The 72,089-nt window shown below is 43.1% G+C and overlaps 2 protein-coding genes across 2 annotated transcripts; both read left to right on the top strand.

Moving 5' to 3' along the window:
• The first annotated feature begins 17,500 nt into the window (after positions 1 to 17,500).
• TRIM63 (tripartite motif containing 63) lies at positions 17,501 to 26,626 on the top strand. Its single transcript, XM_075264372.1, has 9 exons — positions 17,501 to 17,836; positions 18,091 to 18,254; positions 18,396 to 18,567; positions 20,556 to 20,651; positions 21,607 to 21,840; positions 22,022 to 22,044; positions 23,824 to 23,948; positions 24,028 to 24,096; positions 26,284 to 26,626. The coding sequence occupies exons 1-9, from the start codon at positions 17,678 to 17,680 to the stop codon at positions 26,292 to 26,294; spliced, it is 1,053 nt and encodes a 350-aa protein (XP_075120473.1). The 5' UTR covers positions 17,501 to 17,677; the 3' UTR covers positions 26,295 to 26,626.
• Positions 26,627 to 41,406: 14,780 nt separating this feature from the next.
• On the top strand, positions 41,407 to 59,312 carry SLC30A2 (solute carrier family 30 member 2). The gene is made up of 8 exons (XM_075262712.1): positions 41,407 to 41,481; positions 47,982 to 48,196; positions 51,568 to 51,714; positions 54,385 to 54,538; positions 56,220 to 56,403; positions 56,550 to 56,655; positions 56,767 to 56,901; positions 58,874 to 59,312. The coding sequence occupies exons 1-8, from the start codon at positions 41,438 to 41,440 to the stop codon at positions 59,017 to 59,019; spliced, it is 1,131 nt and encodes a 376-aa protein (XP_075118813.1). The 5' UTR covers positions 41,407 to 41,437; the 3' UTR covers positions 59,020 to 59,312.
• Positions 59,313 to 72,089: the final 12,777 nt, after the last annotated feature.

Here is a 72,089-nt window from a genome sequence, read left to right as displayed (position 1 = left end):
ATCGGGATCGAAAAAGATTGGATTCCGATCGGCGATCGAGTAAATTTCACGATCGCGATTGAAATTCTGAAATTTCAAAAAAAAAAATTGATCCTGAACTTTTTAGGTGGGATCGAGGTCGGAGGTTATTTCCCACAATGCTTTGCTACTGGCCAAGCATTGTGGGAAATGCTAACAATGTTAGCTAGGTCCCATAGGAATGAATGGATGCAGCCAGCAAACAGCCTGTGCCGGCGTCCGGCCGCCTAACCCCCTGCGCACCAACTGCGTCCATTCATTCTAATAGGAGACTAACTGACATCTCTAGTAGCTTAAGGCTTGGTTCACATATGCTGATGTGTTCCGTCCGTAAGAGTCCACATGAGGACCCCTACGGACGGAACACAAGTGCAACTGCAAGCGCTGTGAAGTTCAAGTGCACAGGCCCCATAGACTATAATGGGGTCCGTGTGCTTGAACTGCAGAGCACTTGCAGTTCGCTTGTTTTCCGTCTGTAGGGGTCCTCATGTGGACTCTTACGGATGGAACACATCAGTATATATTTACCGGGCATAACACTTACCTGCACAGAAGCGCTGCCACTGGTCCGGTCCCCCTGTTCTCGCTCCTCTTCTCGCCTCGCTGCCCCTCCTCCCAGGTTATTGTTACAGACCTAGGAAGAAGGCGGGGCTTGTGGCTTAGGAGAGTGTGGGTGGGTACTGGGAGGGAAGCACTCACATCTCCCCACCTTGTACCCGTCCACACTCTCCTAAGCCACAAGCCCCACCTTCTTCCTAGGTCTGTAACACTAACCTGGGAGGCGGGGGCAGCGATGCAAGAACAGGAGCGAGAACAGCAGGGACCGGACCAGCGGCAGCGCTTCTGTGCAGATAAGCGGACACCAGGGGGGACTAAGTAGCCAGAGGATTTTTTTTTTAATCACTACACAGCGTGGAGTCTAACAATTAAAGCGTTCAATTTTTAGACTCCATGCTGTGTAGTGAATAGGATCGTTTTTAAAATCCAATCTTCGATTATTAAAAAAATCCCATTTACTTGCATAGGGACCGGAATTGGGATGGGGTTCGAATGGAAAATGATCGGAAATCGGATTTTAAAAACGATCCTGAAATCTCAAGATCGGCTCAACCCTACTCAGTGCCTAACTGAGTGGGCATTGCAAGCCCTTTCTGTGTGTTAAGAGACACCATAAAATAAAGTAATAAAGTGTGGCAGGGACCTTAAAGGGACCTCAAAGGAAGGTAAGTATCTTTTCTTTTTAACTCGTTTTATTGAAAGAGATGCAACAAAATAAACAGGGTAGTCAATAAAAACATGTACAGAACAGGAATAAAACATAGAAAAAAACAACACAAATAAACAATCAAAGAACTGCCATGCCACCATCCCACCCCCGCCCTTCCACCATGAGCAGAGAAAAATGCAAAAATGGAAGGGCACTATAGTGTCAGCATATACACAATTTCACCCATAGGTAAGGGGCAACGGATCCACCCGGCAGTATCTTTTCAATAATTTTTTTTGTTTAAATGAGAGCATTTTTTTACCTTTTTTTTTTTTTTTTTTTTACCTTTGAGAGCATTTAAAACATTTTCCCCCCTAAAGTCTTAAAATATTTTGAGCTTTAGTAGTTTAATTATAACAGTTTTTAGTTACGATCATGTAACAACCCGCTAGTTTACCTGATTTTTGTAATAGCTAACGGATGTCGCAAGTAGTGTGAGGAAAAAAATTTTTTCATTGCAATGCTATGTAACATTCCATGACATAAAACACACAGAGCGACCAAGACACAAGAGAAAATACAGTGGGGAAAATTTATTATGTCTTGGATATCAGTTTTCTGCCTTACATAGCATACAAAGTTAACTTTTTTTTTGTACAAATCAGTGTTTTGCGCAATAAAAAATTGTGACTTTTTTTTTTTTGTTATCCTGCACCACCTTTGCCACATTCCTGAAAAGGAGGCAATACCCGAAATCTGGTGTAAATGATGGGGGAAATATATGTCAGATACGAGCTGCGGAGGGTGTGCTGAATTTATGAGGAGGCATGTGCTGCTTCTAGAGCTATGAAGACTGGCGTGAGTAACACCAATGTTCATAAATCTGCCCCAATGGCTAATAGACCCCCCTTTGCATAAACACAACTGTTAGGCTATTGAAACCTGGCGACAAGTTCCCTTTAAAGCAAACAAGGAAAAAATTCATCAGATTAAGGGAGCAGCTCGTAAAATACCATTACAAAACTGTAAACAGGTATTTGAAGCGGATGGTGCCTCTGGAGTTCCATGAACTTCAAGGTGTAGGATCCTCCAGAAGTTTGCCGTTGCTCATAAACCTACTATTCAGCCACCCCTAAAAAGTACTTACAAACAAAAACTGTTGCAGTGAGCCCCGACATACATGAAGACTAATTTTGAAACAGTCCTGTTTACTAATGAGTGTCATGCAACCCTGGATGGTCCAGATGGATGGGCTAGCGGATGGTTGGTATATGGCCACCATGTCCCAACAAAGCTGCGACGCCAGCAAAGAGGAGGCGGAGTAATTTTTCGGCCACAATCATGGGTAGAGAGCTGGTAGGCCCAATTTAAGGTCCCTGGAGGTATGAAAATGACCTCTGCAAAGTATATAGAATTTTTGACTGACCACTTTCTTCCATAGTACAAAAATAAGAATTGCCCCTTCTATAATTAAATCATGTTCATACAACATAATACATCAATTCATGCAGCAAAGAATACCTGTGTGTCTTTGGCTGTTATGGGTATGAAAAGGAGAGAAACTCATGTGTGGCCACATCCTTCCCTGACCTCAATCCTATTGAGAACCTTTGGAGTATCCTCAAGCAAAAGATATATGAGGTGGGACAGTTCACATTAAAACAGCAGCCCAGGGAGGTTACTCAGACATCCTGCAAAGAAATTCAAGCAGAAACTATCCAAGAACTCACAAGTTTAATGAATGCCAGAATTGTGAAGGTAAGATCAAAGAAGGAGTCCTATGTTAACATGTAACTTGACCTGTTAAGATGTTTTTGCTTGAAATAGCTTTTGATTTCAGTAAATGTGACCTCTTAAAGGGGTTGTCCCATCACAAGGATCCTAGCTATACTGCTAGTTTATGTGGATTTAAGACTTTTCCTAAATGCATTGCTTTATCAAAACTGCTTTGTTTGGCCACTATCTTAATTTATTCACTTCATTGTTTACACTCTGTTTCTATGGCCCTTGGGATTATCTGTGCATCTGTCAAGTGATGTAGCTGCCTGCTCTCAGAGGGGGAGGGAGGGGCTGGGAGCAGCTCTGAGCTGTTTGTGTCATTTAAGTAGCAGAGCTTCTCAGATAGGGGAGGTGAGAGCTCTGGGATTTCTGAGCTCTTATCAGTTGGTTTAATTGAATTTGGCTGATAAGGGCTGAGATAGGGAGTCCTTTACCTCTGTATGTAATGCAAGCTGACTCATATCCAGCTCTGCTACATCAGCTTCACACTGTGGTAATTCATTTACAACCAATCCCGTGCAAGTGAAACCCCGCCCACATATGTGCCGAGAAACCAGGAAGTGAAGAGAGTACAATAGCCAGCAGGTTAGTGAACAAGTGTCATGGGAATACCCCTTTAATGCTGTATATTCAACAAATGGCCATATTCAGTTCTTTACAACCTATAAAATGTTTAGAAATTCTGTTATGCATAATAATTTGGAACAGTGGATTATGTTTAAAAAAAAAAAAAAAAATTACGATAGAAAAAATGTTATAGTTGAAAGGTTTGATAAAATTTGATTCATAATTACCGGTTAATGACCGTTTTTTTTTAACCGGACACAAAGTTCTGCATGTCTGACTTTGTGTCTGGTTAAAAAAATACGTTTCACCCCAAAGAGGCACAAAATGCTCATGAGCAGTCACTTTGCAAACCTATTCAAGTGAATGGGTATGAAAACTGACTGCCGGGTTTCCGTCCACTGTCCAGGGAAGAAGACGGAAACTGGCAGGATTGCCTAAAGCGGGCATGGGCGCAGGTGCGAACCCACTCTAATGCATAAATTCAATCATCTGAATGCCAAATATATCTCTCTATATTATAAAAATGAATTTCTGTCTGTCTGTCTGTCTGCCTGTTCTCTAATGCAAACCAAACGACTGTACCAATCTTCACCAAATTTGGTACAGAGACACTTCAGGTATCCGGGAAGGTTGAAGATGAGACTCCAACTCGCTCGGACGTACCATTGCTAAGATACAGCATTCCAAACACAATGCCCCCCCTTAGCCAATACAAACCTGCAAGTCTTTCAATCATATTCCAACTGCAATACACGCGGTCACTCTACATGCACAATACAACACTGATATCCAAACTGAGATACACGCATCAGAGGATTAGATACACAGATCAGCACACAGTATCACATGCCAGAGGATTAGATACACGTCTGCATACAGTCTCACACACCAGAGGATTAAATACGCGCTTCTGCACACAGTTCCAAACACTGAAGGATTAGATATGTGCGTCTGCACACGGTTCCACATGCCGTAGGATTAGATATGCGCGTCTACACACAGTTCCACACTCCAGAGGATTAGATATGTGCGTCTGCACACAGTTGTACACGCCATAGGATTAGATACACGTGTCAGCACACAGTACCTCATGCCATAGGATTAGATACGCGCCTCTTCACACAATACCACACAGGGGAGGATTAGATATATGTGTGGGCACACAGTACCACACTTTGGAGGATTAGATACATGCCTCTGCACACAGTACCACAAGCCAGAGAATTAGATATGCGTCTCAGCACACAGTACCACAAGGGGGAGGGAGGATTAGATACACTCGTCTGAACACAGTACCACATGCCGTAGGATTAGATACGCACCTCTTCACACAATACCACACAGGGGAGGATTAGATACGTGCTTCTGCACACAGTACCACACGACCAAGGGTTAGATATGCGCGTCTGCACACAGTTCCACACGCTGAAGGATTGGATACGTGTGTCTGCACAAAGTACCACACGGGGGAGGATTAGATATGCACCTCTTCAGACATTACCACACAGGGGAGGATTAGATACGCACATCTGCACACAGTTCAACACGCCGGAGGATTAGATACGCATGTCTTCACATAGTACCACCGCCAGAGGATTAGATACGCGCATCTACACACAGTAACACACGGAGGATTAGATACGTGCGTCTGCACACAGTACCACATGCCGGGGGATTGGATACATACGTCTGCACACAATACCACAAGCCAGAGGATTGGATACGTGCATCTGCACACAGTTCCACACACCAGAGGATTAGAGAGGCACGTCTGCGCACAGTACCACATGCCGTAGGATTAGATACGCGCGTCTTCGCACAGTTGTACCGTACATGCCATAGGATTAGATACGTGTCTGCACACAGTACCACATGCTGTAGGATTAGATACATGTGTCTACACACAGTTCCACACACCGTAGGATTAGATACACGCCTCTTCACACAATACCACACGGAGGAGGATTAGATACGTGCATCTGAGCACAGTACCACACTTTGGAGGATTAGATACATGCCTCTGCACACAGTACCACATGCCAGAGAATTAGATACGCGTCTCAGTCCACAGTACCACACAGGGGAGGATTAGATATGCGCATCTGCAAACAGTACCACATGCCAGAGGATTAGATACACGCATCTGCACACAGTTCTACACGCCAGAGGATTAGATACATGCGTCTTCACACAATACCACACACCGGAGGATTAGATACACGCCACTGCACACAATACCACATGGGGGAGGATTAGATATGTGCCTCTGCACACAGTACCACATGCCAGAGTATTAGATACGCGCTTCTCCACACAATACCACATGCCGGAGGATTAGATACACGCCACTGCACACAATACCACATAGGTGAGGATTAGATACCTGCGTCTGCACACAGTACCACATGGGGCAGGATTAGATACATGCCTCTGCACACAATACCACACGCCAGAGAATTACATATGCATCTTAGCACACAGTACCACACGGGGGAGGATTAGAAACACCAACTGCACACAGTACCACATGCCCGAGGATTAGATACGTGCATCTGCACACAGTACTACATGCCGTAAGATTAGATATGAACGTCTGCACACAGTTTCACTTGCCAGAGGATTAGGTACGCGCCTCTTCACACAATACCACACGAGGGAGGATTAGATACACGCATCTGCACATAGTACCACACGCCGGAGGATTAGATATGTGCATCTGCACATAGTAGCACACCAACAAGGATTAGATACTTGCGTCTAAACACAGTACTACAGGATTAGATACAGCTTTACTCCAGGTATCCATAACAACTGATCACAGGTTTTTCACTGATATCCAAAATGAGATACACATAATCACATGACGCTTATGGACATACACACAAACCACATACAAAATACACCAGTGCAAAATTGGACAATTCTTATGGGGCCATTACACAAACATAAAATGTAATACATCCGTAGGAAGCCGGGTCCTCCTGCTAGTACTATATATAATGACCTCAAACAACTGATGTAATTCAATATCTGGCCTAATCCTTTAGCCTTCAAATGCCACCAAAACCATATACAGAGTTGTAAATATAAAAAAACCTTGTATGATAGTAATCAGAACTACAAGCTACAAAGTATGACTTTTACCATGTTTTTTTTTTTCTTTTTTTACTTGCTACTTCAAACCACATTTATGATTTGTTGGTGTCTTATTCTGGTTGATTGTTGGATATAACAATATAGCCAATACTTGTTGGCATTGGGTGACTTTTATGCCACATATAGGTTATGTGGCATTACAGCTCTGCTCACTTTAATGGAGATAAGTTGGGCTGTTCGCGGGGAAAAAAATAGCCAATTTTTTTTTCCAATACTAAGAAATTTCTTTAAGCTGGTTATACATATTAGAATACTACTGAAGCAAGATTTGTCACTTCTATATTAGAGATGGCAATTCGACTTTAATCTGCTCAAAAATACTAGGCTAGGCAGTTCACACATCTCCGTAAGAAGTGCCACAGGAGCAGAAAGATTGTTCAGGGGCTCCCCCTATAGGAGTGGAGAATCGCTGGTTTATATGTATAAATCTGAGAACAAAGGAATAAAAACCCTTTGCATTCTCTTTCAAAAAAAAAATTAATCAACACTACACTTTTACAATGAATATATTTTACAACGTCACTTAATAATAAGTGACGTTACAGCAAAAACAGTATTATAGATAGAGATAGGAAACAAAACAAAGAGATGTAGCTACAGAGACCTCAGATAGTGCAGAGAAGTCTGGCTAATGTCCCAAAACAAGGGTTCTAAAGCCAAATTTCCGACAACCAGCCATCAGAACATCCCCTAACAATTAGCATAACTCTCATAGGAGAATTAGCATATTTATACATGTGACTTATAGTCAACTCTTGAGAACATTATGTGGCCTAAACATCTGGCCTCTCTCGCTTCAAGGCAGTTCTTATCTAACTAAAACAATCATTCTGGACTCACTGGGATCCAAATTACGAGATCATAGGTGAACATTATTGTTCCTATGACAAGGCCACATATGAAAATGTCAGCAATAAAGGAATTAGCAGTATACATATATACCATGGGATTATAATAAATTAGTAAATCAATTATTAAAAAAAAGACCACAATGATTATCTTTATCAATAAACAGCTGCGTTTCTTAATTTATATGCAGTACATGCATAGAACATGGTATGTATTATACATAGCTTATGAGATTTCAGTAAATATAAAGAAACAATAGCTATTGTCTGGTATTCAAGAAACTTAACACAGATTGACTGGTGCAAGGATAAGTCTTAGAAAAAGAAATCTTTATATGTTCAATATGTCTAGACCAAGGTTTCTCTAACAATTCTGACTGTAACTGATTTCTGAGAGTGCCAAACAAATGCCACTGTATTATATACATACCACCCTCACTAAAGGCAACCACATACCACAGTACTACACACATAATACCTGTAAAAACACCAAAAGCACATTGCAGCACAAATGAACTTCCCAACAGTGCCAAGTACCAGAGTCCAGCAGAAAATACCTCACAAAAGAGCTAAATACCAGAGTGTAGCACAAAATATAGGTCTAAATATATTACCACCAGTGGCAGAACTACCGCCATAGCAACTGCTACAGTCCTGCAAAGAGAAGCAGAGGAGGTCGTGGGCAGGATCGATTAGTAAGCAGTACTGTGGCACTAAGAGCATTTGTATGACGAACCTTGTCTGGCAGTTTCGTTTGGACTGAACAGGTTGGAAACAGAACTGCTATTAATACCGGTGTAATCTGGGGTCTCTTCAGTCGCCTCATTATAATTAGCAGAGGCTAAAATGAGGGGAGTAAAAATAACAAGCAGTGCTACTCACCTCTCCTGGGCTCTGGCACAGGTTTTTGGTCCCCCTGAATGTCCGCAGAGGCCTGTGATTGAGCCTCAACTGTCTCTGAAATTATTCAGGACTCCTGAAGCCTACACTAGAGTCCAGGAGAGTTGAGTATTATTGTTAGTTTTGTTTAGTGACCTCCTTTGGGTCTCCGTTTGTTAAACCATATGGAGGCCACTATGGGACATTATACTGTGTGACATTATACTATTTAGAGGGCTACTTTGGGACATTATACTATGTAGAGGAGCCAATAGGGAACATTATACTGTGAACTATGTAACGTTATTCTTAAAGGGATGGTCTAGGAATAGGACAAACTGTGGATGGGCCTAGGGCAGGTGGTGGGCAAAAGTCAATAGAACTTACTACATGGGAGCCCTTACTGCATAGGGGGCAATAAAGGGACAGTATACTGCGTGGATTGCCAGTAAAGTGGCCATTTACTGTGGAGATATGGGTAGTGGTGTTATAATGTCTGGGTGCCGGTAAGGGGGGCATTATACCTTATGGTGCCCTGAAAAGTGGCGTTATACCATGTAGCGTCCAGAAAAGGTAGAGCTATACTTTTTAAGGAGGGAGGTCCCAGTCAAAAGTTTGCTATGCAGACCAGTCTTTGCGATTTACGCTCCTTCTAAACGATACAGTGTAGCACAAAATCTCATCCTAGCAGAGAAAAACAAATACCAGTGTGAAGGACAAAATACCTGCATGGAAGTACTAAGCAATGCAGTGCAGCATCAGTGGTAGCAACACTTCCCCCCAATATTCCCCTCTGCTACTGACGGGTACTTTTCCTCAAATCTACCTCTAACCCACTGGCAGCATCATCCTTGCTAATAAAACCTTTGAAGATTGCATAAACTCTTTTCCAAATCTCACTCCCCCAGTGAGAAGTATCCCTCCCCCCCCTTCCCCCCAGAGAGAAGAGCTTCCAGGACCAGTCTGTAATGCCTCTGCCTCCACTTTAGAGCATTCAGGCTGCAGACTATAGCTGAAATTATCATGGGTGAAGAACTTCTGGACTATTCTCAAAAATGCATTGTAGCCATGCATGTGTTATAGCCATGAAGGCTGTACTGATAATACAAAGCAGGCATTATCAGTGCAGTTTTTATTTTGTGGTGAAGTGGACACTGGCAAGGACTTGAGCATTACCAGCTTGTGAGCCACATCTCAATAGTGAGGCCTATCTCACAGATTAAGAAGCACTGGTCTAGACGATGGTATATTATTCTATGGCCCTGTGGAAAAATAAACTGTACAATTTACAGGATGCGGGAACAGAACACATCTTTATCTTTTGGTGCTCTTATTTAAAAGGTATTTAAAAAAATGTAGATACAAACAAAATATATAGTCTTTTTCAGCTCACCATATCCATCCTTGATTAATGTGATTCCGGGAAGCAAGGAATTGGTACGGACTAAACCACTGGAAGTTGCATATATTGGTAAAATCCAGCTTAAAACCGGAAGACGAATATCTAAAAAATACTGTGGTGGTTAAATAAAAATTAATCTTTATTAGAACAAATTTTTTTTAAAAGGGCTACATAGTAACCGTAGATGTGGAGGACATTAGGATACAGCTACGCATTTCAGGAATGCAATGTCCCTTCCTCATGAAACGCGTAGCTGTATCCTAATGTCCTCCACATCTATGTTTACTATGTAGCCCTTTTAAAAAAAATTTTGTTCTAATAAAAGTTAATTTTTATGTAACCACCACGGTATTTTTTGGATATTCGTCTTCCGGTTTGAAGCTGGATTTTACCAATATAGGCAATTTAAAAAAAATTTTTTTGCTCTAATTTATTTTAGTACCTAATTTTAGGTACTAATCCTGCCCTAATAAAACTCACATAACTTTTATATAATGCTTACTAGTAAACTAGGCATCTGCAAAAGTTAATAAAATAAAAAATGCAAAACAATGGTCCAAATATATTAGTGCTCCTCAACATAACATGCTTTAAATGGAGTCTCACCTCCCCCAAGTATATACAACTGCCATGTTTGTGTTCCAGAAACAAACAACATACCCTTGTTATGTATATCACTTCTGTAGATTTGGAGAAAACAACTTTGAAGTCTTATGCAAATTAGGCAGTGAATGCCCTGAGGGCGGGTTTTCATCCCTGGGAGCACTGCTCTTGTTGCTCAAGTAGAAGAGTAGGATGAGTGATGTCTTAACTGTGGGTGGCTCAGCTCTCAACTGCCTAGGGTGGTTGGTGTGGGCAGGAGATGGTAAGACCTGAGTAGCAGGAGCAGTGCCCTAGGAAGTTGAAGACGTATCCCCATTGCACTAAGACTTCAAGGTTGTTTCTCTACAAATCTCTAAATCTATAAAAAAATAACATATGTAACAAAGGAGTGTTATTTATCACCATAATGTCTTTGTAACAAGCAGTGCCGCACCTCCCATGAGGCGACCTGAAGCGAGCGCTTCAGGCGGCACTATGCCAGGGCCTCAGGGAGGGCGGCATTTTTGCTAACCTAAGCCAGTCCAGGACAAGCTGTCCTGGACTGGCTTATCACCGAGCGGTGGTTTGGGGAGGCCGCTGGAGCAGCGCTGCTCCGGCAGCCTCCCCTCACGCTCAGGCAGAGAGCAGGCAGTCTCCCGGCCTACTCTCTGCCGGCGAACGGGGCTAAGCCCCGCCCCTTCACTCGACCATGCCCCCGATCCACCCGGCCACGCCCCCGATCCACCCGGCCATGCCCCTGATCCGCCCCCTCCTCCCGGCGGGGGGGGGGGGGGGCGGCTTTCTGCAGTTAGCTCGGGCGGCGAAAGGGGAAGGTTCACCCCTGGTAACAAGGTGGTGGCAGTTGAACATGCCAAGCCATTCATATTCTTAACCGGTTAAGGACCGCTGGCCGTAAATTTACGGCCAGCAGTCCTGGTCTCTAAGACCAGCCGATAGTAAATTTACGGCCGGTCTTCAGAGACTCACTAGGCAGGGGGTGGGGCGGGGGGAGGGCAGGGGTTAGGTGTTACTGACACCTAACCACCCCCTCAACAACGTTCAGTCGGACTCAGTTCCGACTGAACGTTTTAACCCTTTCGATCCTGCCGTGAAACATCACGGCGCGATCGAAAGGGATCCGCCGCAGATTGAAGGTGATCGGCACCCCCCGCGGCGAGATCGGGGGGTGCCGATGTCAGTAGAAGGTAGTCTGGGGTCTGGCCAGTGACCCCAGACTACCGGAGCCCCCACATACCTGGTTGATCCTGCCGACCGATGGAGGAAGTGAGCAATGTGTCTCACTTCCTCTGCAGTTTGCAGGACACGAGCAGGCTCATGTCCTGCTCGTGTCTTGCAAGCTACTATACAGAATCAGTTGGTGCTTTCATCAAAGCATCAACTGATTCAAGTGTCCTAAATGGACACATGAAAAAGTTAAAAAAAAAAAGTTAAAAAAAATAAAGTGTATGAAAAAAGTAATAAAGTTATAAAGCCCAAAAATCCCTTTTTCTCTATACAAAATGAATTATATAAAAAAAGGTACTAAAAATTAATAAAAACAATGCATATTTGGTATCGCCGCGTCCGTAACAACCTGTACAATAAAACTGAAATAATATTTAATGTATACGGTGTACATCTGAAAAAAAAAACGGAAAAAACCCGCCGGAAGTAATGATTTTTCACCATATCACCTTACAAAATATGCTATAAAAAGTGATCAAAAAATCATATGCACCCCACAACAGTACCAATAAAAAGCGCAGGTTGTCCCGCAAAAAATAAGCCCTCAACCAACACTGTCAACCGAAAAATAAAAATGTTACGCCTCTCGGAAGATGGCGATGCAAAAATCACTGATTTATGTCCCCAAATGTGTTTTTGTTCTGCAGAATTAGTATTGCATAAAAAAATACTATAAATGAGGTATCGCCGTAACCGTACCGACCCGCAGAATAAAGGCTACATGTTACTTATACTGTACGCTGCATGGCGCAAAATTTAAAGGGTACAACTCAATGCCAGGATTGATTTTTTTTTTTTTTTAAATCCAGCAAGAAAGAGTTAATAAAATGTATTCAGTATGTTGAAGGCACCCAAAAATGGTGTCATTACAAAATACATCACATCCCGCAAACAACAAGCCCTTATATGGCCACGTCACCAAAAGAATAAAGAAAATATAGCATCTACCAATGTGAAGACAAAAAACCCCAAAATCGCCAAATTATTAGAATACAACTGGCGGCGTCAGGAAGGGAATATATAAGCTGTGCAAGCAAATATCAGGGGACACCCCAGATTTACAGCTTATGAGGGAACAGACACCAGAAGTGACCCCCAAAGTGACCCCCAGAGTGACTCCCCCAATCATAGGAGCTACTGGGACATAGTAGGGAATTTGGTGTCTGCAATGTTCTCCGCACTGCTTATATATTCCCTCTTCGCCATCCGCCGTGCAGTCACGTCCGGATACTAATACTCACTACACCCCCTGAGAAATTCTTTGAGGGGTGCAGTTTTCAAAATGGGGTCACTCCTTTGGGGAATCCACTTTTCTGGTACCTTACAGGCTCTACAAACATGACATGGCGTTCAGATACCAAACATCTGAATCTGTACTCCAAAAGCCTCATCGCGCTCCTTCCCTTCTGCGCCCTGCTGTGCGCCCAAACTGCAGTTTATGCCACATGTATGCCACATGTATGACACTGGTGTACCCCGGATAACGGACGTAATGTCATATGTGGGAATAAACTGATATTAGGGCACAGCCAGACACAGAAGGGAAGAAGGGTTATTGGGTTTTTGGAGCGCAGACGGTTTGGTTTTTGGATGCCATGACACTTTTGCACAGCTGAAACGCCAGTAAAATGGAATCCCCTGATATGAGACCCTATTTTGGAAACTACACCCCTGAAGGATTTCTCCAGGGGTACAGACAGCATTTTTAACCCCCAAGTTTTGCTATAACTTATTATCCATAAATGAATACGAAGCTGATTGTGAGAGGTGAAAATGACCATTTTTCCAGGAACCCGTCATTTCAGTGCGTAATATGTTGTGTCCGACTTGTATCAGAGATGAACGCTCTGAAAGCTGTTGTGCCCGGGATACCACCCGCTTACCAGTTTTTGGAGTGTCTCTGCTGACATAAGTTGGGCACAACATATCGGGTACTGAAATGGCGAATCTCTGGAAATTTTTCATTTTTAACTTCTCATTATCAGTTGCGATTTCATTTCTGGAAACTAAATAAATGCAACACTCAAGGGTTAAAAATTCTCGCTACTCCATTTGATAAATCCCATCAGTGGGCTAGTGTCCAAAATAGGGTGACATGTCTGCGGATTCCACTTTATTGACAATTCAGGGGCTTTGCAAAAGTGACGTCCAAAAACCAAACTGTGCTCCAGAAACCAAAATAGCGCTCCTTCCCTTCTGCGCCCTGCTGTGTGCCCAAACTACAGTTTATGACACATGTATGACACTGGTGTACCCGGGATAACGGACGTAATGTCATATGTGGGTATAAACTGATATTAGGGCACATGTATGACACTGGTGTACCCGGGATAACGTACGTAATGTCATAAGTGGTTATAAACTGATATTAGGGCACAGACGGACACAGAAGGGTTATTGGGTTTTTGGAGCACAGATGGTTTGGTTTTTGGATGCCATGACACTTTTGCAGAGACCCTAAACTTGCCCCTACAAAATGGGGTTTACAGTTACCTCCAGGTCTCTCCAAAAGGAACATGGCCCCCAGAAAGTCCCTCTAAATCTGTACCCCAAAAGCTAAAAAGCGCAGTGCTCCTTCCCTTCTGAGCCCTGCTGTGTACCCAAGCAGCAGTTTACACCCACATATATATTTTTTTGCCCCTCGGGATGGCCCCTTAATAGTTTTAGGAGTGCAGGTCTCTGACAACACAAAGTGGGTGCAACGTATTGGGCACCGAAATGGCATATTTCTTTCAAAATTTCAATTTTCATTTTGGACATTCATTTTTTGGAAGCATTTTAGGCACAAAATGATAATACCCCTTGATTCATTCCATGACAGGTGTAGTTTATAAAATGGGGTCACTTTTGAGGGGTTTCCATTGTATTGGTACTTTAGGGGCTCAGCAAATGTGACATGGCCCCTCAAAACTATTCCAGCCACATCTGCCCTCCAAAATCCAAATACCTCTCTTTCCATTCTGAGCCTCACCATGTACCCATACAGCAGATTATGGCCACATATGGGGTATTGCCGTGTTCAGGAGAAAATTTGTAACAAACTGTGGGGGGCTTTTAATTCTTTAACTACTTGCAAAATTAAAAATATGGCGCTAAATGGACAATACATTGTGAAAAAAAAGAAATTTTTCATTTTTACGTCCCAATGTTAATAAAATCTGTGAAACAGCTGTGAGGCCAAAATGCTCACCAAACCCCTAGATAAATTCTATGAGGGGTGTAGTTTCCAAAATGGGGTCACTTTTAGGGGGTTTCCACTATATTGATATTTTAGGGGCTCTGCAAATGCGACATGGGACTTGAAAAATATTCCAGCAAAATCTGTCCTTCAAAAGCCAAATAGCGCTCTTTCCATTCTGAGCCCCGCCATGTTCCCATACAGCAGATTATGACCACATATGGGGCATTTCTGTGTTCAGGAGAAATTGTTTAACGAACTTTATTGAGCTTTTTCCCCTTTATCCTCTTGTGAAAATGAAAAATTTGGGGCTAAATTGACAGTTTATTGGAAAAAAAGTAATTTTTCATTTTCATGCCCCAATGTTAATAAAATCTGTGAAACAGCTGTAGGGTCAAAATGCTCACTATACCCTTTCATATGTTCTGTGGGGGGTGTAGTTTCCAAAATGGGGTCACTTTTAGGGGGTTTCCACTGTATTGGTTCTCTAGGGGCTCTGCTAATGCGACATGGCACCTAAAATTATTCCAGCAAAATCTGCCATCCAAAAGCCAAATAGCGCTCCTTCCATTCTGAGCCCCGCCATGTTCCCATACAGCAGAATATGGCCACACATGGGGTATTGCCGTGTTCAGGAGAAATTGTTTAACAAACTGTGGGGGGCTTTTACTCCTTTATCCCCTTGTGAAAATTAAAACTTTGGGGATAAAGTGACATTTTAGTAATTTTTCATTTACACATCCCAATGTTAGTAAAATCTGTGGAACAACTGTAGGGTCTAAATGCTGACTATACCCCTTGATGAATTCTGTGAGGGGTGTAGATTCTAAAATGGGGTCACTTTTGGAGGGTTTCCATTGTTTTGGTACTCTAGGGTCTCTGCAAATGAGGCATGGTGCCTGAAAATTATTCCAGCAAAATCTGCTGTTCACACACCCAGTGTCGCTCCTTCCCTTCCATGCACTGCTGTGTACCCAAAAATCAGTTTACGCCCACATGTGGGGTATTTCTGTGTACGGGAGAAATTGCATAACAAAATGTGAGATGCATTTTCTCCTTTAACCCTTTGTGAATGTGTTAATTTTAGGTCTAAATGAATGTATTAATGAAAAAAAATGAAATGTCTAAATTTCACTTCCATATTATGTTTATTCTTATGAAAAACTTAAAGGGTTAACAAACATCCCAAATGCTGTTTTGAATAATTTGAGGGGTGTAGTTTTGAAAATGGGGTGATTTATGGGGGTTTCTATTATATAGGTCTTTATAATTCCTTACAGAACTGAAGCGGTCCCTAAAAAATTGGTTTGGAGAATTTTCTTGCAAATCTAGAAAATCGCTGTTACACTTGTAAGCCTTGTAACGTCCAAAATAAATTAAAAGACAATCAAAAGATGATGCCGATATAAAGCAGAGATATGGGAGATAATATGTATTCATGTATTTGGGTGGTATGACTATCTGCCTGAAAAGCAGAGAATTTCACATTTTGAAAATTGCAATTTTTTCCAAATTTCCATCAAATTTCCTAGTTTTTTTTATAAATAAATACAAAAATATTGATTAATATTTACCACTAACATGAAGTATAATGTGTTACGAAAAAAACAATCTCAAAATCATTTGTGTAAGTTAAACCGTCTCAAAGTTATTGCCATTTAAAGTGACACATGTCAGTTTTGAAAAAAAAGGCCTGGTCTTTAACATACTTTTGGGCCTGGTCCTTAACCGGTTAAATCAGTCATATTAGATGAAAACTGAAAAAATATGCCCCTACACACCACTGCTTTACAAACTGAAAAATGAAAAAGTTATTATAATATGGTGATGCAAAACATTAATTTAAAATGTGTAAAATAAGTAAAACACAGCACTGGGTTAAGGAACTTCATCTTTAATAAAACAGATGAAAGGCAGATGAGGCAATTCATTGTTTAATTGTTTTGTAAATGGTTTATGTTCATAGGAAAACTCTTTAAGATTTCTACAAATAACACACTACAGGTAGCATATTGTCCCAAAGACCACTTATGTAGACTACATTTCTTTTCGTACTGTGTTAGCCAGTGGGTAGGAAATATTAAAAAAAAAAAAAAAAAAAAATTGATAGTCTTCAGTAGTTGATACCTCCTGAAGGATCCTTCAGAAATTATTTTTAAATTTACTTGAGAAAGGAGCCTAGAGTTCCGAAACGTTGTAATCTGTCATCATTATTAGTTAGCCATTAAAAAGGTATCAACTACTGAAGACTATCAAATTTTTTGTTTTTTTTTTAAAATAACATTTCTTCTGTAATACTAAACTACCTGGCCATATATTTTTTGTTCCATAAGATACAATCACAGGAGAAGCTTGAATATAATAATGATGGATACAACTGCGATAAACCTAGGTCTTTCTGGAACACTGTTTGTTTGTAAGTCTGCCAAGGAAAAACAAGTTCACATAATACACAGCTACCCTGTTTACAGCATGTGCTCCCACAGATTACTCATTGCTTCATGTGACAGCTCTGAGAACTGTCAGGGACCACAAGTAACCTGAACCCACAGGACAGACAAAGGAATGTGTGACATGTCCGTCCCCACCATATGCATGTGACCAGCACTCAAGTTATATATAGGATGATCAGAGGGGGGACAGAGAAAACACAAGCTAACCCTGGAGTAAGAGACCTACGCAGAAGAGACACTTAGGACTCCTGGAAAAAAGTTCCATATAGGAAAGAAGAACAGCTTCACGGGTGTGGAAAACCTAAAATCAAAGTGTGAAAGTTTCAAGCTCATAGGATTTAGCGAAAGGGATTGTAAAGGACTATGGATTACAATGCAGACATAATACGGGACAATAATCCTATGGACAGCTTGGAAAAACAGCTAATTTGTCCTATTTGTCTTGAAATGTTCAACAAACCAGTGGTGATCCTGCCGTGCCAACACAACCTGTGTCGGAAATGTGCCAATGATGTGTTTCAGGTAAGAAGATATGTGATCTGCTAATACACAAGGAATCGGTTCATCTGCTATAGAACCTTTACATTTCTTGATTCAAGTCTTAGTGTTATACAAAATCTGAATTGTAGACTTGTCATTTCAAATACATTTTTTCAATCTTTGTCATAGTACTTCTGACAGTGTGTTACATTTGGAATATTATCTAAACAATGGTAAGAACCGATATTGCATTTACATAAGGTCATAATGACAGATTGCTTTGCTTCACATTATAGGCTGGAAACCCATATTGGCCCACACGAACTTCTGTGTCTGGTGGGAAATTTCGCTGCCCAACATGTCGTCATGAAGTCATATTAGACCGTCACGGAGTTTATGGGCTTCAAAGGAATCTGCTTGTAGAGAACATAATAGACATCTATAAACAGGACTGCACAAGGTAAGCAGTGCAAGAATACAATTGTAAGCAGCCCATTAAAGGATGTGACTGCGATAAACATGAATGATGAAACATGCTGGTTTTTTGGGTTTTTTTTCAAAATGATTTCCTTATCTGCTGTTCTGTTTTATTTATGACTAGTCGACCTGAGAAAAAAAAGGAAAATCATCCAATGTGTGAGAAGCATGAAGACGAGAGGATAAATATTTATTGCATAAGCTGCCAAGTGCCAACCTGCTCCATGTGTAAAGTCTTTGGAGCTCATAAAGACTGCGACGTTTCTCCCCTCCAGAACGTGTATCAGACACAGAAGGTAAGTAACATACAACGGCCTAGTAATATCCTGCATATAGAAGTATGCACCAACTACTCAGTTGAGTTGACAGTGCTACAGAGACCTCTCATGGTGTATCAATAGCTGCCTCATACAAGCAGAATCCAGCCAAGTCACCTGTTATATTTAGAAAGAGTTGAGACTGCAGGCAGGTCTCATAGGGGGCACAGCTGTGTGGGGGTGTTAACAGGTTGGAGGGCGATATTCGAGATGAAAAATATTCATGGTTGTACAGAATTCATATTTAATAATACAAAGCGACCCAATCAGCTTCTAGCTGGGATTTTTTTTTTTTTTTATATGCAGGTAGACTGAAGCTGATGATTGTAGTTTTGGTTTGTCCATTTTTACATGAATAATTTAGGAGGATACAAGCACGCAATACATGACTTGCAGATTATTACTTTTAATCCTTTAGGATTTGGGGTTTAGGAGTCGAATGGGTTGTCCTACTCCGCTACAGAGTCTTATCTACATTATACCAAATCATTTCCCAAAACACTGTGTTATTAATCTGCTCTATAACATGTTGCCTGCAGAAAGGGCAAGCAAAATTACTGCTGCCTTATCTAAAATAAAAAACATGATATTATAATACAAACATGGCATAAAGCTGACTATAAAGTATATAATAAGTCTTTATAATAATGCTGGGAAGACCAAGGAGATGGTGGTGGACTTTAGTAAGCAGAGACATGCTCCGGAACCAGTAGCCATCCAGGGGACAGGCATTGAGATAGTCAGGACCTATAAGTATCTGGGTGTGCTCCTCAATAACTAGACTGGACGGATCGCCTTGATGTGCTGCACAGAAAGGGCCACAGCAGGCTCTACCTGCTCATGAGGCTGAGGGCCTTCGGAGTCCAGGGGACACTTCTTAGGGCCTTTTTCAACTTTGTAGTAGCATCAGCTGTCTTCTTCGGAGTGGCCTGCTGGGGGAGTAGCATTCCAGCCAGGGACAGAAATAGACTTGACAGTCTGATAAGAAGGGCCAGCTCTGTCCTGGGGAGCCCCCTGGACCCAGTACAGGTGGTGGGTGACAGAAGGATACTGTTTGTGGTGACCTCCATGCTGGAGAACTCCCATGTATGAGACAGTACTGTCAATGACCGACTGCTTCACCCCAAGTGTGAGAAAAAAATCTATCGGAGGTCTTTCCACCCAACCGTGGTTAGATTTTACAATCAACACCAGTCTAAGCGTAGAGCACTCCGCAGAGAGAACTAAATGTTTCTAAAGTTTTTTCTTTGTTATGACTCCTACTATCTTTTTATCTTCTACGTTGAGCTTTTTATGTGTTTTCTTGTACTTTTACTGTATTATCTATGCTGCTTTAACACACTGAATTTCCCCATGGTAGGACTATTAAAGGATTATCTTGTCTTATCTTATCTTTAGGCTGAGACACTGAAATCCATTGAAATAGTATAGTTAACACATGGTGCCACAGTGTATTTATTGTGTTATTTGTATTGTTAAACCATGCTACATCTGAAACTGATCATTTACGATGGTTGACACTCAACTAATAATTTCTGATAACGTAACCAGTCATGTGTCTTTTCTAACAACCATCAAAATGAAAAATGCATTCATTATTAGTCAATTATGATCGATCATTGGCGTTTGTGTTTTTCCTCCAACATTTATGTAAAAAGGAAAATGCACTGAGGAGTATTATACTGACAGAAAACTTAATGGAAATCTTCTGAAATGTCATAGTAACATCAGTCAGTATCGAATTTCAGAGACCCTCCAAAATCAAAATGGAGGTTGTGCCCTATAAAACAATTAAACCTTTTTGTGGCTCTTCATTTACAGTATTATTCTCTTGCTGCTCTTCCACCAATTTCCGTTGTGACCATCGTGTTGCCAATCACCATCCAGTCTATTTCAGCATATATATTATATGTGTTATGACTCTCACATGTAAAATAGCAATATTCTTACTTTTATTTGGTTCACAGACAGAACTCAATGGCTGTATATCAATGCTGGTCGCTGGAAACGACAGAATTCAGACTATAGTTAGCCAATTGGAGGAGTCCTGTAAAACAATACAGGTAGAAACAACTAAATACTTGCTTGCATTATTAGCAGAAAACATGAACACACAATAAACAATGAATGTGTTGCACTAACTGAATGACTATTTTCAAAAGCGTTTGCCCCCTTTCACACTTATTTTGATTTTGCATATTTGTCACACGTAAATGTTTCAGACTATGAAACAAAATTGAGTATTAGCAAAGAAAACCTGAGAAAATACAAAAAAAGCAAATTTTAAATGATGATTTCATTTATTAATAGAAAAGGCTATCTCAAACAATCTAACTTTATGTGAAAAAAAATAATCGCCCCCTATGAATTAACCAAATTTTTCAGAATATCGCCTGTTTAATCAGAAATATGCTGCCGATAATCAATGCAGCCTGTTGGGAGCAAGGATATCGCACTAAGGCTGAGGCCCCACGGTGCAGAAGGACAACTTTTTTTGTTGCAGATTTTGCTGCGTTTTTTTGAGACAAAGCCAAGAATAGCTACAGAGGGAATGGCAAATATATAGGAAGTTCTTATACTTCTCCCTTCTTCTCAGTCTGCTCCTGACTTTGGCTCAAAAAACTGCAACTTAAAAAAGCTGTGTTTCCACAAAGTGGGGCCTCAGCCTAATAAAGTTCATTCCTCCCCAATTCAGTCTGTATCAGCCTGTGAAATTAGGCAGACGCCAATCAATGTGTTTCTTGTTAACTTTTTTCCGCACCCACCAAAAACTTTTGTAACATGTCATATATATTTATAGAAGAAAAGTCATATGTTTTACAAATAAGTGTATAAGCATGTTAATATGCGAGATTTTTACCATGTCTATGCCAAACAAAATCTAGTGTACACCAATACTGCATTGAATGTTTTTCCACATAGCAATGAGGGCTAAGGAGCTTTCTAGGCTTGGGGGAAGACCTGCTCAGCTGTTTGAACTTTTTGGACCTAAAACAGATTTCTACATCTAATGTACAGGAGAGTAGTCAAAGGAAGAGGGAATCTCTCAATGAATTATTTATGGAACTGAACAGAGTGATTGAGGAGAAAAAGGCAGATCTTGTGGAGAGGTTATCTCAAGCGGAAGAAGAAAAGCTCAGTTTTGCACGCTCCCTCATTGGTAAATACCAGGAACAACTGCAATCCTCCTCCAATCTATTGCAAAGTGCACTACAAATGGTGGAAGAGCCAGGTCATGCTACTTTCCTTCTGGTGAGTTACTACAGACCATATGTTCACCAATAAGACTAACACAAAAGAAAGCTTTGCTATTAATGATTTTATGTTATACTCCTAGATTACTGCATAGCATAGTCAGCTCCTTTAGCTCTTAGTATGTCCTGTTATTTTCTTTTATATTCTTTTTTAAATCCCAATGTTTTTGTTTTTGCAGAAGTCCAAGCAGCTTATGAAAAGGTGAGTGTTTCTTTCTGAATTTCTTACACAATAATTTTATTACCATACAGACATCTTTGAATAAATTGATATAAACTATTTAAAGGGGTTTCTCATGAACATAACCATATTGAAAACTGCAGGGAATTAAAAATTAAATATGTTTGTAAATATAAATAATTACAAATTTTGCAGAACTTTAAAGATTTTCTCTAATCTTCAGTGGTGACAGCCTGTTGTCTTGATCGGCTGCCCATGGACACATCCATACATGCAAGAACTTTCTATACTCTGAAACCCAGCCATGATTTCCTTATTGTGGTCAGGTTATCTTCTCAGACATGTAGTGTCCCTGCATGATTAGGGGGCATTCACACGGAGTAACGGGGCGCTGATTCTGGCACGATAACTCGCATAAGAATCAGCACTGATAAAAAGCCTTCCATTGACTTCAATGTGTTACGCGCATTAAACGAAAAACATTGAAGCCAATGGAAGTCTTTTTATCAGCGCTGATTCTTATGCGAGTTATCATGCCAGAATCAGCACCACGTTACTCCGTTTAAATGCCCTCTAACCTGTCCACAATAAGGAAATCATGGCTGGGTTTCTAAGGCTGCGTTCACACAGAGGTTTTTGGTCAGGAATTTGATCAGGAAACTGACTCAAATTCCTCCTCCAAAAAACGCCTCACCATACAGTACTATTGCTATGTGTAATCGCGCGGCGATTAGGCCTGAAGAATGAGCACCTCGCTTCTTTTTTACGGGAGCCGGAAAAAACAGCTCCCATAAAAAAAGACCTGAGCGGCTCCCATTGATTTCAATGGGATCCGTCTTTTTGGACCAAAAAACTCCATGTGAACTTACCCTTACAAGTGCCAGACCATAGAAATTTCCTGCATTCATATTCATAAGATTATCCCCACTAATATGATTAGTGAAAATCTCTAATCTCTCTAAAACTGCGCAAAATTGTTATTTATGAAAGTGTTTAAAGAGGACTTTTTATGTCCTCATGAAAGTGTGATTTAATATACTGCTAGAAAGCCGACACCGCACTGAATTCAGCGTATTGTCAGCTTTCCCAGTATGTGCCCCCGTCTGGGAGTTATAGGTGCCATTTTCGCCTTGGCACATCTGATACGTCTGTCTAAATGGGTGAACCTGAGGACTGCCATTTGTATGAGCGGCATCCATTTGCACTAAAAATGCTATTTCTGTCATCTGGACTACATTACTGTACAGCAGGTGTATGAATTATATGCTGGTAATTTTGGCACTGATATTTCCCCACTGTCAGAAGGGTGTTACTCAAAGCCTAGCCTATAACAGTAAATATATAAGATACCACATACTTCCCAGCAGCTGAGGCTAAAGTTCTAATAGCTTCTGTCCTGTAAAGGGTGTTATTCTTGAGTTGTGGAGTCTTCACAGATAGCGGATCTTTTACCAGGTGCTCTTGAATTGGTTTGGCTATGTGCAGTGCAGATGGCAGCCCTCAGGTTCATCCCTTTTAGAGCGCAGTATCAGACATGGTGAAAAAGGACAATAGAGACAGAATTCAGACACATACTTGAACAATCTGTGTTGCAACTTTGAGACAGACAATGCAAAAGATTCAGAAAGTTGTATACTAAAACGAATGTAGGCATAATGGAAGCAGATTTGGTGTTGTTAAGTATAGTATTCTATGCACTCGGTTTGCATAATGATATTTACCATAGTCTGGGGCACATTAAATATATGAAAGATATTGCAGCATGAAAATGATATTTATTATCCATCTTTCCATTTGTAGAATCACAGAAGCCTCTAAAGGTTCCCAACTTGAGAAGACAGAACCTGGTTTTGAGAATATGGACCAATTTGCTTTGGACATTGAGCATGTTATTGAATGTTTGAGAAGTCTTGATTTTACTTCATGTAAGTATGACAAAAGAGATAAGGTAGCTATGAGCATTGTGATAAATTTCTGTTGGACTTATTAATACATCTCATGCAGGTTGTGACTATGAGGAGGAAGAGGAGGATGCAGAAGAATATGAAGAGCCAGAAGAGGAGAGATCTGAAGGTAAGAAATTGAACCATTCATGTACATAAATGTAGAGGCCAATTGTTTAAGTATATATACACAAAATACACATTGAATATATCAACAGCCCCCAATCATTTTGATGGCAAGCACATGTTATTACTCAAGGGATATATACTCTATTTTTATACTGCTGAATCAAAATATCCTGCACATAAAAATCCAAAAGGTGTGTGTCACTATGTAACACAACACGAGGACATATATAGAATAGAGATGAAAACTGCATTACTGCTATTATTGGCACATATAAATAAGCTAACATGGTCTATAAACTACACATATAAATTATAGGTTCTTCGTTATACATATTTGACCAAACAGTAAGAAACCTGCCATGACAAGATGACCTCATTCAGGTGAAACCCTACACTAATGCTGGGTTCACACTACTGTTGTTAATGTCCATTGCTTTCTTCCATCATAAACTGTTACAGAGAATGGACTCAGACTGGTTCTGTGTCTATCCCTATTGAAACTAATGTAAATAACCTGACAGAAGCGCTTTGTTTATGGAAATGAAGTCATCCATGCAAGACTTTTCCTTCTGTTACAGACAGAAGATAATGTCCGCCATGTTGCTTACAATAGTGTCAATGGGAAATGACACAGAAGCACTTTGTGTCTATTCTCTGGAGCAGTATATTAATGTCCGTTGCTGTCATCCTATGACAGAAGACAGCAACGGAAATTAACAACAGTAGTGTGAACCCAGCCTTAATAAACATACCTCTTTTGGACCCAAAATAAGTCTACCAATATGAACACAGGGCAATAAATATACCTCTCTGAGGCTACAACCACATAGTGTATACACTGTGGCAAAAAACAGTACCTGTAAAGTGGATGGGATTCTAGCTAATACCATCCACACACTGCAGACACATATTCGCAATGGACATGCTGTGATTTTAAAAACCATTGTGTTTTTGTAAATTGCAGCATGTCAATTATACTGAGGGAAATCCTGGTGTTTTCCCTATTGAAGTAGAAAGTCCACAGAGGAAAATTCTGCAGACTTTCTGTGAAAAGCGATGCAGGAAATTTCACGATGCATTCCTGCCACGGTTTTTTCCCGCAGTACTTTTTGGCTGCAGTTTGCTATGTGGGCCCTTAGCCTTAAGCCAGGTTCCTGTGTGGCGTAAAAACGGGTTAACGCGACGTTTTACAGTCTAATCCCATCCACACATCGAAGAGAAATACAAGCAGTGGACACAGTGTGATTCCCAAAACTATTGCAGATTTGGAAATCTCAGCATGTCAATTATACTCCTGGAAACGCCAGTGGTTTCCCTATAGGTACAATTGAAGCAGAAAGTCTGCAGAGGAATCCTTTTTCTGTGAAAAGCACTGCAGGAAAAACCACAATGCATTCCCGCTGCGGTTTCTCCCACAGCCCATTACGTGGGGCCTTAGCCTTAAGTATGATCCAGAGCTGCACTTAAAATAGCCTTGGGCAGAGGGGAAACTGAAGGGCATTCTCTATTCCAATTAAAGAGACCTTTACAATTGAAGGGAGTGCAAGTACAATTGGAAGAAATCACACTCCTTCCTGCAATACGCATACAAAAAAATTCAGACAGCACATCCCAATGTGAACAGATGCAAACTACCATTACAATACAAATATGCAGCAGCACTCTGTGGATTTATATATATCTTATATATGTTTGTTATTATGTGTCAATCTGCACATCTCAGAACGTGTCGAGATTTCAGAAGCCTCTGTGAACATACCATATATTGGAAATATGTCTCAACATATACCATCAACACATTTCACTGCACCTACAGGCTCTTACTGTAAGATACAATGTACAATGTGGCATACATTTCTTTAGCTGGGTGCCTCTGTTTGGAATAGTGCAGCAGACTGTTCCAGAACAACAGAGACCAAAAGGATACTGTTTTTATGGTTGCCATTGGGGGACTATGGTTCTATGGATACATTTGTCTGTATGGAGATCATTTCCAATAGATATGATCAATGGACACTGCAAATACAGCATGCATTGACCCTTAGTGTAAAGTGTAATTGATCAACAATTGATTCATGAGTCCTCCATATCAGTATTTATATTAAAAATGAAGAAAGTTTGATGCATCAGATCTATTATTATTATGAAATCAGATATATTATTTGACATTTATACAATTCCTTTCCAGGGCAGCAATAATTTCTTGCAAAAATCATCAGAAGGAAAAAGTAAAGAGCATGACACAAGCTTCAGGATGAAGAGAGGATGTCACATGAGTCTGGAGGATCCTGCAGGCTATAACTCAGGACTGCTGCTAGTATCAGAGGACCTTTCTGTTTGGTCGGCTGATCAGGGTGTACATAATTGTTCTGCTGTCATTTCTAAGTATGTTGGGTGCTGTGACTCTGCATGAGGGTTGATCTGCACACGGTCAGGAATCTTGCCATGGGATTTGGGTCACACAATTCTTACAAAGTGTGTTTTTAATGTAATGATTTAAACTTGAATAAACTTTCTCTGTTGTTGTGATACATTCCTGCGAAGTAGAATGTGAAGCTATAGGACAGCCAAATTTCATATTGACATAAGATTAAAGCTCAAATCTAATGTTTTTGCAATAATTTATTTTCTATAACATGGTAAAGCTTTTGCAAAAACGTAAAGTTGCTTATAGGCCTCTTTAGATTATTCAGTGAAAGAAATGTTACAGCCTAAGGGCTAGTTCAAACATAGTTATTTAGTCTGGATTATGACACAGGATGATGCATCAGAATCTGGACCAAAATGCGCCTGCTGCGGCTAACTGTGACTGTTACGGCTTCCGACAGTCGCGGCTTTCCACTCCAGACTAGGCCCAAAGGAATGGGCCTAGTCTGGAGGGATTGTCTTGACATATACGCCATGGCAATTTCCGCCACGTAATCCGTGTCAAGTTAGGGCAGGTCGCTTCTTTTTTCCATGAATGGTAAAATACCGGTAGATTCTACAGGAACAGTCTGCCACTGTTGGCAGCATGTCTGCTATAAAGCGTTAAGGTCCAAAACATGGAGGCATTTTAGAGCTTGCTTTTTCATAGGTAAAATGATGGATAGTGATCATGCTGCTGGGCACTCCACTGATAACAAAGAGGGGGTGTCCATTCTCACTGCAGATTTGCCCAGGCATACAAGATAACAGTCCAATATAATTTATGGCTGACAGTAAATAATGGATCAGCTGGATCAGTCTACTTTTCCCCTTGCATAAATTTGATCTACATGAGGGATGCCAGGAGGAAACCTTCACTGTCTAGAAAGAAGACAGAAAATGTGCCCTTCAACACCCAGGAACATGCCAGGACCTTATTAATAATAATAATTAATAATAATAATAATAATAATAATAATAATAATAATAATAATGTGCCTTGGACAGATAAGGCAATGAAAGACTTATTTAGCCAGAAAACCTGTTTGGTGAAAACCAAAAACAACATTTAAAGGGGTGTTCCAGGCTAAAAATATTACTGACCTCTCCTAAAGATAAGTAATTAATATTATATTATGAGACATGCCCCCCTCCAATCAGTTGTTCTTAGCAGTTGATTCACAGAGAATGGAACAGGAAGGAACTGTCAATGCAACTGTCTGCCTCTCGCTTCACTCTCTTTGTATCAGCAGCTTAGCAGGTGATTGGTGGGGGCGCCAAATGTCAGATCCCCACAGATCTGCTATTAGTCACCTACCTTTAGGATAGATTATCAATAATTTTAGCCTGGAATACTCCTTTAATCAGAAAATCCTGATCCCAACTGTAAATCACAATGGTGAGAATGTTATTAGTTGTGACTGCTTTGCTGCTTCAGAGCCCTGTTCATCCCCACCTTTATATATATCACTATTACATATCGCTCTCCAGCAAGACAATGACAGTGAAAATGACAATTTTTAGGTGATCCAGAGTTATTGGATTTAACTTCATATGAAACCATAAAAAACACAGCTCTGGCCCTGGTGCTGGATATTGTGAAGCATATTGCACCTTAGGCACATACCAGCCTGGTTGAACATGTTAGAATACCTCAGGTGGATGGAAATCAAGAAGCTTTAAATAAGATTCAGTCTGACGCTGGGTTCACACTAGCGCCCGGAGTCTGTTTTCAGCTTTCCGTCTTCTGCATGCAGAAGATGGAAACCTGTCAGACCGGGTCCGGCCGTGAGCGCCGGTGAGCGTTTTATGCTCTCCGCCGCGAAACCGGTTTTTAAAAATCAGACACAGAGTACTGCATGTCCGACTCTGTGTCCGATTTAAAAAAAACGGTTTTGTGGCAGAGAGCATAAAACGCTCACTGGCGCACACGGCCGGACAGCTTTCAAACCTATTCAAATGAATGGGTATGAAAGAGTCCTGTAGGTTTCCGTCTCCTGCTCAGTTTTGTGGAGGAAACGGAAACCTGCAGAACGGAGTCCCTGGCGCGGATGTAAACGAGACCTGAGGCTGCTTTCAGACAGAGTAACGCTCCATTCATTCTGACACGTAATCATTAGAGATGAGCGAACAGTGTTCTATCGAACTCATGTTCGATCGGATATTAGGCTGTTCGGCATGTTCGAATCGAATCGAACACCGCGTGGTAAAGTGCGCCATTACTCGATTCCCCTCCCACCTTCCCTGGCGCCTTTTTTGCTCCAATAACAGCGCAGGGTAGGTGGGACAGGAACTACGACACCGGTGACGTTGAAAAAAGTAGGCAAAACCCATTGGCTGCCGAAAACATGTGACCTCTAATTTAAAAGAACAGCGACGCCCAGCTTCGCGTCATTCTGAGCTTGCAATTCACCGGGGACGGAGGTTTCCGTCCAGTTAGCTAGGGGTTAGATTCTGGGTAGGCAGGGACAGGCTAGGATAGGAAGGAGAAGACAACCACAACAGCTCTTGTAAGAGCTAAATTCCAGGGAGAAGCTTGTCAGTGTAACGTGGCACTGACGGGCTCAATCGCCGCAACCCAGCTTTCCGCGGATCCTGAATGGAATACACTGACAGTGTATTCCCGTATACCCGATATATATACCCCCGATACCCGTTCCAACGGTGTGCCCCCCCACCTTCACCCCAGAAATACCCTGCAAGTCCCCTAGCAATAGAATTGGGGCTATATACACCCACTATTTTTGCTACTGCTATATAGTGCCATTGTCTCACTGGGAATTCAAAGAATATATTGGGCTTACATATAACTTCAATTCCAGGGAGAAGCTTGTCAGTGTAACGTGGCACTGAAGGGCTCAATCGCCGCAACCCAGCTTTCCCAGGATCCTGAATGGAACACACTGACAGTGTATTCCCGTATACCCCATATATACACCCCAAATCCCCGTTCCAATGGTGTGCCCCCCCACCTTCACCTCAGAAATACCCTGCAAGTCCCCTAGCAATAGAATTGGGGCTATATACACCCACTATTTTTGCTACTGGTATATAGTGCCATTGTCTCACTGGGAATTCAAAGAATATATTGGGGTTACGTGCACCCACAATTTTTGCTACTGGTATATAGTGCCATTGTCTCACTGGGAATTCAAAGAATATATTGGGGTTACGTGCACCCACAATTTTTGCTACTGGTATATAGTGCCATTGTCTGACTGGGAATTCAAAGAATATATTGGGGTTATAAATACCCTCATTTCTTGCTACTGCCATATAGTGCCAGTTTCTGACTGGTAATTCAAAGAATATATTGGGGTTACGTGCACCCACAATTTTTGCTACTGGTATATAGTGCCATTGTCTGACTGGGAATTCAAAGAATATATTGGGGTTACGTGCACCCACAATTTTTGCTACTGGTATATAGTGCCATTGTCTGACTGGGAATTCAAAGAATATATTGGGGTTACAAATACCCTCATTTCTTGCTACTGGTACATAGTGCCATTGTCTGACTGGGAATTCAAAGAATATATTGGGGTTAAGTGCACCCACAATTTTTGCTACTGGTATATAGTGCCATTGTCTGACTGGGAATTCAAAGAATATATTGGGCTTACATATAACTTCAATTCCAGGGAGAAGCTTGTCAGTGTAACGTGGCACTGACGGGCTCAATCGCCGCAACCCAGCTTTCCCAGGATCCTGAATGGAACACACTGACAGTGTATTCCCGTATACCCCATATATACAACCCAAATCCCCGTTCCAACGGTGTGCCCCCCCACCTTCACCTCAGAAATACCCTGCAAGTCCCCTAGCAATAGAATTGGGGCTATATACACCCACTATTTTTGCTACTGGTATATAGTGCCATTGTCTGACTGGGAATTCAAAGAATATATTGGGCTTACATATAACTTCAATTCCAGGGAGAAGCTTGTCAGTGTAACGTGGCACTGACGGGCTCAATCGCCGCAACCCAGCTTTCCCAGGATCCTGAATGGAACACACTGACAGTGTATTCCCGTATACCCCATATATACACCCCAAATCCCCGTTCCAACGGTGTGCCCCCCCACCTTCACCTCAGAAATACCCTGCAAGTCCCCTAGCAATATAATTGGGGCTATATACACCCACTATTTTTGCTACTGGTATATAGTGCCATTGTCTGACTGGGAATTCAAAGAATATATTGGGATTACAAATACCCTCATTTCTTGCTACTGCCATATAGTGCCAGTTTCTGACTGGTAATTCAAAGAATATATTGGGGTTACGTGCACCCACAATTTTTGCTACTGGTATATAGTGCCATTGTCTGACTGGGAATTCAAAGAATATATTGGGGTTACAAATACCCTCATTTCTTGCTACTGCCATATAGTGCCAGTTTCTGACTGGTAATTCAAAGAATATATTGGGGTTATAAATACCCTCATTTCTTGCTACTGGTATATATTGCGATTGTCTGATTGGGAATTCAAAGAATATATTGGGGTTACGTGCACCCACAATTTTTGCTACTGGTATATAGTGTCAATTTCTAACTGGGAATTCAAAATGCGCAAGGCTCCCGGAAAGGGACGTGGACGAGGCCGTGGGCGAGGTCGGGGGAATGGTTCTGGGGAGCAAGGTAGCAGTGAAGCCACAGGGCGTCCCGTGCCTACTCCTGTGGGGCAGCAAGCATTGCGCCACTCCACAGTGCCAGGGTTGCTTGCCACATTAACTAAACTGCAGGGTACAAACCTTAGTAGGCCCGAGAACCAGGAACAGGTCTTGCAATGGCTGTCAGAGAACGCTTACAGCACATTGTCCAGCAGCCAGTCAGACTCTGCCTCCTCTCCTCCTATTACCCAACAGTCTTGTCCTCCTTCCTCCCAAAATTCCCAAGCTTCACAGAACAATAACCCCAACTGTCCCTGCTCCCCAGAGCTGTTCTCCGCTCCTTTCATTGTCCCTCAACCTGCCTCTCCACGTCACGATTCCACGAACCTAACAGAGGAGCATCTGTGTCCAGATGCTCAAACACTAGAGTCTCCTCCATCTCCGTTCGATTTGGTGGTGGATGACCAGCAACCCACCCTCATCGACGATGATGTGACGCAGTTGCCGTCAGGGCATCCAGTTGACCGGCGCATTGTGCGGGAGGAGGAGATGAGACAGGAGTTGGAAGAGGAAGTGGTGGATGATGAGGACACTGACCCGACCTGGACAGGGGGGATGTCAAGCGGGGAAAGTAGTGTGGATGTTGAGGCAGGTGCAGCACCAAAAAGGGTAGCTAGAGGCAGAGGTCAGCAGCTTAGGCGAAGCCAGGCCACACCCGGAATCTCCCAAGATGTTCCAGTTCGTACCCAGCCCCGAAAAACTCCCACCTCGAGGGCACGTTTCTCGAAGGTGTGGAGTTTTTTCAAGGAATGCGCCGAGGACAGATATAGTGTTGTCTGCACAATTTGCCTCTCGAAATTGATTAGGGGCTCTGAGAAGAGCAACCTGTCCACCACTTCAATGCGCCGTCATTTGGAATCCAAGCACTGGAATCAGTGGCAGGCAGCAACGGCAGGACAAAGGCCGCCTGCCGTTCACGCCACTGCCACTGCCTCTGCCACTGCCACTGCTGACTGTGCTGGCGATGCACTCCAGAGGACGAGCCAGGACACCACTTCATCTGCCTCCGCCACTTTGTTGACTTCTCCCTCATCCTCCCCTGTTCCTGTCTTATCTCCTTCTCCTGCACCATCAAAGGCACCATCAGGCGCTTCTTTACAACAACCCACCATCTCTCAGACATTGGAGCGGCGGCAGAAATACACTGCTAACCACCCACACGCGCAAGCCTTGAACGCCAACATCGCTAAACTGCTGGCCCAGGAGATGTTGGCGTTCCGGCTTGTTGAAACTCCCGCCTTCCTGGACCTGATGGCAACTGCGGCACCTCGCTATGCCGTCCCTAGCCGTCACTACTTCTCCCGGTGTGCCGTCCCCGCCTTGCACCAGCACGTGTCACTCAACATCAGGCGGGCCCTTAGTTCCGCGCTTTGCACAAAGGTCCACTTGACCACCGACACGTGGACAAGTGCATGCGGACAGGGATGCTACATTTCACTGACGCCACACTGGGTGAATGTAGTTGAGGCTGGGACTGCTTCCCAAACTGGCCCGGTGTACCTCGTCTCCCCGCCTAACATTCCTGGCAGGGACACGAGAAGAACACCCCCCTCCTCCTCCTCCTCTACCGCCTCCTCCTCCGCCACCGCCTCCTCCTCCGCCACCGCCTCCTCCTCCGCTGTTAGATTGACCCCAGCTACGAGTTGGAAACGTTGCAGCACTGGCGTTGGTAGACGTCAGCAGGCTGTGCTGAAGCTGATCAGCTTGGGGGACAGACAGCACACTGCCTCCGAGGTGAGGGATGCCCTCCTCGATGAGACGGCAATATGGTTTGAGCCGCTGCACCTGGGCCCAGGCATGGTCGTTTGTGATAACGGCCGGAACCTGGTAGCAGCTCTGGAGCTTGCCGGACTCCAACATGTTCCATGCCTGGCCCACGTCTTCAACCTAGTGGTGCAACGTTTCCTAAAGAGCTACCCCAATGTTCCAGAGCTACTGGTGAAAGTGCGGAGCATGTGCGCCCACTTTCGCAAGTCGACAGTAGCCGCTGCTAGCTTAAAATCTCTCCAGCAACTACTGCATGTGCCACAACACCGGCTTTTGTGCGACGTCCCCACACGCTGGAACTCAACGTTTCAGATGTTGAATAGAGTGGTTGAGCAGCAGAGACCTTTGATGGAATACCAGCTACAAAACCCTAGGGTGCCACAAAGTCAGCTGCCTCAGTTTCACATCCATGAGTGGCCATGGATGAGAGACCTTTGTGACATCCTACGGGTCTTTGAGGAGTCCACAAGGAGGGTGAGCTCTGAGGATGCGATGGTGAGCCTCTCTTGTGTGTTCTGAGAGAATCCCTGATTGACATCAGGGATAACTCAGATCACACAGAGGAGTTAGGGATAGCATCCGATCCGTCACAGCTGGAGAGTAGGTCCACACATCTGTCCCCTTTAATGGAGGAGGAGGAGGAGGAAGAAGAGTTGTCCGATGATGTGATGGTGATACAGGAGGCTTCCGGGCAACTTCGAATCGTCCCATTGTTGCAGCGCGGATGGGTAGACATGGAGGATGAGGAGGAAATGGAGATTGAACTTTCCGGTGGGGCCAGAGGAGTCATGCCAACTAACACTGTGGCAGACATGGCTGAGTTCATGTTGGGGTGCTTTACAACCGACAAGCGTATTGTCAAAATCATGGAGGACAACCAGTACTGGATCTTTGCTATCCTTGACCCCCGGTATAAAAACAACATCTCGTCTTTTATTCCGGTAGAGGGGAGGGCCAATCGCATCAATGCTTGCCACAGGCAATTGGTGCAGAATATGATGGAGATGTTTCCAGCATGTGACGTTGGCGGCAGGGAGGGCAGTTCCTCCAGTAGGCAACCAAGTTCTCACCGGTCCACACAAACGAGGGGCACACTATCTAAGGTCTGGGACACCTTGATGGCACCCCCTCGCCAAAGTGCCGCCACGGAGGGTCCTAGTGTCACCAGGCGTGAGAAGTATAGGCGCATGTTGCGGGAATACCTTTCCGACCACAGCCCTGTCCTCTCCGACCCCTCTGCGCCCTACACGTATTGGGTGTCGAAGTTGGACCTGTGGCTTGAACTTGCCCTATATGCCTTGGAGGTGCTGTCCTGTCCTGCCGCCAGCGTCCTATCTGAGAGGGTGTTCAGTGCAGCCGGTGGCATCATCACTGACAAGCGCACCCGTCTGTCAGCTGAGAGTGCCGACCGGCTCACTTTGATAAAAATGAACCACCACTGGATAGCGCCTTCATTTTTGGGCCCACCTGTGTAAAGCACCCCAACATGAAACTCCATGTCTGTACTCAACCTCTCCAATTCCTCCGCATCCTCATACTCATCCACCATAAGCGTTGCACAATTCTGCTAATACTAGGCTCCCTCCACCCTGATTTCCACCAACTCTGCTGGTTAGAGGCTCCCTCCACCCTGATTTCCACCAACTCTGCTGGTTAGAGGCTCCCTCCACCATGAATTGGTCCAAACTGGGCTGTTTAGAGGCTCCCTCCACCATGCATTGGTCCAAACTGGGGTTTTTAGAGGCTCCCTCCACCATGAATTGGTCCAAACTGGGCTGTTTAGAGGCTCCCTCCACCATGAATTGGTCCAAACTGGGGTTTTTAGAGGCTCCCTCCACCATGAATTGGTCCAAACTGGGCTGGTTAGAGGCTCCCTCCACCATGAATTTGCCCAAACTGGGCTGTTTAGAGGCTCCCTCCACCATGAATTTGCCCAAACTGGGCTGTTTAGAGGCTCCCTCCACCATGAATTGGTCCAAACTGGGCTGTTTAGAGGCTCCCTCCACCATGAATTGGTCCAAACTGGGGTTTTTAGCGGCTCCCTCCACCATGAATTGGTCCAAACTGGGGTTTTTAGAGGCTCCCTCCACCATGAATTGGTCCAAACTGGGCTGTTTAGAGGCTCCCTCCACCACGAATTGGTCCAAACTGGGGTTTTTAGAGGCTCCCTCCACCATGAATTGGTCCAAACTGGGCTGGTTAGAGGCTCCCTCCACCATGAATTTGCCCAAACTGGGCTGTTTAGAGGCTCCCTCCACCATGAATTTGCCCAAACTGGGCTGTTTAGAGGCTCCCTCCACCATGAATTGGTCCAAACTGGGGTTTTTAGAGGCTCCCTCCACCATGAATTGGTCCAAACTGGGCTGTTTAGAGGCTCCCTCCACCATGAATTGGTCCAAACTGGGGTTTTTAGAGGCTCCCTCCACCATGAATTGGTCCAAACTGGGCTGTTTAGAGGCTCCCTCCACCATGAATTGGTCCAAACTGGGGTTTTTAGAGGCTCCCTCCACCATGAATTTGCCCAAACTGGGCTGTTAAGAGGCTCCCTCCACCATGAATTTGCTCAAACTGAGCTGTTTAGAGGCTCCCTCCACCATGAATTGGTCCAAACTGGGGTTTTTAGAGGCTCCCTCCACCATGAATTGGTCCAAACTGGGGGTTTTTAGAGGCTCCCTCCACCATGAATTTGCCCAAACTGGGCTGTTTAGAGGCTCCCTCCACCATGAATTTGCCCAAACTGGGCTGTTTAGAGGCTCCCTCCACCATGCATTGGTCCAAACTGGGGTTTTTAGAGGCTCCCTCCACCATGAATTGGTCCAAACTGGGGGTTTTTAGAGGCTCCCTCCACCATGAATTTGCCCAAACTGGGCTGTTTAGAGGCTCTTCCACCATGAATTTGCCTAAACTGGGCTGTTTAGAGGCTCCCTCCACCATGAATTGGTCCAAACTGGGGTTTTTAGAGGCTCCCTCCACCATGAATTGGTCCAAACTGGGCTGTTTATAGGCTCCCTCCACCATGAATTGGTCCAAACTGGGGTTTTTAGAGGCTCCCTCCACCATGAATTGGTCCAAACTGGGCTGGTTAGAGGCTCCCTCCACCATGAATTTGCCCAAACTGGGCTGTTTAGAGGCTCCCTCCATCATGAATTTGCCCAAACTGGGCTGTTTAGAGGCTCCCTCCACCATGAATTGGTCCAAACTGGGGTTTTTAGAGGCTCCCTCCACCATGAATTGGTCCAAACTGGGCTGTTTAGAGGCTCCCTCCACCATGAATTGGTCCAAACTGGGGTTTTTAGAGGCTCCCTCCACCATGAATTGGTCCAAACTGGGGTTTTTAGAGGCTCCCTCCACCATGAATTGGTCCAAACTGGGCTGTTTAGAGGCTCCCTCCACCATGAATTGGTCCAAACTGGGGTTTTTAGAGGCTCCCTCCACCATTAATTTGCCCAAACTGGGCTGTTTAGAGGCTCCCTCCACCATGAATTTGCCCAAACTGAGCTGTTTAGAGGCTCCCTCCACCATGAATTGGTCCAAACTGGGGTTTTTAGAGGCTCCCTCCACCATGAATTGGTCCAAACTGGGGGTTTTTAGAGGCTCCCTCCACCATGAATTTGCCCAAACTGGGCTGTTTAGAGGCTCCCTCCACCATGAATTGGTCCAAACTGGGGTTTTTAGAGGCTCCCTCCACCATGAATTGGTCCAAACTGGGCTGTTTAGAGGCTCCCTCCACCATGAATTGGTCCAAACTGGGCTGTTTAGAGGCTCCCTCCACCATGAATTGGTCCAAACTGGGGTTTTTAGAGGCTCCCTCCACCATGAATTTGCCCAAACTCTGCTGGTTAGAGGCTCAATCCACCCTGATTTTCAAAACAAATGTTGGTGCCAACCTCAACTTACTACAAGGGCCAAATTCACTGCTGGTGACAAGCTCTCCTCACTGCAAGTGCCAAATACACATGTTTCAAGGTGTTTTCCTACTGTCAGAGAGGTGGTATTGAGTGTGTAAAGTGTGTAGTTGTTAGGCTGTGATGTTGGGGTAATAGAGGGTCTTTGGTGTGTTAGATGCCCCCAGACATGCTTCCCCTGCTGTCCCAGTGTCATTCCAGAGGTGTTGGCATCATTTCCTGGGGTGTCATAGTGGACTTGGTGACCCTCCAGACACGGATTTGGGTTTCCCCCTTAACGAGTATCTGTTCCCCATAGACTATAATGGGGTTCGAAACCCGTTCGAACACACGAACATTGAGCAGCTGTTCGAATCGAATTTCGAACCTCGAACATTTTAGTGTTCGCTCATCTCTAGTAATCATATGTCAGAGTGAGCGCACTAAAACAGAATCCCATTGAGTTCAATGGGTTCGGTCTTACGCGTATTCTGCTTCAAAATCCGCTGCCAAAAAACTCCATGTGAACTAGCCCTAAGTCTATGTACCCTGTTTCCCCGAAAACAAGTCATCCCCCGAAAGTAACCTCATGTTTGAGGTCTTTTTGAATTGCCTAATATAAGGCACCCTCCGCTGCGATACATTGTATCCACTGTTCCTGCTTCGTGTCCACTTTGGTCTGACTGTAAGGGTGCATTCACACTATGTAACGCGGCGCTGATTCTTACATGTAACTCGTGTCAGAATCAGCGCTGCAAAACAGAATTCCATTAACTTCAATGGGTTCCGTTTAGCACGCGTAACACATTGAAATCAATGGAATGCTTTTTAACCCATTGATTTCAATGTGTTACACATGCTAAACAGAACCCATTGAAGTCAATGGGATATTGTTTTGCAGCGCTGATTCTGACACAAGTTACGTGTCAGAATCAACACCGCGTTACGTAGTGTGAATGCACCCTAAAACACCATGGGCAAACTGCAGCATTTATACCTCGTGGGGCTCCAGCCTAAAGCAATATTTAACAAAAATGTGTATTTTTTTGCCTTCCATTCATTTCATTACAAGTTCTCAGGCGCAATCTACCTGGTGAACGAGCAGGACAATTATTTTTTCCACTAGCTTAGAAACATCAGCTAGAGAAAAAAAATCAGATACTGCTTCCCAATGAAATGAATGGGAGGCAGATTTCTGTGGAATGCCACATCAAATTTAGCGTCGAATTTGTGAACAACCCCTAAGGCCGGGTTCACACAGGGTTTTTTGGTCTGGAACCTGAGGTGGAGGCCGCCTCAGGTTCTGGACCCAAAAACGGGTAGCCGAGACTGAATGCCGATGCACTGCATCGGCAACCAGTCGTGCGCTCCACTCCGGATTAGGAGGAGGGAGTGTCTTGAGGCCGAACCGCGAGACAAATCAGCCTGAAGAATGAGCATATTGCTTCTTTTTTCTAGGAGCTGGAAGAAACGGCTCCCGGAAAAAAAGAACTGCCTGGCTTCCATTGACGGGAGCTGTCTTTTTGGTCAGGATTTTGAGCCTGATACGGCCTCAAAATCCTGGCCAAAAAATCCAGTGTTGAGCTTACCCGTAAGCTAAATGTACAAAATCAGGATGTGGATGTTGAAAATTTGCAGGGCTCACCATCAAAATTGATTTTTACTGGCCCACCCTACTGCTACCTTTGTCACAAAACTTTCCTGGTCTGCTTAGATTTATCACTTATATCAGTTTTCAGGCATAAATGATGCAAGAATTCTACACCAGAAAGGAATGGTGTGGAGACCTGTTTGGGAGCCTTCACACGAAGTTTACGCTCCACTTATTCTAAACCTAAACTCGTTCAGAGTGAGCGGCGTAAAAAACAGATCCCATTGACTTGAATGGGTGCCGGCATACGTGCGTATGACATTGAAAGCAATAGGTAAAAAAGACTCCCATTGATTTCATTGGGTAGTGCGCGTATGCCGGCACCCATTGAAGTCAATGGGATCTGTTTTTTACGCCGCTCACTCTGATCGAGTGTACGTTCAGAATGAGCAGAGCGTAAACTCCGTGTGAAGGCTCCCTTTAGGTGTATGTACCACGTGGGATGCACCTAATTTTTGATGGTGTGAACTTCATTATAAATTGGTAGAAAATTCAAGCAGGTGGAAAACATTGTTCTTGATAAACTAGTCCTTATATTTTCTACATTACTCAAAGGTGTTGCATTCTGTATTGACAGCAGCAAAATGGCTGAGATTATTTTCTCCACCATAAGGGAAGGCGCTATCACTACCGCATAGTAATACATTGCCTAGCAAGAATACAACTACAACTCTCAGCAGGATCTGGGAGTGCTGGGGTTTCTAGTTCACAGTGGCTCAGGGAAGAGTAAGTTGCTGTTCAGACAATGGAAAATGAAGAGGAATTGAGGCAGATTTCTTCAATCTCTCCAACTCCCCGTGGTGGAAAACTGAAGCAGAGCTTCACCCACTGATCTGCGCTTTATTGGCTCCCACATGCTATAAAGACCCCTTTACTGCACCACACAGAATAACAAGCCTTTTCCTGGCCCCACACAGTATATTCCACTTTTTCTTGCCCCCACACAGTATAGCGCAACCTTTCCCGACTCCTACACAGACACAGAATAGCGCCCCCTTTCCTGACCAACCATGTAGGCGCCCACACTATACAGCCTCATTGCAGGCTCCAATACAGTAAGGGGCCCCAGACAGTCACAAGGCCACTACCTGCTGGATTAATGACTGCTATTAACCTACCTATCCCCACCCCTGTCCTGAGCAACTTCCTCTGCTGCCCCTTCATACTTCAGCAAGTCCTGTGCACCGCACATGATATTCTGACGCAATTATGTGATGTACGGCATACGGGTCCCCCAAGAGGCTGAAATAATCTGAGCAGTAACAGCATATTAAAAAAGCAGTGGGGGATTCACCAGTACCCCAGTCTGAGCCTGTTGAGTATGAGCGGCTGTATGCTAACGTAACAGCGCTTCCCGCACTTTCACACATTTCAAATATTTGTCATTGTTTGTATGAACCAATGCTCACTTTTAGGCTGGGGCCCCATGGGTCGGAAACGCTGTGGGAAGGATTGCAGCATTTTACAGTAAGTGCAAAGTGGATGGAATTCTAGCGAATCCCATGCCTACTTTGTGGTAAAAACCGTGGTGCTGACACATTGCGATTTCCAAAACCACCGCAGTTTTGGAAATCTCAGCATGTCAATTATATCTTATGGAAACGTTGTGGTTTCCCCATAGATATAACTAAGAGAAAGTCCAAGGAGAAAAACTTCATGAACTTTCTGCTTAAAGCGCTGCGGGAAGAATTGCAATGCATTCCCACTGCGTTTTTTCCTGCAGCCCTTTATTGTTGCGAGTCGTCTTGTGGGGCCTTAGCCTAATAAGGGTCCATTCACACACCAAAACTCTGTGTGAATGGACCCTTAGTGTACACCACGCAGACATGACCTGATGGGTTTACCACCTCACCTGGGGGATGTTAGCTATGGAGCTAGTCAATAATAATAATAATAAATTTTATTTATTATTATGGGTTTACCACCTCACCTGGGGCATGTTAGCTATGGAGCTAGTCAATAATAATAATAATAAATTTTATTTATTATTATGGGTTTACCACCTCACCTGGGGCATGTTAGCTATGGAGCTAGTCAATAATAATAATAATAAATTTTATTTATTATTATGGGTTTACCACCTCACCTGGGGGATGTTAGCTATGGAGCTAGTCAATAATAATAATAATAAATTTTATTTATTATTATGGGTTTACCACCTCACCTGGGGCATGTTAGCTATGGAGCTAGTCAATAATAATAATAATAAATTTTATTTATTATTATTATGGGTTTACCACCTCACCTGGTGCATGTTAGCTATGGAGCTAGTCAATAATAATAATAATAAATTTTATTTATTATTATGGGTTTACCACCTCACCTGGGGGATGTTAGCTATGGAGCTAGTCAATAATAATAATAATAAATTTTATTTATTATTATGGGTTTACCACCTCACCTGGGGCATGTTAGCTATGGAGCTAGTCCCAGCAGACACATGTTTATAGGATATTCTGCCTATATTAAGCACTAGGACCCCTTGGTAAATAAAGAAAATAATTTCCACAGTCCCAATGAACAGATTACATTTGTGTCCTCACATAAGATTGTATAGAAAACCACTGGAACGAGCCCTGCACTAAGAAATGAATGGCCATATAGATATAACACACAATGTAATGAATACCTATGCACTGACCATAGCGACAAATAGGGGTAGGTGGAGGCACCTGAGGTGAAGGCGCTGCCTCCATGTTATGTGAGGACTCACTGACCACCTATAGATCGCGCCGCCTGGCCTGGAATGCGCGGCCCGTGTGCACTGATGCTGGGGATGAATGGAGGGGCCGGCTCTCCGGGCACACACCTAACAACAGGGGGCTTCGGTGGCTCCACGGGAGGCGTTGTTTAGCATCTTGGGAAGTTTTGCAGCCGGCCCTTTGCACTCGGCTCTTCCTTCACACGGACTCCGAGTAGATAAAGTCAGTGATAACTCCAGCGGAACACACTCGTGCAACATGGACGGTGAGGAGAAGCTGCATCTGCTCAATGGAGAGACACGGTGAGAAGTTGTCGTTACTTTGTATGCAGCTCTGTGGGTATTGGGGGTGGCTAGGAGTGAAGTCTCCACATTAGGATCCCGACCACCATGTGACCAGAGAATGCACTGACATGGAGAAAACTCTTCTATTTTGTAGATGTGTTTGCTCCATGTGTTTGAGACCCACAGTATTGTAGTGTGGAAATGGCTGGCCATCTGTTGGGGCGCCCATCCATTGTCACACTTGTGCCTAAGGTTGTGTTCACACCTGTGTTTGGAGACTTTGTCATACTGTGTGTCGAAAACTGGGGGATGAAAAGGCGCTGCAAGTCTGACGCCCCATGGACCCTATTATAGTTAGAGGGGTTGTCCATAATAACTGGAAATTCCTACAATAAGCTAAACACCCTCCCCCTCCTACTTTGTAAATATCCTAATGAATAAAAAATGTATATTTACCCATATCACTGAGGCGGTCATGTGACCATCCCAGGGACATTTTCTGGTTATCCGGTAACTATCCGTTTCCCCATTTTCGGAAACAGATCGTCACTACTACTCCCCCATTATACTTACCCTCCACACCATTTCCTGGGGGACGGCTCCTCCTTCTTGACTGATTCTGTGTATCCGCTCTTCTCCAAGCACTGCTGCCCATAATCCATCTCTACTGCGCAGCTTCCACATGTGCAGTAGAGGTGGATCATCGCTGCAGAGAACAGGGATGTAGAAGTGCGCACACCACCTCATAGGAAGGAAAATATACTGTATAATGTTCTTGGGCTGAGTAGGTAGGGAAGGGCAGGATAGCTAGAGAGACAAGGAGGGGGTTATGGGATGGAGAGGGGTTAGTGTGAAAGTTAGGCCTGCTTCACATCTGCATTCAGTATTCAATTCGGGGAGTCCGCTGGGGACCCCCCGAACGGAATACCGAATGCATTGACAAGCGGTGATCTTATGAAAGCACACGGACCCCATAGACTGTAATTGGGTCTGTGTGTTTTCCTCGCGGAGAGAAAAGTGCTGCTTAATGCTGTAGATGCAAACCAGGCTTATGAAAGCACACGGACCCCATAGACTATAGTGGGATCCAGGTGTTTTCTGCATGGTGTCCGCACAGAACATGTGGAGAGAAAAGTACTTCATGAACTATTTTCCTCTCTGCATGACTCGTGCAGACACCGCGGGGAAAAAAACACAGACCCTGTTAGAGTCCATTCACACAGAGTTTTGTGGCGCTGATTTGGCCACAAAACTCGTGTGAAAAAAGAAGCGCTGTAAAACTGAATCCCATTGAGTTCAATGGGTTTCATCTTACACGTGCTGCCCATTGAACTCAGTGGGAGGCTTTTTTTACCTACTGCTATCAATGTGTTAACGCGTGTACGCTTAATGCGCGTAACACATTGAAAGCAATAGGTAAAAAGGCCTCCCATTGAGTTCAATGGGCAGCGGGTGTAAGATGAAACCCATTGAACTCCATGGGATTCAGTTTTACAGCGCTTCTTTTTTTTACACGAGTTTTGTGGCCAAATCAGCACTACAAAACTCTGTGTGAATGGGATCCGTGTGCTTTCATTGCTCACCACTTGTCAATGCATTCGGTATTCCGTTTGGGGGGTTCCCATGTGGACTCCCAGAATGGAATACCAAATGCAGATGTGTTCCGGGCCTTACTTAGCAGAAAGCTGAAGCTAGTAAACAAATGTAGGAGATACCAGGAGCTCACAGAAATCACTCAAAACACGCTAAAAAGTATATGGGTGCATTTATTAACAGACATTTCTTATTTAAAAAAAAATAAATGCCCGGAAAACCCCTTAAAGGGTATCTATCATTTTTTTTTTAATAGTGATTTTTAACTAAGCCTTTAGAAAGGCTATTCCAGACATGCCTTTAATCTGTAAATCCTCCCATCTGTTTTTGAATTAACCCGCTTTTATTGATATACTAATTATCCACAAACGTGCATTCCGGAAGTCTCTGTGATGTTCTCTTGTGTGTTATGTGTAAAGAAGGGGGAGGTGAGAGCCAGTGAAGGCTGATGTCACAAGCAGTGCTCAGGGAACATCACAGAGACTTCCGGCTCCAAGCTGGATAATTAGCATATCAATAAAAGTGGGCTAATTGAAAAACAGCTGGGAGGATTAATGAATAAAAGGGATGTGTGGAATAGCCTAAAGGCTATGCAAATAGATACTTAATTAAACATCACTATAGCCAATGATAGATTCCCTTTAAAGGGGCTCTATCAGCAAAATCATGCTGATAAAGGCTATTCACGTATATGTGGGGCTCTAAAAAGGCTATTCAAGCACCGTAAATGTTATATTAAACTACCCCCCCGTTTTAAAATAAAACCCTAAAAAAGAATATTATCTACTTACGGATCGTGCACGCTGGGCGGGCATTCAGGGTGTGTCTTCATCTTCATCCACGCCTCTTCTTCCTCCGATGTCCTCCGGTCCCGTCTTCCTCCGGCGCTCGCGAGCGGACACTGATATAAAAAAAATGGCCTGGGCGCATGCGCAGTAGCATGCGGCTTCTACTACGGCTACTGCACAGGCGCCCAGGCCATTTTTTTATATCAGTGTCCGCTCGCGAGTGCCGGAGGAGGACGGGACCGGAGGACATCGGAGGAAGAAGAGGCGTGGATGAAGATGAAGACACACCCTGAATGCCCGCCCAGCGTGCACGATCCGTAAGTAGATAATATTCTTTTTTAGGGTATTATTTTAAAACGGGGGTGTAGTTTAATATAACTTTTACGGTGCCTGAATAGCCTTGTTAAAGGCTATTCATGCATATGTGGGGCTCTATTAGCATGATTTTGCTGATAGAGCCCCTTTAATAGGATCCATTGGGCTCCAATGTGACCACTGTTGTAGCTAGTGTCAACCTCCCCCCCCAAAAAAAAAATAAATAAAATAAAAATAAATAAATAATAAAAAAAAAATACGCATAAAAATGTCCAGGCATTTTTGAGGAAAATCCACCCACATAAGTGTGATTGGTGGTGGGACCAATGGCTGGGGCCCTCCACAATCACAAAAACCAGTTCCTGTGTCAAGCATATGGCTTGAGGCTTAGCATGATCATTTGCACTTCATTCATTTCATTAGGACTGCTGAGAGAGTGCAGCATTGTTCTCACTTCTCTTCAGCAGTCCCTTAGTAGGGCACATGCTCAAGCTACTGCTGAGTCATATGATGGTTCCTTGTGATCTCAGTGGTTGGGATCCTGGTTATCGAAAACTTGGTACAACCTCTTTATTTATATGTCCATATTTAAATGGATTCTATCTAAGTACATGTCGGAATAGCCTTAAGAAAGGCTATTCTCTTACCTTTCTTTTTCTGATGCGTGCCACTGTTCCTGAAAAATTTCCTCTTTCTTCCATACGTAAATGAGTTTTCAGACTGTTTCTCCTGTTCTGTTGGAAAACTCTCCAGCGACGTCTCTCTTCTTCTCCGGACCGCCTCTTTGCTGGGTCATTGGCTGCATATTCTGTCAAAAGCGCCGACTGCGCATGTTTTTCAGCCATTTTCCTGTGGCCTTTTAAAGGGATTCTACCATTAAAACCTTTTTTGTGGATAAGACGTCAGAATAGCCTTTAGAAAGGCTATTTGTCTCTTACCTTTAGACGTGGTCTCCGCTGCACCATTCCTTAGAAATACCGTTTTTTACCGGTATGCACAGGAGTTGTCTCACAGCGATGGGGGCGTCCCCACCGCTGCCAGAGAATTGTTTCCAGTGCCGCCTCCTTCTTCGTCCGCTGCGTCATCTTCAATGTCTTCTTCTGGCGCAGGCTCGTAACTTCTAGGCGTCGGGCCTTGAGTAGAGCAGACTGCGCAGGCGCACAGGCCACGGGAAAATGGCCGCTTGCACAGTCTGCTCTGCTCAAGCCCCGATGCCTAGAAGTTACGAGCGTGCGCCGGAAGAAGAAGGAGGTGGCGCTGGAGACCATTCTCTGGCAGCAGTGGGGACGCCCTCATCGCTGTTTGAGCGCTGAGACCCGCCCCCATCGCTGTGAGAGAACTCATTTGCATACTGGTAAAAAACAGTATTTCTAAGGAACGGCGCAGCGGAGACCACGTCTAAAGGTAAGAGACGAATAGCCTTTCTAAAGGCTATTCCGACGTCTTATCCACAAAACAGGTTTTAATGGTAGAATCCCTTTAAAGGACTGCCTGTTTGACTGTTATCAATGACCTGGATAAAGCTGTTTTTCTTTTCTTGGGAAATCTTCATGGCTGATCCAGCCCCCACCCTCCAAGGCTCTGGAGTGTTGGGGGATGGGGCTGGTAATTATGATACTGTGATTTCTTATACTAGTGAACGGGTGGTGGTTTTTGGCTGCGTTATTCCTATATGAGCATCGACTTATCTTATGATAGTTTAGTTGGATATGCAGGTAGCCGGCATTCACAGAGTGGTTTCTAGGAGTGATCTCACCAGGGAATAAGCTAGTTGTACTCCTGAGTGTGGGTGGTGAGGACAGTAGGTATGAATTGAGTCCTAACTACACTAACTACAGTGGGAAGTACCTGGGGGATCGCTTAATATATTTACCTATATGGTCTTTGATGGAGAAACACCTTTAGGGCTCCACATACTTTTGTTTATATACTAATATAAATTGAGATAGTTGGTTATTTTAACAGTGGACCAATAAATGTTAAGTTTTAGTTACTCGAGTATAAACCAAATTTTTCAACACAGTTTTTGTGCTGAAAAAGCCCCCCTCTGCTTATACTTGAGTCAAGCAAAAAAAAAAAAAAAAAAAAAATATATATATATATATATATATATATATATATATATATATATATATATATATATATATTTTTGGCTGGGGGGGGGGGTCTATAACCAGCCACAATAGTAATGTATAGAATCTTCCATAAAATACCGTATATACTCGAGTATAAGCCGACCCGAATATAAGCCGAAGCCCCTAATTTTACCACAAAAAACTGGGAAAACTTATTGACTCGAGTATAAGCCTAGGGGGGGAAATGCAGCAGCTACTGGAAAATTTCAAAAATTAAAATGGTCGGAGTTTTTGGGTGCAGTAGATGCTGAGTGCTGGGGAAGGGGAGGGGGTGATTTGGTTGTCTGTCTGCCCCTTCCCTGAGCTTGAGGACTGTTTTCTTCCTCCACTTGGAATTGAGTCTGACTGAATATAGGGTATCTGCAGTGCTCCTATTAACCCCTTCCCGACGGAACAGGAGCACTGCAGATATCCTATATTCAGTAGACTGGGCACTTTCAGACACAGGGATACCTAATGTGTATGTGTTTCACAGAAATTTCCTACTTTTATATGTATTCTAGGGAAAGGAGGGATTTAACACTTTTATTTATTTTTTTAATCTTTTTTTGTTTTTGTACTATTTTATGGGAGATTCTATACATTAATATTGTGGCTGGTCAAAGACCCCCCCCCCCCCTCCTCCATAAAAAAAAAAAGTATAAGCCGAGGGGGGCTTTTTCAGCACAAAAACTGGGCTGAAAAATTCGGCTTATATTCGAGTATATACAGTAGTGAAAAAAAATATAATAAAAAAAATAAAGTAAATAAAAGTTCTAAATCCCTCCTTTCCCTAGAATACATATAAAAGTAGAAGATTACTGTGAAACACATACACATTAGGTATCCCTGTGCCTGAAAGTGCCCGGTCTACTGAATATAGGATCTGCAGTGCTCCTGTTCTGTCGGGAAGGGGTTAATAGGAACACTGCAGATACCCTATATTCAGCCAGGCTTTATTCCAAGTGGGGGAGAAAACCCCAGTCCTCAAGCTCAGGGAAGGGGCAGACAGACAACCAAAACACCCCCTCCCCTTCCCCTTCCCCAGCACCCAGCATCTATTGCACCCAAAAACTCAAGACTATTTTAATTTTTGAAATTTTCCAGTAGCTGCTGCATTTCCCCAGGTTTTTTGTGGTAAAATTAGGGGCCTCGGCTTATATTCGGGTCGGCTTATACTCGAGTATATACGATACTTCCTTATTTGTTTTTCTGGTTTTCATCAATGAAATAATAAACCTCAACCACTAGTTGGTAAATCTAGTTTGCAGCTGTCCATACCACCAATAAGTTATGCATGATATGGAGATAGATGTCCCTTAGTAAAGTATAGGTAAATGTGTTTTCTTATGATCCATGTTCTGTCCATGGGGGACATGTTCTGAAGCTGTATAAAGTGAGTAATATGCCTGGTGAGTGAATACTTATTTTCACCTTATTTTAATATGTTGTGTAGGGTTAATGCATCTTATGCAGTATATTTTTTCAGTGGGGCTTTAAAGGCTGTGCACCAGAAGCTATTCTTTGTATCCAAGTAACACCCATTAATAAAACCAAATAATTTACAGTAGTGATTTCTTGACTTCTATATGTTACTATTATTACATATGAGTGGATGAAAGTCTATGAGGTACTACAGTATATGCTGACCTCTGTACTGTCAATTTAGAGAAGTTGTATTTTTCTGTAACAGGTTTGTATTTTCCAGGTCATATTCAGGAGTCCCGGGTAAAGACTTTCATAACCAGATGTTTACCTATGTGGCTGATCTAAATGGCATTGAATTGGGTCACCAGGGAAAAGAGCACTGCCACTCCAACAGAGCACAGGATGACTGGTACAGCACAGAAAAGGGAAAAGCTCGAAGGAAACTCTATGTGGCATCGGTAGTCTGTCTGCTGTTCATGATTGGAGAGGTTATCGGTAAGACATGCCGGACTTCTATCTGAATCTAGCAATTGTCCTCTGATTATATTCCTGTATGTGTGTCTACATTTCAAGTCAACTCCTTTCTGACACATAACATAATAATATGTCATGTTAACGAAGGTCTTCCTGACACGACATACTATTTACATCATGCACATGGAGCTGAGTGGGTTCTGCAGTGTTTAACATACAGTTGATGTCCTGCTGTATCATCCACGGTCAGAGGTAGCATTGATCGCTGGTTTAAACCCCTTTAGAAACCACTGTTAAGCAACACCAGGGGGGTGGTGATCAATTTGTGTGGCAGCCCAGGCTCTGATCAGTCACCCAGGTCTGCCTCTTTCTACTTCCATTGTGGCAGGTTTAATGAGATTGGCTGCTTGCTGATTGGCTGCTCATATACATATACTGACAGCCCTAGTTCATGGCATAGAATTGCAGTGTATAACACTGAACCAATTGAAGTACCCAGGATGACTTGTTAGGTTCTTGGAGTGTGTATTTCCCTTTTGTAAGGGAATTCTACTTCACTGGCACCTCTAGAGCTCTGCAAAAGCCAAATATGATATTGCCTAGTATAACCCCCTAAGTTTTAGGAATGTGTGTCACTTTTGACACAAACTGGGAACAACATATTTAAAAATGGTGTGTTTAAAGGGATTCTATCATTAAATTGCTATTTTTTTCTCACTAACACAAGTGAGAAAGTCAGCTCAGCTCTGTTGGAGGCCCGATGGCAGAGCCGACTGCGCGTGTGTAGAAGTTCGAAGCCAGTGCCGGAAGAAGACGTGGAGAGAGGCTGTTGCAGACGAAGATTGAGGCGGAGCTGGAGATTTCTCTCGCAGCATTGGGGACGCCCCCAGTGCTGTGAGAGAACTCATTTGCATGCCGAAGAAAACCGGGATTTATACCGAATAGTGGCGCGGCAAAGACATCTAAAGGTAGAAGAAGAATAACCTTTCTTAAGGCTATTCCTATGTGTTAGTGAGAAAAAATAGCAATTGAATGATAGAATCCCTTTAAAATTGACATTTTTAATTTGCAGAGGGGAAGCACCTCTGGTGCCAAAATTGTAACTCTACCACTTAAGATTTTTGTTTTTAAATTGAATCTCAGGGCCTCTGCAGTGTAAATCGCCAATTTAGGCCTTAAATGCACATGGTTCTTTTTCACTGCTAAGCAATGTCCTATCTTCTAAGCAAAAGAATAAAGCCACATGTAGGGAAATTCTAAAATAACGAAAAACAATATAATAACTTGAAAGCTGACATTTCATAGTGGCGCAAGCTATGCACAACATGCTATTTAAATTTTAATTTTTCTGTGCACTAATTTTCAAGAAACCTCTCTAGGGTCAAAATGATCACTGTACCCTTTGATAAATTCCTTAACATGTAATTTCAAAAATAGGGTCACTTCTTGATCCTTTCTACAGTGCTGGCATCTTAGGAGACCTTCATGCATCATGACTCCTGAAGACATTTTCAGCAAACTCATGCCCTCCAAAAGCTTCATTGCACTCCTTCCCTTCGGCTCCTTAAAATATGCCCAAACAGCAGTTTTCATTCACATGAGGGGTACTTGGAAGTAACTGTTACAAATTATGGTTTGCATTTTGTCCTTTTATAGCCTTGCAAAAATGAAATATTTGTGTTTATTTGAAGTGTCATTTTATTTGAAAAATATACTTCTCATTTTCATAACTCAACTTTAATATATTCTGAGATGGGGTCAAAATGCTGAGATATGCTCCTTCAGGGTTGTAGTTTGCAAAATGGGATACACTTTTGGGGGGTGCTATTTCTTAATTTTCTAACTTTTTTTTTTTCTAATTTGGTAATTTAGCAGATCTGCTATTCCAGCAAAATCTGCCCTCCAAAAGCACAGTGACACCATGTTGTGTGCCCAAAAAGCAGTTTACATCCACATGGGAGGTATTTCCATACGCCAGGAGAATTGTGCACCAATTTCTGGGATATATGAGGACAGGAAGATAGAAAGATTAAAAGCCTCCAGCCCTCCTCCCCTCTCCAGTTCCTCCTCAGAGGCAGGCGCAGAGAGGAAATCCCGGAGGTTTGCCAGGTGCGGAACGAGGCGGCCTTTTCTCCCTGCTTCCTCTACCTTTTGGCTGGTGCTAGCATCCCTCGGGGTAGGAGTTCTCTAGCTTGAAGGTCTGGGGGTTGTCATCCTCCTCAGTGGGTTCCTGGGAAATCCCCAATGACAGAATACTATTTAAATTAGATCTTTTCTTTATTCCCAAGGTATCCTCTGCATTTCATAGAAACCAGGAAATAATATTGCCGCCTTCCTTCCCGCACCCAAAAAAAACATTCATAGGAACTTGAGAAGAATAGCTCTGGATTTGGAAAAGACAGTTCCTTTTCGCAGAGATCAAATTTATTCTTTGCCAAAAAAAACTAAAGGCAAAAAAAGCTACTAAGAGCACATTATCCAGATGGATTAAAACCTTGATCCAACAGGCCTATTCAGTCCAAAATCTTCATCCTGCAGATAGGATAAAATCCCATTTGAACAAGGCAGTGGCCTCCTCATGGATGGAGAAGAGAAGCCACCGTGGACCAAATTTACCGAGGAACCACAGTCTAATTTTTATCAGATGTTAAATTTTATATAAATGATCAATATTTATCAAAAATTTACTTTCTACACTTCACTTTCATTTTCCTTCAACCTTTTTCTGACATTTAAGTATTCTTATAGGGAAAAGTTGGGTCTTTAAACCTAGCGGCTGTCCAACAGCTGAGCAGCATCCAAAGCCGCCAGGTCTCTGCTGTATAAGGGCTAGTTCACACGTGAGTATAAGGGGAGGTTTTTGACAGCGGATTTCGCGTCCAAAACCTCCCCTTATAATGGTGGTCTATGGAGACCGCCGGGCTTCTGTTCTCCGCTAGCAGCGAGCTGCTGCTAGCGGAGAAAAGAAAGGACATGTCCTTTCTTCAGGCGGAAGCCGCGCTGTCTCAGTCGCGCGGCTTCCGCCCCCCGCAGCTCCCTCCTATGTCGGCTCATTCATTTGAGCCGACAGCAGAGGGTTAAGCCGCAACAGCGATGGTCGCGGCGGGCGGGTTTTGACAAGAGAGAGACGCGGCTCGCCGCGTCTCTCTCTGTGTCAAAACCCGCGCGGGCAGTTCACGTGTGAACTAGCCCTTATACAGCGGAGGTCTCGCGGCATTGTTGGTGATCACATTTATCGCAGGCATTAACCCTACAGATGGCTCGGCTCTTCACCAGCAGCGCATTATTTAATCCTTATGTAATCGCCTCTAGTGAAACAGCTATAAAATTGTATGTATTCTGTACATGCTGGAAAATATCCATTTACAGTTTCTTTGTGTTTGGTTTGACAGGTGGGTACATTGCACACAGTTTGGCTATCATGACGGATGCTGCCCACCTTCTGACAGATTTTGCAAGCATGATGATCAGTTTATTTGCCCTTTGGGTGTCTTCTCGTCCAGCAACAAAAACAATGAATTTTGGTTGGCATCGGGCAGGTGAGCAACTTATCAATGCTTGTGGAATGGACAGATAATAGACTTGCAGAAATATTCTACTACTGTGATGGGAATTTACTAAAGTAAATATGTCAGAATCCTGTCTTAATTTGTAACGTAAACTGGTCTATAGTATTAGATGACAAAAATCGTGGGTTATATAGATAACCTGTTTCCCTTAGTCCAAACAGCGGCACAACAGATGGGATATTCTTACCCCTTTGTGTGGTTTAGGACAGGTGAAATTTTAATTAATTAATTCGTCACTGACCCCCCCCCCCCTCCATAAGAAGGTAAGAGGAACCTCCTCCCCTTGTGTTAGTTATAAAGTAATCCTGATAGTAATAAAAATAGGGAGGGAGTCTTGTGCCTCTGTTTGGACTAAGGGAAACAGGTTATCTATATAACCCACGATTCCCCCACGTCCAAACCATGGCACAACAGATGGGGATGTAGCGAGATAACCCCTAGGGAGGGCCCCCTTGGCACACAGATGATAAAACTGTTTGGCCGAAGGCAGTAGTCTCTGACCTCTGAAGGACTAGAAAGTAATGTTTAACAAAGGTACTGTGGGACTGCCAGGTGGCAGCCACACAAATATGCTTCAAAGACACCGAATGTTTTTCTGCCCAGGAGGTGGATATTGCCCTGGTAGAGTGGGCTTTAACAAATTCTGGGGAAGTAAGACTATCTTCCGTCTATCAGGGGCTTATCGCCTCTGATCCACCTAGCTAGCGTGGGTTTTGATGCTTTCAACCCTTTGGAACGCCCAAAAAAGGAAACCAGCAGGTTTTCTTCCCTCCTGAAATTTCTTGTCCGCTCCAGGTAGATACGTAAGCATCTTACTATGTCTAGAGTGTGCCACCTCTCCTCCTCAGGAGAGGATGTGGATGGGAAAAACACAGGCAGGGAGATGACCTGATTTAAATTGGCATAAGAAGGGACTTTAGGTAAAAAAACCGGGTAAAATCCTTAGTTGGACACAGTCAGGATAGAAAACTGTATAGGGCTCATGGGCTGACAAAGCCTGCAGTTCTCCTACTCGTTTAGCTGATGTGATAGCCTAAAGGAAAGACACCTTTAGGGTCATGAATTTAAAGTCCACTTCTTGCATCGGCTCGAAAGGAGGGTTACAAAGTCTTACTAGGACGGTGGAAAGATCCCACTGAGGAACTGGCGGCCTTATGGAAGGTCTTAATCTGGTTGCCCCCTTAAGGAACCGGGATATGAAGGTGTTCTGGGTTAGACGCCTATTCAGACAGGCTGATAAGGCAGCCACGTTTACTTTCAATGTGGCCGGTGTAAGGCCTTTATCCAGCCCATCCTGTATAGAAGGGCTATCCTAAGATACCCGTTTCTCTGTACACCAGGTCTTGAAGATATTGAAGATCCTGAGGTAGGCCTGGTTAGTGGCTGGAGCTCTAGAGTGAGCTATGGTATTCTGGATGGCTGAAGGTAATATTTCTAGTCCAGGTATGGACCGGTCAACTTCCAGGCTGTCAAGTTGAGCCTGTTGAGATCTTGGCATACTCTGGCACCCTAAGTGACCAGGTTGTGCTGTGGGGGGACAGGTAGGACTGCTCCCACAGGAAAAAACAAAGTAAAAAAGTAGCAAGGAGGTAAGAGAAACCCCCCTCCATCTGTCCTGCACACAGGACAGAAAAAAACACAAGGGGAGGAGGTTCCTCTTACCTTCTTATAGGGGGGGGGGGGGCAGTGACGAATTTAATTAATTAAAATTCCACCTAAACCAACCTAAACCACGCACAGGGGTAAGAATACCCCATCTGTTGTGCCGCCTTTTGGACGTGGGGGAATTTTTGTTTTCACTAAGTTTGTTGCTTCATTGTTATTAGATCTTTTAGTCAGATGTCTCTGTGATCTACTGAAGTACAATTATCGGCCACAGCTGTAGTTGCTGTGCTGCACATTAAGGCCATGCAAACTCTGGATGGGAAACACTGTCCATATAGCAACCAAATTTATTGGCCTGAATTCGGCAACAAAGTAATTGGTGTCTACTTAATGAGAAGTGAAAACATTGCGAGCCTGGGGACTGGATGCGACTATAGCCACATCCAGTTATATTATGTGTCACCACACTGAATCTGCTTGATAAATGGATCAGGTTTCCCAGCCCAAATTCAGCCATGTGAATCCAGCCTTTAAGTTTTGACACCATTTTCCACCTTGTCTGACATGGCGGTGTAGTTTAGCAGGAAAGTGAGACCTGCTAAGAAGAGGTGTGGCAGAAATGCACTATATTTCTGCCCCTCCTGAACTGTCTAAGGATCTCATCCAACCATCCAGTAACCCTGTAGAGCAAGATCCCCAAAACAGTCTACACATGGCTGTCTGGTTTATCTTGTTTAAATTAATTTGCATACTTGTTTTACCATGTCTTCTCCACTCATTGCCATGTCTCTTCATTGAGAAATAGTAGTCCATTGTAAGCTTTTTCATCCTTATGGTTTTTAGTCAGAACTACATGGGGTACTGTGTAGTGTTTTCAGTGCTGTACACTTGTGACAATCTGGTGCCATCACCTTTTCAATTTCAAACCAACATACTCTGCCGGACTCGCATAACATCTGTTGGTGCTGTTTCTCTATATATATTTGGATTCCCTAAATGTAGTCTTACTGTACATGTTTTTTCTCTTATTTTCAGAAATCCTGGGAGCCCTCCTTTCTGTCCTGTCTATCTGGGTAGTGACTGGCGTTCTGGTGTATTTGGCTGTAGAACGGATTATTTCAGGAAACTATGAAATTGAAGGAGATGTAATGTTAATCACATCTGGCGCTGCAGTTGCTGTAAATATAATGTATGTAATGGGTTCTCTGATACCTTTTAACCTTACGCTACAGCCATTTTTTCAATTTTTTTTTTAACTTTTTGCTGTATGGCCAAAATATTTTTAAATGTTTGTAGTTTGTGCATTTTTGGACACTGGGATACCTAATGTGTACATGTTTGATTTGGTAGGATCTATTTTTAAATTGGTTATAAGGAAAGGGGGGGGGGTTGTTTTAATATATATTTTAACCTTTTTTATTTTTAGACCTCTTAGGGGCATTGAACCCCCGGGGTTCTGATAACTAGTACAATACATTGCAATGCTAATAGATCATACAGCGGAGCTTAAAGACCCGACATCTGCCATAATAGTCTGGCAGATGCTGAGAAAAGATCAAAGGGGTTGTCTGTCTGAGTTCAAAAGGAGAGCTTGTGCAGGTCATGGTATAAACTTAACACTCACTATTTAAAAGCCCCTAGTAGGGCTGGATGATAAATCAAAAATAACCCGAAACCAAACATCAACCAACCGTATGACAGCAAAAGCAAGTTTGTACGTTTTATAATGACCCTCCTCTCCTCTCATTTTCTCTACATTTTGGCTCCTTTCTATTGAATCCTATGAAAAGAAAGTTTGTACAGTTTATAATGTCCGAAATGTAACTGTTGGAACTGACCTTCCCTTACTCCTCTTTTCTCTACATGTTACAGAGCCCAGTACTCACACAGGGACCTTCCTTTAGTTACTCTGCCTATTAATGTCAGGCATTTGGGAATATTAATTTAGTTTCAGTAACTCCATGTGCCTCACATTAATAACGGTTAACCCCATCATGTCCCTCATATTACCCCTGTGTGCCCCATATAAGGGTTACTAATATGTGAGACACATGAGGGTACTAATGAAGGACCTTATTTATGAAGATACCTAATTATTACCTCCATATGTCCCACATATCAGTAACTCTTATGTGAGGCACACAGGGGGTTAATGTGAGGGACATGATGGGGTTAACTGCTATTACTATGATCCCCATGGAGTTACTAAGCTGCAATGCACATGACCACATGACTTTTTATCTACAATGGTGGATTCCCCCCCCCCCCCCCTCCCCGGCTTATATTCGAGTCAATAGGTTTTCCCAGTTTTTTTGTGGTAAAATTAGGGGTCTCTGCTTATATTCGGGTCGGCTTATACTCGAGTATATACAGTAATTCACTATAATGAATAGTGAATAAATTTAATCTAGTATGGTGGAAGACTTGGCTAGCCATGGAGAGCTTTGGATACAGGCAAAGTTCTGTAATTTGACCATAAGAAATAACTTTTTATATAAAGCAACATGCTGATTCGCCATAAACAACAAAAAATAAATGCAAAATGCAGAACTTCCTTTTCAATCGTTTCTGTCATGGTTTCCCAGTCATATCTGTAAAATAGCCACCAGCTTCAAGGACTATGGTATGCTTTCTGTAATTTTGGTTGTCTGTTGCACTCCAATCACTATAACGCTACCAACAATCCCTTGCCACCAATGCATGGATGAATGGAACAGCACAGAGTGGACAACACTAGGTATTTTCAACCATGCATTGTACATTTTTTGTGGAATTTTTATTATGCTGCAAGGTTGCTGTAAGATTTATGTCCTAGGCAAATAATTAGAGCATTCATATAAAGTGATAATGTTTGTATAAATGTATTACAGAATGGGTCTGATTCTTCATCAGACTGGTCATGGACACAGTCATGGAGCTGGAAATACTCACTCTCATTCACATAACAGTGGAGATCAACATAACACTAGTGTTCGTGCTGCCTTTATTCATGTGGTTGGAGACTTTCTGCAAAGTTTAGGAGTTCTAGTTGCTGCCTTTGTCATATATTTCAAGGTAATTCACAGCTGTGGTGGGGTGTTTTTTTTGTTTTTGTTTTTTTGTTTTTTTATTTCTTTGCCACATTTTTCCAATTTTAACCCAATTAAAACTTTGGGTTGTATGACCCAGGCTAATCTTTTATTTGATCTGTCTTTTATCAGCCAGAATATAAAATTATTGACCCTATCTGCACATTCCTGTTCTCTGTCCTTGTTCTGGGTACTACATTGACCATTCTTAGAGATGTGCTACTTGTTCTAATGGAGGGTAAGTGTAAAGTATCAGTCATTTTAGTGACTGTCACTAAAGATGAAGATCATCGTTGTAAGATCCTCATTGTAAATGACAAAGTATAGCATTTTTCTTTTCTCTCTACAGGTACTCCTAAGGGAGTTGACTTTAACATGGTCAAGGATACCCTTCTTTCTATAAATGGAGTGAAAGCTCTTCACAGTCTCCATATCTGGGCTCTGACTGTGTCCCAACCTGTTCTTTCTGTTCACATAGCAATAAGTAAGTTATCATCTGTCAAACAAACGGATTTATTGCAACTCGTGTCATTTCTTTCGTTTGTCTAAAGGTCCATTCACATGGAGGAAAATGGCGCTGAATTTTCCACGCTGAAAAAAAAAAAGCCTCCCATTGACTTCAATAAAGCGCCATTTTCCTCCATGTGAATTGACCCTAACTTTTGTCTGTCTTTTCTCTGTTTCATGTTATTTTCTCAGTCACTTTCAGCCCATTTCTCTAGTAGATAGAAATCTGGCTTTGTAAGTGGACTGTGATTTGCTTAATCTTTCCTTGAATGGGGACACTGTGTATATAGAAAGACTTGTCAATCTTCCTTTGTGGATGGGGCAACCAGGACTCACTGGGATACATTTATTAAAGTCCAGAAAATGAATACAGATTGCAATATTGTATTGTAGTTGTTTGTTTTTTATTCTAAAAATACACCTGTAGAGGCTGCACCAAGCAGCACAAGCATGTGTGAGTGTGAGGTGCTTTTGCGGATCTCTTACAAATGATTTAACTTTTGTTATGCCATATTTGGATCACTATCCATTTTGTACTTCTCTGCCATAGAGTATGCACTTTGAACGTCTCTGTAATGTACCGTATTTTTCGGACTATAAGACGCACTTTTTTTCCCCCAAATTTCGGAGGAAAATGAGGGTGCGTCTTATAGTCCGAATGTGGGGGGAGGAGCGGATTTGCAGCATGGCCGCGCTACTGCCACCGCTGGTTTTCTGCAGCGGCAGGAGCGTGACAATACTGCAGGCCCCGGCAGCTAAGACAGTCCCCGGCATCTGCCGGTCTATTACAGCAGATGTCGGGGAGTGTCTTAGCTGCCGGGGCCTGCAGATTGCCACGCTCCTGCCGCTGAAGAAAACCAGCGGTGGCATGCTGTAAATCCGCTCCTCCTCCGCAGGTCCCGGCAGTTAGTTAGCCCCGGGGCCGGTCCCCACCGGCCCCATACCTTTCCCTAGAATACATATAAAAGTATAACATTACTGTGAAACATATACACAGTGGCGTAACTAGGAATGGCGGGGCCCCGTGGCGAACTTATAACCCCAGTATTATAACCCCAGTAGTGGCCCCTGCACACAGTATTAACCCCAATAGTGGCCCCTGCACACACTATTAACCCCAATAGTGTCCCCTGCACACAGTATTAACCCCAATAGTGTCCACTGCACACAGTATTAACCCCAATAGTGTCCACTGCACACACTATTAACCCCAATAGTGTCCCCTGCACACAGAATTAACCCCAATAGTGTCCCTCTGTGGACACCCATAAACAATTATTATACTCTGGGGTCTTTTCAGGTCTTGTGCAAAGACCCCCGAGTATAATGATAGCCCCTGTGGGGCCCGCGGTGTCACTTGCCGATTCCGGCCCAGCCAGGATCGGCAAGTGAATAGGGCCCGTAACAGCCTATTTAAAAAAAACCGCAGCGGTAGCGGCTGTCACCGGGCCCCCTAATGGCCCGGGCCCTGTGGCAGCTGCTACTGCTGCTACCACGGTAGTTACGCCACTGCATATACATTAGGTATCCCCGTGTCTGAAAATGCCCGGTCTACTAATAGTTTTATGTACAGTGAACATCAAAATCAAAAGTGCTAAACCGCTGGGTTTTTCTCTCTGTTTTGCCTCTGAATTAAATAATAGGTGATCTAAGCAATAAACATTTCCCAAAATGGTATAACTAAAAAGTACACCTGGCCCCACAAAAAAACGCCCTATACATCCCCGTACAGCTGCAGGGTCACCTGTCAATGTGGCCTTGCAGCTGTTCCAAAACTACAACTTCCATACATTAAATATTTTACCATTTTTTGCCTGAAAATTTTTTTTTTCCCTATTTTTCTCCTCTAAAACCTGCGTCTTATAGTCCAGTGCGTCTTATAGTCCGAAAAATACGGTATGTCTTGTGTGATTGATGAGTGACCCTTCTCCATTACTTGTTTACCATAGATGAAGATGCAGACGCCCAGATGGTGCTGAAAGAGGCCAGCTCCTTACTACAGAGTAAATTCCACTTTCATACAACTACTATGCAGATAGAAAATTACTCCGAAGATATGAAAGATTGTCAAGAATGTCAAGATCCAACTGACTAACAATCTTCTGTGTAGAAGCCATTGTAGAATGGGACTCCCTCCAATTCTGTGCCGGGGCATACTTTCTTGTGAACAAGTACTTTTGCTCTGACCTCTCTAGACAAAGGTTACATCCAGCTTAAAGTAAGAATGTTGTCCTGTCAAGAGCAGCATGCATTAGACTGTTTGGGACCTCTGCTTGTCATCGGATTCTCTTCAGCTGCCATATTCTTTTAGATATGTAAGGAGGATCTGCTCTCCATCGTGCTTTATACGTCCCAACATTTTGCAGACTTTTGCACATTATTAAAGTAAGAGACACTTTGCGGTAACTTGATTACAAATAAAATGTGTAATTGGACATGATTGCTGGAAATGGTTTCTTGATGGATTTCATAATGACCAGTTTTGACACTATTTTACCATTTTACTAACCCTTGGTTAAATAAAGTTTAATATGTATGGCAATATAAATATTACTAAAAGAAAGGGGGAAATTTATTAAGACTGGCTTTTCTTTGGTGCGAACCATACGGCAATACCTCATTATGTGTAAAATGAATTTAATAAAATTTTACAAATGTGTGAGTATTTATTATGGTGTCAGTGGTGTGTGCTAGAACCCCCTATATATACAGTCCTATGAAAAAGTTTGGGCACCCCTATTAATCTTAATCATTTTTAGTTCTAAATATTTTGGTGTTTGCAACAGCCATTTCAGTTTGATATATCTAATAACTGATGGACACAGTAATATTTCAGGATTGAAATGAGGTTTATTGTACTAACAGAAAATGCGCAATATGCATTAAACCAAAATTTGACCGGTGCAAAAATATGGGCACCTCAACAGAAAAGTGACATTAATATTTAGTACATCCTCCTTTTGCAAAGATAACAGCCTCTAGTCGCTTCCTGTAGCTTTTAATCAGTTCCTGGATCCTGGATGAAGGTATTTTGGACCATTTCTTTCTACAAAACAATTCAAGTTCAGTTAAGTTTGATGGTCGCCGAACATGGACAGCCCGCTCTCAAATGATCTGAAAACAAAGATTGTTCAACATAGTTGTTCAGGGGAAGGATACAAAACGTTGTCTCAGAGATTTAACCTGTCAGTTTCCACTGTGAGGAACATAGTAAGGAAATGGAAGACCACAGGGACAGTTCTTGTTAAGCCCAGAAGTGGCAGGCCAAGAAAAATATCAGAAAGGCAGAGAAGAAGAATGGTGAGAACAGTCAAGGACAATCCACAGACCACCTCCAAAGAGCTGCAGCATCATCTTGCTGCAGATGGTGTCACTGTGCATCGGTCAACTATACAGCGCACTTTGCACAAATAGAAGCTGTATGGGAGAGTGATGAGAAAGAAGCCGTTTCTGCACGTACGCCACAAATAGAGTTGCCTGAGGTATGAAAAAGCACATTTGGACAAGGCAGCTTCATTTTGGAAACAAAAATTGAGTTGTTTGGTTATAAAAAAAGGCGTTATGCATGGCGTCCAAAAAGAAACAGCATTCCAAGAAAAACACATGCTACCCACTGTAAAATTTGGTGGAGGTTCCATCATGCTTTGGGGCTGTGTGGCCAATGCCGGCATCGGGAATCTTGTTAAAGTTGAGAGTCGCATGGATTCCACTCAGTATCAGCAGATTCTTGAGAATAATGTTCAAGAATCAGTGACGAAGTTGAAGTTACGCCGGGGATGGATATTTCAGCAAGACAATGATCCAAAACACCGCTCCAAATCCTCAGGCATTCATGCAGAGGAACAATTACAATGTTCTGGAATGGCCATCCCAGTCCCCAGACCTGAATATCATTGAACATCTGTGGGATGATTTGAAGCGGGCTGTCCATGCTCGGCGACCATCTAACTTAACTGAACTTGAATTGTTTGTCCAAAATACCTTTATCCAGGATCCAGGAACTGATTAAAAGCTACAGGAAGCGACTAGAGGCTGTTATCTTTGCAAAAGGAGGATCTACTAAATATTAATGTCACTTTTCTGTTGAGGTGCCCATACTTTTGCACCGGTCAAATTTTGGTTTAATGCATATTGCACATTTTCTGTTAGTACAATAAACCTCATTTCAATCCTGAAATATTACTGTGTCCATCAGTTATTAGATATATCAAACTGAAATGGCTGTTGCAAATACCAAAATATTTAGAACTAAAAATGATTAAGATTAATAGGGGTGCCCAAACTTTTTCATAGGACTGTACTTAACCACAATGTAAGGGAGCGTTCACACTACCGTCGGTGTCCGACATGTAGTGTCCGCTCCTAGTGTCCGCTCAAAATCTGTCACGGACACTAGATGTGTCCGTGACACCTGTCATTCACTTGAATGGGCATCGGGTGTGTTCTTTTGCACTCCGTGCCCGTCCTTCCCTGTCCGCAAGAGAAGATGTCCGACTTCTCAAGCGGACAGAAAAACCCTGCATGCAGGGTTCCTCTGTCCGCTTGAGAAGTCGGACATCTTCTCTTGCGGACAGGGAAGGACGGGCACGGAGTGCAAAAGAACGCACCCGATGCCCATTCAAGTGAATGACAGGTGTCACGGACACATCTAGTGTCCGCTCCTAGTGTCCGTGACAGATTTTGAGCAAACACTACATGTCGGACACCGACGGTAGTGTGAACGCCCCCTTACAGCAAGCATACACTCAAACATGTACTGTAGCAACACAAGTAAAGAGAACTCAAATGAACAGTTCCAACTTTTATCTCTGAAATTATAAAAGCAAACAAATAACAGGTAACAAAAAAAAAAAAAAGTTCAAACAATTTTGGTTAAAGGAGTATAGGACAGATGGAGCCTCACCGCTCACTACCCCATAGTCAAGCCCCTATATCTGTTGCATGCGCTGATAGTCCTGGTGGAAAGGTGGGTCTTGGGAGTATAGGAACAATAATATTCATAGCCCCTATGCTTTGGAGACCTTGGTTGTGGAAATGATGTATGCAACATGGCAGATGGGGCATCTGTAGTTGAGTGATGATACTTTACTTCTTGATAGATTCTCAACTTCCTCATGCGTTCTATCAATGCACATGTATCAGAAGCTGCATGTGGTCCAGGAACAGGCACCTCAGCTTCTCTGTCATGTTGGGAATTTGGCTTTGCAGGGGAAGGTCAAGGCTCCACATTCCACCTTAAGGGTGCATGCACACTACGTAACGCCGGGCGTGTATGAGAGCCGTACACGCCGGCGTTACAGCAGGGCTGCCGAACACTTCCCATTCACTTCAATGGGAGCGCTCGTAAACGCCGCTGTTACGAGCGCTCCCATTGAAGTGAATGGGAAGTGTTCGGCAGTCTGCCGTAATGCCGGCGTGTACGGCTCTCATACACGCCCGGCGTTACGTAGTGTGCATGCACCCTAAGTCTGTTCAGTATTCCCTTCCTGAACCTGTTCTATGGTGTGAAACAAATGTAGCTGGGCAAAAAGATGTGACAGGGAATGCTGAAGACTATATCTAAATACTAACACTTTTTGCTTACACAATTGTGTCATATGTTAGATGCTTTTCGTGGTCCTGGGAAAGCTATGCGGCATACAAGGTAATACTGTAATGGGGACTACTGAATGTATAGTATTAATCTCTTATTTCTTCAAAAGCATGCCAGAGCTTACCAGATTTGCCTTTTAAGGTGCTGGAAAAACTGGAGCTGTGATATAATGTGGAGCTGATATAGGTAATACTGATTACTATATCTAAATAATTCCCACTGCCTTTTCCATAATTGTGCTATACATTACCAAATTTGCCAGGAAAGCTGGGTAACTTGCTATGTGAGCTGTAATAGAGACTGCTGAATTCAAATCTACCTAAATAAACCTCCCTACTTGTTCTGAAACTGTCATGCATTGCCAGGGTTATACAATGTAATGCAGTAAATATACCTAACTGAATAAACCAACTCATTGCTCTGTGATTATTCTTATTATTATACCAGATATGCTTTTCAGTACCCCAAGAACAATGGGTGAAATACCAGTTATAACACAGCTAGCTAGTTTTGGCTTTCAGGAATTTGGGGAAGCTGCGTGGTATGATCAAAGTAGATGAGAACAACAAACTTGCAGTCCCCACCTCACTGCTGAGTTGATGGTGACTGGGTAACTTGGTGGTTTTGAATCAAGTACAGTACCATGAGATATGTCTGCATTTGGTATGGGATATATACATCAGAGATAGTATGGACCTTTTGAGGAGACTTGATGTTATCTTTTGTTCCCATGTGTTCTTGGCTAGTATGGATATTGAATCATTGTACAGCTTTATTCCACATAACACTGGATTACGAGCAGTGGAGTTGTTTCTGAAATGTTGGGAAGTGCATTTTTTTTTTCATCATCCTATCCTACGGTTCCTAGATCACGCAAAAACGGCTGAGCGGATTTGGATGAAATTTGGCACATAGTTTGTAACCTCGATTAACACACAGGCTACTTTTTATCCCGGTAAATGACATGGCTTCACGACTATTATGAATTTATGTTCACATACTATATTATACTGCCCTTGCAGCACCTTATCTCAGGTTCTGATAAAGCCAAGTCTGTTATCTCTCTATGTAAATACTCAGCTAACCCCCAGTCCATTCTGCACATGCATTTGAATATTATCTGATCTGTTCCAGGCAACATGCTGACACACTGGATGGGAAAACACCTATGATCCAAATTGGCAGTTTACCAATTTTAACATGCTGGGAAAAAGAAAATCTAATTCATCCCAAAATTCTAAAACAATGAGAGCTATGAAGGTAGCCAGAAACCACAGACTTAAACACAGGAGGATCATCGACGCCAACAACACCTTCATTATATGGTGTCCCAGCGAGCTGCTGAGATGCTGGAACAATCACAGGCACGGTGCAAGGAACAAGTTCAGCAGAAGGCCAGCTTGAGAGCTGCCTGAGCTGGGGGATCATCAACGCCAACAACATGCTCATTATATAGCGTCCCAGCAAGATGCTGAGATGCCAGAACAATCACGGGCACGGCATAAGGAACGAATTCAGCAGCAAGACAGCTTGATAGCTGCCGAAACGCCGGAGCAGGCGAACGACAGCAGCAGTTTGCTGATTATAGGCGGATCATCGACGCTAACAACATGCAGACAAAGTCGCGGAAAGGGGCTAGTAATACATATGTGCTGTCATTGCTGGAGTTTATTTTAACTCACAACCTATTTTTATTTTATGGCAACTCAGGGGGTCAGTCATAGGCCTTCCATGTGCCGCTGCTTAACATCCTCCCTGGCTAGTGGGAAGATCAAGTTTTTTCCCAATGGTGAAGTTGCCTGGAACGAACATGATTACTCAGGCTATCGATACGTAGATGATATTCTGATTCTATGTTCTGGATCCAGAGCAAAATTTTTGGATTTTGTAGCCTCTTTAAATATTAATGATATGGTTTGACATTTGCTGAACACTCTTTTTCATCTCTAGATCTTAAATTGTGGAAAAATTAGGTGGTATCTCATTTTTTTGCAAACCCAAAGCTGTGAACACTGTTTTCCCCTGGTTTTGAAAGTGGGAAGAACAAAGGGTCAATTCTTAAGGGCTTGCATGAATTGTTTCACTATTGGTGAATTGGTGAGTCTATTACAGGCTAGGTTTAAGACTAGGTGACACCCGAGGAATATTTATTAGCTTATGCGAATGTACTTGATAAGATTAGAGATGACCTCTTAATATCTAGGGTGCTCCAATATGATACTTGAGTATGCAGAATTATAGGTACTGTCAGGGTCTGGGTTTGCTAGGTGGGGTGGCATAGACACACAAGTCCAGTTTCTTTTTGTCCAAAACAAAGGTAGAGTTTATTTTCACTCAAAAAGGTAGTGCAGCAACAAAAGGAAACAATACAAAAATAAATACCTGCCCGGCTAGGCTCTAACTAAACATAGAATAGGTTACCTCACTTAGGATAACAGCAATCAAAAGCCAGTTGAATCACTCAGGACACAGCTCCACAAATATGACCTCTCAGTTGGCTCTCCAGCCAAGCTCTGCCAAAGGTCTGCTGCTGGAGTTGACTTCTTAAGCCTCCTCGACGAGGAGACTCTCAACAGCTGCCCCAAAGTGTGGACTGGAGGGGGGTGGAATGACAGGTCCCACTACCAACCTACCTGTCATTCCTAAAAATCCAGCCAAGTAACCGGAACTCTGAAATAATACTCAGCAGACAGAATTATCTGCTGAGAAACGTTCTCTCTGGAGTTTTCTCATCTCACCCACTTTAGTAGTCTGGGTGAGATGTACACCCTCTCCATTACCTGGCCGGCCATCGGCTTACAGTGCATACAGCAATAAAATCTAGTTTATTTAAGATCTTGCTGAAAAACTGTGGTATTGTAGTGTTCATTTATTTGTCTGACATTATTACAAAAGACCCTTCTGTTACTTTTAGGCTAAGGCCCCACACAGCATTTTTTGCTGTGCTTTTTTTTTTAGCCAAAATCAGGAGTGGATGTAACGGAAGGGAAGTGGGCTGCACTAGGTGCTTTCTTGATATTTCCATTACTTTTCAAGCCACTCCTAACTTTGCCTTAAAAAACCACAGCACAAAAAAAATTCTGTTTTCCGAAACGTGGGGCCTCAGCTTTAGAAGAGGTTGCAATTTATGTGAATGTTTAGTACACAGCCACTATACTAGGCTAACAGTATCAGCTAACAAAGGAAAAATATCATGTATGTAAAAATGAGTTATATCAAGCAAAGAAAAAACACACATATAATAAAACTCTATGTTTTATTAATAATCGTAGTAAAAAATGGTGTACAGCAATACATGACACAGACAAAAAGTAACAAAAATTATGATGGGGGGACAAAATAGTCACACAACCAGAATAACCAAAACAAGGAGGTATGCAGACAAATGGGAGGAGATGTAATACAGATGATATTAATATGTCCAATTTATATGAAGGTACATAAGGTATGGAGGGGGCCTATTTGAAAATATCATGTATCCATTGTAGATTATAAATATGAACCCCAACACACATACCAGTGTATGAAAAAGAGATCAAAACATGGACAAGAACAAGAACAAACTGCCCTCACATATGCAACATACCGCCAATGCTTGTGAAATCACCCGACGCGCGTTTCGGCCGGAAATACCCGGGCTTTGAAATTTTAAGTATAGTAGATGGGTTGCCTGTCCCTTTGTGGTCCACACTAAAAGTATTAAGAGTTCTTTCACTAGCTGTACTTTCTATCTCTGTAATTTCCTCCATGATTTCTTTTAATTATAGTGGGCTGAGTGGCTTAACTTGTGGGGTTGGGGTTGTTGTCAGAGGGACTCTGTGAACCCCGTGCCCACATATGCAGGACACCCATCTGGTAAAAACGCATCCTGTAACTGACTCTCTGTCTAGTAAACTGCAAACCCCGAAAACACAGACAGCAAGACGTCTATAAGGAAGCAATTAATTGAATTAAGGTGCCACATCGGCTTTATTAGGCCAATGCCTCACATAACAAGCTGCAGCAAAAAAAAAAAAAAAATGCTGTGAAAAAGACTGTAGTGGAATTGCATCAAGTCTTTTATGTGGACTTTGCTACTATTATGCCTATACAGAAAATGCGTCTCCGTAGATATAATCGGCATGCTACAAATTTTAACAACACAGTCGTTTTTCCAGTTGCAGCTGCTGTCCTATCCGTTTGTTCCAGGCATAGATGTATTGATTTATATTTGAGCGTAATGATAGTTTTCTGTGATTAGATTGGCTGCTAAATATGCACAAACATCAATTATACTGCATTAACTAAACAGCGCAGTAATACACTCTATGCACTATACTTACCAAGTTACCTTCACCTGGCACTGCCAGCTTACCACCTTTGCATTTTGTCTGCAAGCCACATGTTTACAAGTAAATTCAGCAAACTCCAACTAATTTTGGAACACTTCATATCACCAACATATTACATTCATATTTTCTTTTCCTTGTTTTTTTGTGCTTAGGACCCCTTCACACGGAGTAAACGCGCCGCGCATTGTGGCACAATGCGCGGCGCGTTTACTCCGTGTGAAGGGGCCCTTAAAGTGCCATGAAGACTTGTACACAACATGTCTTTGCACACAAGCTTCCCAATATTCCCATCCCCTTCAGTACTTCCAACACTATATGCTGCGGACCAAATGCTACTTTGAGCATTAAAAACTTTATTTCCCTTAGATCCAACAGCAGCACAATATGAGGTATTTCTGCCCCTGTGTGCTGGTAGGACAGGCAGAATTTGTAATTTACATAATTAATTAAGCGATACTCTTCTGTAAGAGGCCAAAGAAACCTCCCCCCACCGTGTTTTTTTCTGTCCTGTGTGGTGGGACAGGTGGAAGAAGATTTTTCAGCAGGCTGGAACCTTTAGGTGCTATGCTTGTTCCGGCCGGTGCCTATTCCTCTGTGCTCCCAGTGCCATTTCCAGTTTGTGGGTAACGCCGTTTTTCCCAGCTGTTAAGTATTTTCTTCTGTATTGAAGTTCTCTTTCTCTTCAGGGGTCTGGTTTAAGCCCTTTTTTAGGGCATTAGCAGGGAGGCAATGGTTTCTCTGCCTTCTTTTGGCCCCAGCCCCTTTTCCTCCTATTTATTTCCGGGAGTTGTGTCAAGTGGTGGCTTGTCTCACTGAGATAAGTCTCACTATGATGTTTCCTGTGATTTGTTGCAATTTGCTGCCTGGGTTTCTTACCTTGTCTTGAGTCACTTATCATCATCTGTTAAGTTTTGTGCCTTCCAGTCCATGCAGTTAGGCAGGAGCCCATTTCCCCACTGTTAATGTTCATAATTATTATGGTCCTAAACTTTGGACCCTCATTTGTCCAAGGCACCTGTGCTCTGGACTCCACCTTGTATTTCTGCTTTGGTTGAGACACTTAGAAGGACACAGACCTGTGCCTAATGGTCCTTCATGTATGCCTTCATCTCTGAACCCGCTCACTCCTCATGTTGGACGCGGACTCAACAAAGCCTCAGGTACCTTTATGTCTACGCCCATTTACCATTGACAACTGACCAGACAACTAACTAACATCCTGGTTAAACTGTTATTGTGTTGTATATATTACTGTTCATTTATTTGTGCTACATTTACAGTTATACCCCTAGAACTTTTCAGAATTCTCAGAGACAAACTCAGGTTAAACCCAGGGAAAATTGCAGCATCCCAGTGGACACTACTAAATTGTTTTATGCCACTGTGTCTGTGTATATTGTGTTTGTAATATGTTTTATGATGTTTTGCAGCTTTACTTTTGTGTTTCCCATTTTCGGACTACTCCACAGTTGCCTGTACCCCCTCTCATTTTAAGATGACTTAAAATGAGAGGGGGTACCAGGCTTAGGGGAGGAGACTTGGAAGTCTCCAGCGTCAGAGAGTTAAAGGGGTTGCCACACATAGTAAACTGACAAGGACCTTTGGTGTGCTCCACATTCAACCTGACCACAGCCAGACTGAATATGGGCAAGACTAGGTGCCCACTCTAATTCACTTCAATAGGAGCATTGGAATAAGAGACAGGGGTGTAACTTGAGGGTGTGCAGTCGCACCAGGAGCCTTGGGGGTCTCATAAGAACTGACATCAGTATTGAGACTGCAGCTTCCATCTGGCTCATAAGTCAAGGAGACCTATCGATTGCCTTAACTACACTAAACTCACTAAATGTCCTTATCTCATATAATAAATGTCCTTATCTCTACTCTGTTTACAATTTTCTACTTTTAATCCCCTTATCTGTCCTCTAGGGGACGGACAGTGTTTGCTATTAGCATAAAAAGGTGTCAGTATACAATCAGTATGTGCATCTGTCCATTTTAAAGTCTCAAACTGAATTCAAACAGAAGGATGGCATACTGATGTGTGAACGAAGCCTAAGCACCTGTAATCATCACTATCAAGAATTCACTGAGATAGGGGCACCCAGACAAAAGATTGCACTGAGGCCCACATGACTTTAGTTACTTGTTACCATGCAGTGGTAGTGGGAGAGGCAGAATATAGTTGTGTTGGAGTAGAGATAAAAGGCACTAAACTATTATCTATTCCTGGGCCAAGTTCAGTACCAATAACTGCTAGTGACCTCCAAACTTGTACTCCAACTACTGCCATCCAGGAAGTTACATTGGTTCCTTGTTATTCAGTAAAGCCACATCTTTGCTGCCTCCTATATCATTCCTGCACTTACCCTTCTGAACACTATCACCAGAGGAGGACCCCTCTTCAAGTGGAAGCCATCACCAAGTACTCCAAATGCTGCATTTGGCTGGCCCAGAGACTGCATTCTGCTGGTTCAGTGGTTCTATTTCCTAGCAGGTTTCATTAGTTGTTGTCATACTACCAGCACCAAGCTAGATCACAGTTGATCCATAGGGCCGTACTATCCTGAAGCACAGCTACTGTAGTAATTGCTGCTATTGGAGTAAATTTACTGCCCACTTAAAAAAAAAAAAACCCCATCAAACTACAGCCAGCCCATGATAGCAATACCAGCTGTACTGCCCTGAAGGTGGGATTTGCTCCCATGTGTGCATTACTGTACTGAGGCTCCTTGTTCACAGTTTCTGATTCACCACACTAATATATGTGGTGTACTGTGCTTGTGGATAAGATGTAGGTAGAATCATAAGTACTCGCTTATTTACATACATGTACAGTATTTTTTACTGTTTGCATAGTGCTCACTATGGAAACCTTGTCTCATAGCACCACCTAGTGTTAACAATAACTAACTACAGTGTATATAATTCCTCTAACCCAAACTGCATACACTAGCTCAGTGATGGCGAACCTATGGCACGCGTGCCAGAGAGGGCACGCAGAGCCCTCCATGCTGGCACGCGTGCGGTCGCCCGGATCGCTCACCAACAGGGAATCCGGTACAGGATTCCCCGTTGATGAGCGATCACTGCCTTCAGTTGTATGTGCAAATGCACATACAGCTGAAAGCTGTCAGGGTAGGCCGCGGATCGCGCGACCGCGGCCTACACTGGCTGCAGAGTTTGACCTCTGCCCCGACGCGGGCGCGATGACGTCATCAGCGCCGCCAGTGACAAGAAGGTGGATGCCGGCGGCTCTTCAGGGGTGAGTATGAGAGTGGCTCACTGTGTATATGATGTTGGGGGGAGCGCTTATAATACTTGGTGGGGTGTATGATACTGGGGGGGAGTGTATAATACTGGGGGGGCTTATAATACTGGGTGGGGTGTATAATACTGGGGGGAGTGTATAATACTGGGGGGAGTGTATAATACTGAGGGGGCTTATAATACTGGGGGGAGTGTATAATACTGGGGGGGCTTATAATACTGGGTGGGGTGTATAATACTGGGGGGAGTGTATAATACTGGGGGGAGTGTATAATACTGAGGGGGCTTATAATACTGGGGGGAGTGTATAATACTGGGGGGGCTTATAATACTGGGGTGGCTTATAATACTGGGGGGTGTACTAAAGAGCATATAATACTGGGGGGGGGGCCTATTTATGAGCACACAATACTGTGTGTGGATGCCACTGTGGAGCATATAATCCTGTGGGGGGGGGGGACACCTACTGCGGAGCATATAACACTGGGGGGCTACTGTGGTACTGTGGAGAATATAATATTGTGTGGTGGGCCCACTGCAGAGCATATAATACTGTCTGGGGTCCCCTCACTATTTATATCACACAGTATCTGTTTTATAGCAGACGTGATATTAGTACAGGATGTAAGAATATTACACGGTAACTATAAAACAGATCCTGTGCGATGTAAATAGTGAAAATTAATTGTTCAAAGTACCAAATGCCGAGACCTTTACATTTCAGTACAACGTTGTTTGTATTATTGAAAGCTCTGTAAAGCCCCACATGACTGTAATTTTTGGTCAGTAACTGTCCGCAATTGTGGATCCGCATAGTATTAAGTCTATATTGTCGTGTTGGCACTCCGCGAAAATTTTGTGGGTTTTGGGTTGCAGTTTGGGCACTCGGTCTCTAAAAGGTTCGCCATCACTGCACTAGCTACTATTATTGAAAGTTGTAGAATCCAGCCATTTATATATAAAAAAAATAATAATAATTTGGGGGGCATAGGAGGGGGACATTAAATTTTAGGGACAGAAAGAGGATGACATTAAACTTTGGGGATAGGTAAAGGGGGCATTAAGACATTAAACTGGGGAAAATGTAGGGGGCATTAAACTTTCGGGGGCAGATGAAGAAGGACATTAAATGGGAGCAGATGGAGGGGGTATTAAACTAGGGGCAACTGGAGGAGGTAATTAAAATAGGGTCAGCTGGAGTGGGATATTAAACTATAGAGCAGCTGGAGGGTGACATTAAGTGCGTGCACCAGGAGAGACTTTATATTGAGGGGTCAATTTAAGGAGAACATTATAATGTGGGCGCATATAATATTAGGGTGACTGTAGAAGCATTATTGTGTAGGGAGTAGAGATGAGCGAACACTAAAATGTTCGAGGTTCGAAATTCGATTCGAACAGCCGCTCACTGTTCGAGTGTTCGAATGGGTTTCGAACCCCATTATAGTCTATGGGGAACATAAACTCGTTAAGGGGGAAACCCAAATTCGTGTCTGGAGGGTCACCAAGTCCACTATGACACCCCAGGAAATGATACCAACACCCTGGAATGACACTGGGACAGCAGGGGAAGCATGTCTGGGGGCATAAAAGTCACTTTATTTCATGGAAATCCCTGTCAGTTTGCGATTTTCGCAAGCTAACTTTTCCCCATAGAAATGCATTGGCCAGTGCTGATTGGCCAGAGTACGGAACTCGACCAATCAGCGCTGGCTCTGCTGGAGGAGGCGGAGTCTAAGATAGCTCCACACCAGTCTCCATTCAGGTCCGACCTTAGACTCCGCCTCCTCCGGCAGAGCCAGCGCTGATTGGCCGAAGGCTGGCCAATGCATTCCTATGCGAATGCAGACTTAGCAGTGCTGAGTCAGTTTTGCTCAACTACACATCTGATGCACACTCGGCACTGCTACATCAGATGTAGCAATCTGATGTAGCAGAGCCGAGGGTGCACTAGAACCCCTGTGCAAACTC

Source organism: Leptodactylus fuscus, chromosome 2 (assembly GCF_031893055.1).
Source record: "Leptodactylus fuscus isolate aLepFus1 chromosome 2, aLepFus1.hap2, whole genome shotgun sequence".
Classification (NCBI taxonomy): domain Eukaryota; kingdom Metazoa; phylum Chordata; class Amphibia; order Anura; family Leptodactylidae; genus Leptodactylus; species Leptodactylus fuscus.
The sequence above is the reverse complement of the archived record's forward strand: the minus strand, read 5'-3'. Positions and strand labels throughout refer to the sequence as shown.

Excerpts from the sequence above, each read along its gene's own strand:
- TRIM63 (XM_075264372.1), top strand. The coding sequence starts at position 17,678 with ATGGATTACAATGCAGACATAATACGGGACAATAATCCTATGGACAGC. Across the intron at positions 17,837-18,090 it reads GTGCCAATGATGTGTTTCAG|GCTGGAAACCCATATTGGCC; the intron begins GTAAGAAGATAT and ends TTCACATTATAG. Across the intron at positions 18,255-18,395 it reads TATAAACAGGACTGCACAAG|TCGACCTGAGAAAAAAAAGG; the intron begins GTAAGCAGTGCA and ends ATTTATGACTAG.
- SLC30A2 (XM_075262712.1), top strand. The coding sequence starts at position 41,438 with ATGGACGGTGAGGAGAAGCTGCATCTGCTCAATGGAGAGACACG. Across the intron at positions 41,482-47,981 it reads CTGCTCAATGGAGAGACACG|GTCATATTCAGGAGTCCCGG; the intron begins GTGAGAAGTTGT and ends TGTATTTTCCAG. Across the intron at positions 48,197-51,567 it reads CATGATTGGAGAGGTTATCG|GTGGGTACATTGCACACAGT; the intron begins GTAAGACATGCC and ends TTGGTTTGACAG.